Raw genomic sequence first — 72,089 nt, 5'->3', positions numbered from 1 at the left:
TGCAGGTGTACTTCTAGGATTTGTTTCTGTTCATGTATGCATTGTTTTCGCATCCCACATCATTTTTAAGTTTGCTTTTGTGTTATTAAAATATCCCCAAATATCCTCCAAAGCAATGAATAGAGCCAACACCAGGATTTTAAATGTCTGGGCAGTATCCCATTATAAGGCAGGAACATGACTAGCAAACATGGTACTTGGGCGACTAAGTTATTCCCATTTTTTCAGTTATATTAACATTGGGATGGATGCACGTCTCCGTATATACATCTTTGTACTCTTATCCAACTAGCCCCTTGAGGAAATTCTCCAGAAGTAGAATTACTTGATTAAAGGTGATTTGTTTGTTGCCATTGTGCTTGTTTGTTGCCATTGTTTGGCTTTATTTTATAGCTGCTGTTAGGAATACACTGAATAGGAGGACTCCACAGAATTTTATAAAGGGTTTAACACCTGCCAGCGCCACACAAGTCTAGGCACTGAAACTCCATTTTCAAGAGGGGTCTGGGGTATGGGGATGTTAAGACGCTGGACCAAGTTAGCAGAGTAGATGAGCCAAGGAAGGATCTGAGCCGGAGTGATCATCAATAGCGAGGGAAGTGGTTGCTGGGATCTCTTCCTGCAAAAGCAAAATGCTCAATGTCAAGTGGTGACTCAGTTTCTTCCTTCAGAGTTCTTGTGGACTAGCTGGTGGTGATGGAGTCTCCTTTGGTTTCACAGACACTATTCAAATTGTGCCTATAACAGCAGCTGAATTGGAGTTGTCAGAGAGTCTAGGGCAGCTCATGACATGGATGGATGTTTTCCCCCTTATTAACACCCACTCAGGCAAGAGGGGAGGAGGGGGAGAGTTCTGGCAGATGGTGCCTAAAGCCTGGAGCCGTTCATCTATCCAAGGTAATGAAGAGGGGAGCGGGTGTGGAGACAAGGGAAGATTGGAGGGCTGGAGAGGCTGTCTGGTCCCCTTCCCCTCATGCGCCCCTCCCAGCTCTCCCCAGTGTTCCATTTGCCTGCCGAGGTCTGCCCAGTGATACTGGAGAGCCCCCACCCACCACCAGAGCTTTTCATGTGATACAGATGATAAGATCAAGAGAAGCCCGAAGACACAGCACAGATGTGCTGCTCAAATCTTCACATTGTTCACAACCAACTACGGACAACAGTTGGCCTCTTCGTGAAGCCAAGGGCAAGGAAACATCTATCAAGATTTGTTCCTGGGGATGAATGCTATTTTTGAAAACTGATATCTGCGGGCTGGTAGCAGTTCCGGGCGCTGTGTCGCACAAATAGAGTGATTAAGCTGACTTAGTCTAATCACTGTCCGTGCTTCATATTGAATGAGGGTACTGCATGCCCTAAGCACAAATCGGAAACAATGAGTAGCCTCTGACAACTGGGCAGTTTCCATCTAAACTGGCCTTACAGATTTCGCACATCGGACCCAGGTTTTGAACGCTTGAAATGTGGAAGGCAGGGCACCCCTGCGTGTTTTGTATATTTTTTTTTAACTGCTTCCCTTTCAGAATTCTCTGCCAGAGACGTTAAGGGGAGTGGGTGCTGTGCCACTGTCCTAGGTCCCATTGGGCCACTAAGTGCACCAGAGCAGTCTGGATGGGAGTAGATGGGGAGGGACAGAGTGTCCCAGTCCTGAATTCACAGCAACCCAATAGTAGGTCTTGAGTGGCCTGGGACAGCCACCTTCCCAGAGCAGGCTGGGGTGTGGGGGTCCCATGGAGTGGAGATTGTGGATTTGGGTGGGCAAATTGCTCCAGCATCTACGCCCACCAACCCTGGGAACCAGTGAAGGTGCCTTGAATGGTTGCCTGGACAGGCTCAAGACTGCTGCAGCTAGAAGTGGCCCTGGTGACACCCCCTTACTCAAGCTCCCCCTCTGAGTTACCTCTGGAGATGAGAGGGAGCCCCAGGGAAGACTGCTGCCCTTTCAAGCCCCAGCCTACGCAAACGAACGGAGAGCCGGCAAGGAACGCTTCCGGGACACCTAGGGAAGACTGGATTTTTCTTACTCTTTTTTTCTTTCCTTCAGATGTGAGTCAATACCAGGCAGTGTTAATGAAATGTTAACCAACCCATATCTTTTGATGTCTTAAAGTGGAGCTGGCTTTAGTCTTTTTTTCCAGTTGAAGTTTAGTCGACTCACAGTATTATTTTAGTTTCAGGTGTAAAAACATAGTGATTCATTATTTTTAGAGATGGCATACTCCATACAAAGTGATCATAAAATATTGACTATATTCCCTGTGCTGTACATTACATCCTTGTAACGTACTTATTTTGTACCTAGTAGCTTGTACCTCGTAATCCCTTTTCCTTATTTTGCTCCTCCCCTTCCCCCCACCCCCGGCTGGATTTTTCTTTCAAGTAGGAACACACAAGGCTTCCATCCCACATACCCCACCTCTGGGCATCTAGACTGTGCCTCTTAGTCCCATCCATGCCTCTAGCGTTCCTGAGGCCCCTGATCCTAAGACCAGGTCCTATTCAGACAGCAAGAGCCCCCCCCCCAATTTCCTACCCTGCCCCTGAAGGCTATCCCCCTGTCTCCAAAGCAGAGAAACCCAGAGACTGCCTCCATGCCCACCTACAGACATTTCTTCGAGCCCCCAAAACCTTCTAGAAAGCATCTCCAGGCATCGAAGAGTCTGCTTCCGCCCCAGAGGACCCTCCTCTCCACTCTATCCTTGCATGTTGGCCCTGCCTCCCTGTTTCAGACTAGTTTCTGGACACAGATTCAAATGTCACCCCATTAGAGAGGCTCTCCCTGAACTGTGCATCTGAAGTTTGTTAGCTCCTGTCTCTGACCCTGCCCCGCGCACTTCCTTCTCAGCAGTAATCATATCCCGTGCTTCCCGCCCACCTGCCTTCCCTCACTGTTGGTCAGCCCTACTGGCCACTAGGCTTTAAGAGGGCTGAGATCACTTCTCCTTTGTTCACCATCACATCCTCAGAGACTTGCACTGTGCCTGGCACAGAGTGGGCCCCGACTAAACATGATTGTCATGAAGGTGCACAACACAGGCACATGCACAAACACACATGCACACACAAATATGGACACCCCTCTCCCCAAATCCTTCTGCGTGGAGGAGAGCACGCAGGGTGGGTAAGAGGCTTTGAAGTCAGGCAGGCTGGGAGTCCAATCCCAGCTCTGCCGCTCCCTAGTAGGGTGACACCGAGCACGTCCCCTTCCACCCTGGAGCCTGTCGGGGCCGTGGTGAGGCCGAATGGGACAATCCACGACAAGGGCATGGCACTGTGCCCGGGACCTGATGGGCACTCAGTTGGTGATAACCATTGCTGTCATTACTGTTATTAACTATCATTTGGGTTTAGAAACCCGGCGTAGGCTCACACAGGTTTCTTTCTTGGTTTGCGACACTCCACGTAATCAACCAGGAAAAAGCAAGATGGTCACGCCCGAGGCCTGAGAGGCCTCCCTGCCCTGAGTCACCGAGTGCCACAGAGGGGAGGGGAGAGAAAAACAGCCCAGGAGCATGGGAGGCAGTGGCAGCAGAGACTCAGGGCTGAAGTGGCGGACGGAATAGACGGTGGCTATAAAGGAGAGATTGCAGAAGGCTTTGCTCGGTGTGTCCATTCCCAGAAATCACCCGTCAGAGGTGGGCAGAACGACTGCATACCTGGAAGAGCTTTTGTTTAGTGAACGCTTACTCTGGGCCGGGCTCTCTGTTTAGCATTCAGCAGACATGATCTCATGGCAGCCTGGTGCTTCACCGGCTTTGCCTCCCCGTTATTGTATAAGAATCCAGCCGGGCTGGAGGGATGGCAGAGCGGCATAACACTTCTGGGAACAATCTGTCGTTATAGACTGAAACCCTAGAATTTGAGAGTATGCTTTGATCCAGCCAGTCCACTTACAACGATTTATTTTAAGGCTATCATCAATGATGTGTGCCAAAGCTGAGCGACAAGGATAGTCAGTGGGACATTTACAATAGAGGGAAAGATTGGCAACAACTCAAATGTCCAAAAATTCTCTCTGCCTTCTCTGTCTCCACCTTTAATACAAATCCTGCTTTCTGATGAAGCTGAAACCAAGAGCCGTCTGAATGCATGCCCCTATCTTGCACCACAAAGGTCCCAGCTTTGGCCTGCCTGATCTGCACACACCGACTCCCCCCTCTCTGCTGTCTTGGCTGCTACTACTGGTCTCTGATTCATTCACTCCAGAAACAAAGAGGAGATTCTTGGTATTAGCAGAGATTGAAAAATCACGGGACACAGAGGGGCAGCTTATGCAATGCAGTCCCCCTCGCCTCCTTCAGTCACCTGCATGGAGTACCTTGTCTTTGCTGACTATCTGGGTTCCCTTTCCCACCTGAAAGTGGAGAGGAAATACAGAACATGTGCTTGTATTCTGAAAGTGGCTAAGAGCTCTGTATCGAGATTCAAATGCTCTGGTTGTGAACAGCTGCCCCTTACGAGCTGTGGGATCTTGGACAAGTCATTTGCCTCTCTGAGCCTCAGTTTCGGCATGGTGAGAGTTAACCAGTAGGATGGTATCAGGAGCCAATGAGGTAACTCATGTGACAGCCCCTAGCAAAGGGCCCGGCACACAGGAAGCACTCAATAAATGTCACCATTCACCCTCTGGCTGGGATGTTGTCAGGGTCCACAAAGGCAGTCAGGACACCAACTCTGGAGTCCGACTGACCTGGGTTTCAGTCTCTATCAATCACTGGCCTGTGTGACCCATCCCATCACTAACCCTCTCTGGGCTACAGTTTCCTCTTTCTAAAATGAAGATATTCACACCCACTGTAAAGCAGTTTGTGAAGCACAACACACACGCACAGGTCTAAGTGTGCATCTGGGGGATTCTCCCGAACTGGGTGACGAGCACCAGATCAAGGAACAGAGTATGACGGCCACTCCAGGAGCTAACCCCCACCCTGGTCCCCCTCCAGTCAATAAACTCCCCCCAAATAAACCCCTCCAAATGTACCCAGTTCCCTGTCTCCTAATATCATAGATTCTTTTTACCCAGCTTTGACCTTTATTCATCGCAGATTTTGAGGACTGAAGTGAATGCAGTAATTATAGCACAGTGTCTGGCTCCCGGTGGGGCTCACCATATGTTAGTGTAGAGTCTTCCCCCTTGTTAGAAAGGAAGATGTGATGTTGTCAGGGTTCACAAGGACCCTAAACAACTAGCATGACTATATCTCATCTAGATAGTCACAATAAAAAAGAAACCTAAGACATGGAAGCACCATCCACCAACAGATGAATGGATAAAGAAGACATGGTATATATACACAATGGAATACTACTCAGCCATAAAAAAGGAAATAATGCCATTTGCAGCAATGTGGGTGGACCCAGAAATTATTACACTAAGTGAAGTAAGTCAGACAGAGAAAGAGAAATGTATCACTTGTATGTGGAATCTAAAAAATGACACAAATGAACTTATTTACAAACCAAATATGGACTCACAGACATAGAAAACAAACTTACGGTTACCAAAGGAGGAAAAGGGTGGGAGGGATAAATTAGGAGTTTGGGATCAGCAGATATAAACTACTACGTATAAAATAGATGCACAAGGTCCTACTGAATAGCACAGAGAACTATATTCAATACCTTGCAATAACCTATAATGGAAAAGAATCTGAAAAAGAATATATAAATGTATATGTAACACTGACTCACTGCTATACACCTGAAACTAATAGAACATTGCAAATCAACTACACTTCAGTTTAAAAATTTTTTTTAAATAATAAAGAAAGAATCCCAGCATTTCTTCCGCACCTCCACTGGCTTATTGAGGAGGGGAGAGAAGGAGGTGGGGCCCTTTAAGACAGGCTATAAAAGACCGAGGGCTCAGGTCTACACCGTCACCTTCTCTCAGCAGCCCTTGAGAGATGTCGCCAGGCCTGGGGCTGGCCTCGCGGCTGGGACAGGAACACTATGGGGTGGGCTGTACACCAGCACCATGCCCTGCCCGCTGCCTCCCTTAGAAATGCTAACCAATGAAGCTTCTCAGGTTACCTGCTCTGAAATCCCCAACGTCCTTTTAACAGGCAGATAATTCAAAGATACTTTCAGCTTGTGTTTACTTTTCTACAAGTAGGGCCAGTATAAATTATACAGAAGTAAATAAAAAAAAATAACTGATTTGGGAGAAGCAGCCAGGAAATTCGATGGCATTTCCTAGCCACACGGGTCTCCGTGTTTGGACTTGGCGTATCTGGCCTGACACAGCTCCCTCAGAATGGGGGCCAGTGGGCGATGGGAGCCCATGAATGGCAGCCTGTTCTCGGAGTGGCTTCGCTGGGGCCTAGCTAGGGCCAGGCGGCCTGGGGCCAGCCTGCAGGGGTTGAGAGGGCACGAATGGCCAGTAATGAAGGGCCACTTGATGGATTTCCCACTGTGAGCTGGCCTTGAGACGAGTTAAGGCCGTGGGACCCAAGGCCACGGCCAGAGCCTTGAGATAAGTTAAGGCTGTGGGATTTAAGGCCACGACTACAGAGCATGTTTGTAGTATGCAGTAAATAATTGCTCCACGCAGGCGTCAGTTATATAAGATTTAGAACAAAAAAAGTAGAAGTACGCATGTGTTAAAAATATTTTATAAGCCTAAAGAACAAAGAAACTCAGACCGCGCATGTGCTGACAAAAAACAGATAAAACAGGACAGGTGCATCATAGGTGTGCACCTCCCTATAACAATAAAGTGTTGTTAACCCCATGGTGTCTCCAGCTACAGACTGTCCAGGAGTATGACAACTCCTCGTGCATTTTTTCGTTTGGGCCGCTCACCTCCTAGAACCGCACATCAGCCTCCCTCGGCTGACACCCGCCGTTTTCGAAGCTGCATGTTTCTCATTTAACACCTCCAGTGAGAACCCCTAGGGGCCCGTCTTCTCTCAGGGGACCCTCCCCAGAGGCAGCAGAGCATAGGAGAAACTTGACCCCTAACTGTGATAGGAGAGGCCTTGAGGAAGACAAGCTCTCTCTTTCATTTGTTCCATCAGCTGGACAAACATACACCACATTCTGCGAGGGAAACAACAGCTTCACAGTCAAGGGCTCTGTGAGACTCTCACAGAGAAAATGCAACAACCACGAAGGCAGGTGGAGAAGAAAGCCAGCTACCTCTCCGCCTGGCCGGGGAAGACTGGCTTGGGCAAGACACAAGGCCACGGCCGCGTCCCGTCGGTGGGCGGGGGCTTCCCAGAACACAGAGCGAAGTCAGAAGGCCTAAGAAACAGGGCAGCGGCCACTGAGCAAGGAGACGTCTCTGGACCACTTGGAGGCTGATAAAAGGGGCTCAATGCTTTGTGAGCCCGAGGTCTTTTTGTTGTTGTTGTTTAGGTTTTTTTTTAATTCTTACTTTTTATTGACGTGTAGTATATTTAGTGTTACTTTCATGTGTACAGAACCTGAGGGCTGGAAGGCAGGCCCTGCCTCCATTCTAGCCATTCAAGAAACACATGTCAAGCTTTCCTACCAGCACCACCAAATAACCACCACCCACATGGCATTTGCCATGTGCCACTTGACATGCATTATCCCACTGATTCCTGGATAGTTGAATAATATCCAGTTTTACAGCTGAGGAAACGGGGCCCCCGGGAGATGAGTGATGTGCCCTGAGACCACATGGTTTATCAATGACGGGAGCTGGTGGGCCCCAGGCTGCCTGATTCTAAATCCATACAGCGAATGATGCTCTTTCTCTACCATGACTCCCTCAGTGACGGACAGCAAGACCTCGTGATCCAAATCACAATTTCATCCATTCAAGCAATATTTCTTGAGCACCTTCCATGTGTCAGACATTGGGCTGTGTCCTTGGAAAACAGCAGTTAACAGACGGAGTCTGCTGCTACAGAATTCGGAGTCCAGGGGGCAGGAGATGAGAAGGAAACACATAAATATAGAACATGCCCCGTGGTGACAAATGCTAAGATGAAATAATGTTCTGAAGAAATGTCTGAAGAGATGACATTCAGATGGATACTTGAATGAAGAGGAAGTCATGCTTATCTGGGGAAAGAGCATTTCAGGAAGCAGAGAGAGGAAGTGCAAAGGGCCTGAGGCAGGATCGTACTTGGCATGTTCTCCAACTAACAAGGAGGTTAGACTGGAGTGAGTGAGGTGGGAAGTGGTAGGATTTGAGATGAGAAAGATACCAGGGGCCCAGACGAGGCAGGGCTCCATACAAGACTTTGGATTGATTCCAAGTGAGATACAAAGCTACTGGAGAGTTTAACAGGAAAGTGATATCATCTGATGACTTTCATTTTAATGGTATTATTCTGACTGCTACCTTGAGGACAGACTGAAGGAAAGCAGGGGCAGAAGCAGGGAGACCAATGAGGAGGCAACTGCAAAAACCCAGTGGGGAGATGATGGCCTCTCAGACCAAGGGGAGGGCAGTGGACGAGAGAAATGAGCAGAGCTTGGATATATTCTGAAGGTAGAACTTACAGAATTGTTCGAAGGATTGGATGTGGGGTATGAGATGGAGAGATGAGTTAAATGTGACTCCAATCAAAGGAGGCAGCTGCCTATTACTGAGATGGAGACACTAGGGATGGAGCAGGGTGAGGGGAGATTAACAGGTCAGCTTGAGACCTGTTTTGTTTGAGATTCCTATTAGATATGTGAAGTGAAGGTATCAAGTAGGCAGCTACCTAGACAGGTCTGAAACCCGGTCCCGGCTGGAGACACATTTGGGATCGATCAGCACATAGGCTGTATTTAAGACCAAGAGACTGGAAAAGATCCCATAGGGACCACGTGTAGGGAGAGAAATTGTCTGAGATTGGAGTCCTGGGGCCCTCAGATGTTTAAGGAATTGAAGAGTTGAAGAGAAGGGGATATCTAGCCAAAGAGACTGAGAAGGAGTGGCAGGGAAGAAACCAGGAGGGAAACTGGGACAGTGTGTGAGAGCTTATGGAATCTAAGTGAAGGAGGTATTTCCAAGAGGAGGGAGCCAGCAGCTGCAGATAGTGTCAGGAGGTCAGATGAGATGAGGACAGAGAAGGACCATTTGATTTGGAAAGTAGAGGTCGCTGGCTGGCCTGGAGAAGAGAGGTTTCCAGCAGCGATGAGGACGAACAGCTGAGTGGACTGAATGCAGGAGAGCAGGAGAGGAGAGGGCAGAGTGTGTGCACGGACACCAGTTTTGAGTCTTGCTTCAAAACGAAGCTGAGCAATGGGACAATAAGCCAAGAGCTGGTTTGATCTCAGGTTGGGTTCAGCAGGCAAGCAGGATGCAGGGCCTGAGGGAGTATGAGCTGCTGGTGCTGACAAGGGAGTGACTGATGAATCCAAGCCAGTGGGTTCCGAAATCACTCAGAGTGGGAGGAGGGCTTGTCTCTGCATGAAGAACCCAGGGTTTTGACCCTCCCAAGGAGCCAGTTAGATCCTCTGAGTCCCACTTATCACATGTATTGGCTCTTAACACATGTCAGTTCCCCAAATTCCTGCTTCTGCCCTAAAGTACTCAGCACACTCTTCAACAGCACCTCCCTACTCTGCACCCAGCCCCTTATGCCGGGTAATCCTTTAGTACCTGCGGTGACTATACCCACTTCCACACGTTTCCGCAACTCCCAAGAGTCTCTAAGAAAAGTGCATCACCTGATGGAAAAGTTTTTTCTAGGAAACAAGCAAATTCTGAAAAGTTATACGAGATAATACACCAACTCCCTGTCCAGATCCAAAGAGTCTGGCGAACCAGGGTGATGGCGTCTGAAAACAGGTGAGCCCTTAACCCAGCGGCAGAGGCCCCACCTGGAGGCACGTCCCTCCTCCAATGGGAGCAAGGTACTCAGCACAGGAGCTTGGCAACCACCATAAAGAGCTCTTTAAATTGACTAGACCCTAGTCTATTTGCACATTTCAAAAAGGTGACAAGAAAAAACAAATATAACAGCAAGACTGAATCTATAAAAGTGAATCCAGCCTGGATTATATTTGTTTTTATACCAGTATCGTCACAGAATGTCCTGGTCTGTATTTTTATGGAGGAAGGGGACCCGTGGAGGCAATGTCTATAACGTCTAGGGGCCAGGAAAGTCATATCACAGTCCTTGCTGTCTCCAGACCTGGATATTTTGAAGAGCAGCTTTTGACATAGCTCTCTTGAAATAATTGCTTTGAAATGAAAGAATGCTTATTTTTAAAAAAATTACCCAATAGTGTGTGTAACAGACACCCCTGATGCTGTTACAAGAGGGGAGATGGGGAGAAGGATGCAGCGAGAAGAGAGACTTCTGCCTCTGGCCCCACCCCTGCTCCCCAGATCCCCCACTACTCACTGAGAGGAGGCTGGGTGTACCTATAGGGGACAGGTGTGCTCTTACGGGTCATTGGGCCCTGTCATTGGGCCCTGTCAGGTCACTGGGCCCTGTCAGGCCAATAAGTAATTGTAGCAGCAGTAGTAGTAATAATAATAATAACAGCAATAATAGTGATAATGGTGTTAATAGTGAGCAGTTGTGGTGCTCTTATTGGACACTGAGTAATGAACCCAGCATTTAACACAATCAAGGACATAATGAAAGAGGTAAACCAATTTGATTGAACAATGTCCATTGTCACACAGTAAACCTCTGAGAAAACGGTGTGGCTTCTCACTAGACAGCGTGACGTGCCTTCAGCAAATACACACACGTCTAAGAGCATCGAGGGTATCAGAACTGGTCTTTCGGGGATAGCTGGATAGGGAATTCCAGCCCCTCCCTCCCGCATGCTCACCATTCCTCAGGATCACGTCTTCACTCTGGCTCGAAGGGCTCAGGCCCCGGGGGCTCTTGACATTGCTCAGAGCTCTGGAGAAGTGTTCATCCACTACGCTGCTAATGTCCCCTTGGAAATAGGTGAAAAGGACACAGCGGGAATTCCATTCAGTCTTTACAGGACTCTGCATCTGGACGGCGGTCTTCCTCACTTCTTCCATCGTGGCACCGGAGGCAGCTGCAGATCAAATGCAAAATGTCACTCTTTTTCCAAGCGGTTTGGTTATGGCTTGGGTGAGTGGCATCCTTGAGGGCAAGCAGTTTGCTCCTAAGGTACAAGCTCTCTGCTTGGGGCCCCAGGGAGCCACCCAGCTCCCGAGCAGTGTTCAGGAAATAAGACAGAGCTCTATGAAGTGCTGAAGGGGCCTGCTTTACAAATGAGAAAAATTGTCTGAGAACATGATTAGAGGAGCATCAGAAAGTGAAAAAAAAAAAAGACACTGAGGCCAAGGAGTGGAGTCATCTGCTCTCTGAGGAAGTGTTTGCCCCCTCCCTCCACCCCACACCCTCTGCCCAGAACTCTGTATAGACACAGCCCCCCCCCCCACAAGGGCACAAGTGCCCCATAGAGCTTGGCTAAGCAATCCAGTGGGTATTGACAATTTCTGGTTCCTTAATAAGCACTGCCTTCCACCCCAGCCACTTCCATGCAAGAGCATCAAACACATCGAAACCCTCCCACTCCCCCTAACGCCATACTTTGGGGTCCTGAAGCCACCCCACCCCATCTTAGAAACCGGCAATTACAAACAATACCAGTCCTAAGGTCTCCAGACAGATATATTCTGAACCAAACGCAGATAACACTTTTCACACTAATATTTTGTGGCAACTTTAGGGAAAAGCACCTGAAAGATGGTCAGATTGTTGGCTCTGTTCACCACGCTTCCCCTGTGCCTAGAAAAGTGCCTGCGCTCTAGCTCAATATTGAGCAAATGCCCAACAGGCATTTGCTGCCTTAAACTTGGCCTCCATCATTGGATTGTATTCACGAGCTTCCTGAGGGCAAAGGCTGTCCTTTTGCCCTCGGCTGGGACGTGGCACACAGTCAGCACTGGAGACAGGCTGTGGCCTTCCTTTACTAAGGAAGTAACCAGTCTGGATGTTTCGTTACCTGTGGCCATCCAATCTGGCTTGCCCTGTGCTCTGGTGTACATCTATTCATTCCGTTTCCCTTTCTAGTCTCTGAGATCCCTGAGGATGGGGGCCATTTCTTATTCATTTCTTTATTCCCAGCACCTAATGGTAAGTAAACAGTGGCTGAATGACAGAATGCCATTTCATGCAGAGAACGTACCATCAAAGAAATCCCACCAATTAGGAGTCAGAGGACCTGGGTGTTTCCTTGGCTGGCTGTGAGCCTTTGGGGGAATCACATGGCCTCTCTGGGCTTCAGATTCCGCTAGGGTAAAATGAAGAGGTTGGGGGAGATGAATTCTGCAGCTTATTCTTTTAGGGGTCTACTGGAAGTGTCAATTAGACTATGATGGAGACATAAGGAGGGAATCTGGCAGTGAGCAGGGGACCCATACGTCAAAGTTCTCCTTTCAGAATCCTTTTAGCCCCAGTCACAGCTGGATTCTGTTGTTGGCAGGAGTTTTTGATTAAGCACATCAATCTGTTTCCCTTGGGGTAACAGCTACACTAAGCATCACTAGGCACTACCTGAAAAATGAATCCACTGTCCCCTTATTTCAAAAAACATGGCAACAACCACTTTGAAAAACTGTTTGGCAGTTTCTTATAAAGTTAAACGTATGCTTACCATATGAGCCAGCAATCCCACTTCTAGGTACACAGAACTAAGAGAAACGAAAACATATGTCTGCACAAAGACTCCTACGTGAGAGTTCATAGCGGCTTTATTTATAATAGCCAAAAAGTGGAAACACAAATGTCCATCACCAGGAGAATAAATAAACTAGCTGTGACATTTTCATACAATGGAATGTTCTTCAGCAATAAAGAGCAACAGGCTACTAATCCACCCAGCAACATGGATGAATCACAAAAACATTAAGCTGAGTGAAAAAAGCCAGACCACATATTATATGATTCCTCTTACATGAAACAGACACACAAAAAAATCTATGGTGATAAAAGTCTGAGCAGCGGTTGCCTGTGGGGTGGAGCTTGCGGAGGGGCACGCAGGAATTCTCAGGGATGCTGGAAATGTCTTAACATCCTGACGAAGGTGAAGGTTACATATGGGCGTATACATTCGTCAGAGCTCATCCAATTGTATACTTAAGATCTGTGCATTTCACTGAAGGTAAATTATTTCTCAGTGGAAAAACACATGATCTATTCAGGTACTTGGACTTGTAGAAATAAACCAAAGGAATAATCCTTGAGCATGTTATGGGATAAGTCAAAGTACTATAGGATCTCACTGACACGTGGAATTTTCAAGAACCAAACTGGTAAAAATAGAGAATAAAATGGTGGTTCCCGGAGTGGGTGGGGGGACAAGACAAATGTTTAAGAGAACAAACGTGGGGTGTGGGTATAGCTCAGTGGTACAGCGCGTGCTTAGCAGGCATGAATGAGGTCCTGAGTTCAATCCCCAGTACCTCCATTAAAAAAAAAAAAAAAAGAGCAAGAGAACAAATGTGCAACAAGTAGTGAACAAGCCCTAGAGATGTAATGAACAGTGCAGTGAATACAGACAACAATATTATATTATAATCATCAAACTTGCTAAGAGATGAGAACTTAATTGTTTCAATCTCTAAAAACCAAAGATAACTATGCATCTTGGTGGAGGTGTTAATTATCGCTGCAATGGCATCCACATTACGCTATATAAATGTATCCAATTAACATGTCGTACCCCTTAAAGCGACATAATGTTATATGTCAAATATATTTTTTAAAAACCAAAATAAAGAAACAAAGTGACGGTGTTATGAATTATACTTTATGAATTATAAAGTAATTATAAAATGTGGAGGCAGCAGTTTTTCTAAAGCTGCAGTTTACAGAATTACCTATTCTGTGCCAGAAGTTCTACATATATTTTCTCCACTCTTTACCGCCCTCAAAGTAGGTCTTAGTATCCCCATTGTAGAGACGAGCAAATTCAGACTTAGAGAAGGGAAATCAAGTGCCCAGGCCACACAGCTCGGGGGTGGCAGAGCTGGGGTTTGAACTCAGGTCCTTGGCTTCAATATCCTTTTGCCAGCATCCCTTTCTATCTAAAGACTAAGGTCCCTTCCCTTCCATGGACTCTGGCCAGGACCCTAGACGAGGGAGTGCAGGCAGGCCGTCCGCGTGCTCTCTCCGGCTTCTCCTGGAAGCTGTCACCTGCAAGTGCTGCTTAGCACCTCTGTGGGCTGTGCCCTCTTACTCTCTTCCCGGCGGCCGCTGCTCTAGGCTCAGGCTTAACACAGCCTGCAGCCTATCCTTGCTGTCTCCCTGGAGCCATGAGAAGCGGCTGGCCAGACCCTTGGGACACATGAAGCACGTTCCTCACCCCATCAGGCAGAGATCACGGAGCCCATAGGCCCACCGGCCGCAGCCAGGAAAGCACAGATAAAGTCAGAGCCATGTCTCAGCCTCTCACGTCAGGGGCCTCAGACATTACACAACTGCGGATCCAGAATAAACCCCAAGTCCTTCCTCTACTGATCGCCAAACACACAGACACAGACTCAACAGAAAGCCACGGGTTACGTCTCCGGACCCAGCTCGCAAGCAGCTCTCCCTGCTGTCCTCAGACCTCAGTGAAGAAAGAGGATCTGTGTTTTCAGGGTGATTCCAAGTCTGAGAACTGTTATCCGGTTTCATCCTTTGCAGAACTACATCCCACTGCACCACTACAGAAACCGGAGCAGTTTCTTCCCCACCTGAGCCCTCTGTGAGGGGGCTCTTTATTCAGGGGTAAATTGGCAGGTTGGGTCCAGCTTAGAAGAGGGGTGCTGCAAAGCTGGAACTGGGGGGAGATCAACGAGGCGGAAGGAAGGCGGAAGGTTTTCCTAGAGAAGGTGTTTCTGTACCGGCGCCCGGCTATGTAGGAAAAGCCACTTGCAGATAAAACCCCAGGGCTAAGCTTTGCCCAGCTGTGCGGTTCGAACAGCATAATGACAAAAGGACATTCTAGCTTGTAATTTCTCCAACGCATAAAATGTAAAGACATCAAGCAGACCTCAAAATGCTGCCCAGTCTTCTGCACAACTATCTTAACATGGAATCCAATACCAGTGGTTTGGCCTCAACTCTACCAGTCTGCCCACCTGGACACACTTACCATCCTTCTGCGAAATGGTACCCAGCAGCCTGAGGGTAGCGTGGGGAATCAGAGAGGTTGTCACAATGATCACTTGGAACAAAAACCCCAAAGGGACAATATTGTATCTCATTGAGCAAAGCATGTGATGCCCCCTACTAACCCCCTCCACCGCCCCAATTCCTTCCCAGTTGAATTTCCATCCCTTCTGCCTCCCCCAGAGTCCCCAGCTCTCTTACCTTAATTCTCGACCATCGGCTGAGGCAGAACAAGATGCTATGGCTGGGCAAATTTGCGTTTTGATGGCTGGAGCTGCCTGGCCCGCTTTAGAGCAGCGCGGGCCCAAGCAGGGCCTGGCGATTTTGTGCCCTCCCCTCGCAGCTTTCTACCCCTCTAGCTGAGCATATACAAGGCATTTCCTGCTAGCTATCTATTAAGAATGCAGAAAATGTACTCCAACAAGTCAATCGGGTTGGGCACCTGCAGGAATGAGGAAAGTAGGTAGTTCTTTTTTATTTCTTTCTTTTTGCATTAAAAAAAAGCACTTAGAGATATTGTCTCAAAGTGGGCGGCCGATTGTTTGCCCGGAAACCACACACGGAGTAGCAACATCCAAAGCGTCAGTCGTCAGTCGTGGGGCTGGGATTAAACGGATGTGAATTTCAGTCCCGGGAACTGAGAAAATCAGTTTGGCTTGTCACTCACGTCTTCCTCTCTCCCCATGGGAAGAGAAGAGGAGCCCAGCTCCCTAGGATTCTGTACTTTTTGCAACTTCCATGGGTCCCAGAGGGATTGAGGACTTCTTTGAACCTGCAATAGATGAAGCAGTTCAGGGACTCCACTGGAGGTTTGGCGCCAAGGAGTCCCAGTCCTCATTTTGAAAAATCTTCAAGGGGGTAAGAGGTGGGGTGGAATAACTCAGTGGTAGAGTGCATGCACGCATGCACAAGGTCCTGTGTTCAATCCCCAGCACCTCCATTTAAAAAAAGAAAGAAAAGAAACAAGAAAAATCTTAAATATGTCTTCAGTAAGTGGCACCATCATTCAGACCCCAAGCCCTGGAGCCGTTTGCTCCTTCCATTCTCTATTTCAACCATACCAATTTAACAGATATTTAAACACCAATGACTAGGTACCAGGCGCTCTTCTGGGAGTTCTGCTCCATAGTGAACAAAACAGATCAAATCCTTGCTGTCATAGAGTAAATACATACATGACATATGACATGTGTACATTACATGTACTTGTCACATGGCAATAAGTACCACAGAGAAATTCATTAGGAAAATGAAGCAGGGAAAGGGAATAGGAAGTGTCTCATTTATACAGGGCGGTCACGAAACAATTTTCTGATAAGGTGACATTTGAGCAGAACCCTGAGGGGAAAACCTGCTCTCCTGCTCTCTGGGGGAACATCTAATACAAAAGGTGGCATCATGCTGGGCTGGCCATTCACAGAAGGACGAGGGGGCGGGCGTGGCCGGGGAGCCGGGAGTGAGGAGAGCCGGGCCATGCTTAGACTGGGGGCTTTTCCTCTAAGTGAGAAGGAAATCCGTTGGAGAGGTGGGAGGAAACCATCAACAAATCTTGAGACGCAAATCCTTCCAAACGTATTCCAGTCCTACTTTTCTTGACACTCACTGCCCCCTTGCTCATCCACATCCACATCCCCATCCCCATCATTTCTCCCCAGAACCACTGCCAGAGCCTTCTAACTGACGCAGTGCTCCCACTCTTCCCCCTCTCTAATCCTTCACCCCAGGACAGCCACAGCGAGCATTTGAGAACATGCACAGAATCCTGTCAGTCCTTGTTGTGAACGAAAAATACTGCAAACCGTATCAATAAACAAAGAACGCTGAAGCCATCAAGTCATCAGTGGCTGCCGCCACCCCCACAGTGAAGACAAGCCTGCAGCCCGGCCTCTGCAGCCACTCTTAATGGTGCACTCTGAGGGGACTCAGAATAAGAAAGGACAAGATATGGCCCTAAATAGCTAGGTGCTTATCAAAGGAATGAATTCAATGAGCCCAAATGTTTGCTTCCTCCCATACATAGAAAAGCACTAAATTCTTTAACCTGAGATGCCTGGTTTTCTTCAGTTAACAAGTAATCTTTTAATGTTCCAACTACCTGGTCTTTGTTGTAAAGCTCCTCCTATATATCCTAGCTCCTCCCCTGCCTCTTCAGAGCAGTCCGTCAGAGTGATCTGGGAGGCTGTCATCCTGGGCTCGAAGGGGTTCAAGTCTTCAGAAATGTCCGCCAAATAAAACTTAACTCTCAACTTTTAGGCTGTGCATTTATTTCAGTCAACATTGTTTAAGAGCTTCTAGTGGCGTTTCTATCTGTCTTGCGGCCCCGGCCTTGCTCCCTGTCCTGCTCTGTCACCACTGTCCCTGTAGCTCCACTCCAGCCCCACTGACTTCCTGCCTGGTCCTCAAACAGGTTAAACACCCTCTCATCTTCACCCTTGACATTTTCTCTCCCTGGGATGTTCATTCCCCAGATATCCTCCAGACTTGCTCTCCCCATCATTTAAACCTCTGTTCAGTTCTTTCCTCCAAGAAGCCCTCCTTAACCATCCTTTTCAGATCAGCAGCCTCTCACACTCTCCATCCTATTACCCTGCTTCCTATTTCTTCCAGGCACTTTTCACTTCTTGACATCATTTTTGCATATTTATTCATTTATAGTTGGTCACCCCATCTAAAATAATGCCTGGTATGTAGTAGAGGCTCAGCAAATATTTGCTGAATGAATGAATGAGTAGTGGGGAAGAGAGAAATTAATTCAAGTATTCACACAAATAAATATACAACCACAATGGTCATCAATCAATATCGGGTCCCAAGAGAGCCTCTGATAAGGGGCCTTGACTTCATCAGGGAAGGCAAGGGAGCCTTCCCTGTGGAAATAACTCTCCAGCTGAGATCTGAGCGGCTGAGAAAGAGTTAACCACACAAAGAGGGGAGGGATGACTGTTCCAAGCAGAGCAAACAGCACGTGCAGAAGCCTTACGGCGGGAGGGGCCTGGCAAATACGAGCAACAGGAAAAAAGAAATGTAGACAGAGGGAGAAAGTGTACATGGTGAGCTGGAAAGGTTAGCGTGGCTAGAGCAAGTAGGGCTTTGCGGGCCATACTGAGGAATTTTTGTCTTCTTCCTAAGAATAATAATGAGCTGTTAAATGGTTTTCCGGAGATACGTGCTGAGGAGAGTGGGGAAGAGGAGCGGGTGGGAAGTGACCTAATCAGATAGGCGTTTGGAAAACATCGGTCTGACTGCAGTGTAGACACAGGATGGAGGGAGCACGTGGACGTGAATTGAGCAGTTAGAGGGCGGTTCCCATAGTCTAGGGGAGAGGATGGGAGCTGCATCTGGAGGTTGAGGGGAGAAGAGAGAGAAGTGGGTGGATTCAAGATGTATTTAGAAAATAAATCGACAAATTTGATACTGAATTGGCTCTAGGGAATGCGGGGTACCCAGGATAACTCCTAGGTTTGGGGGTTGCATAACTTGACTGATTAGTGTGCGTGTCACTATGGAACATTGTAAGCGTGTCTTTTTTAGGAGAGAAAATAAAGGTTTCTGTTTGAACGTGTTGATTCCGAGGCATCTTTGAGCTAAGGAGGAATGACAGTAACCAGGAGGGAGAGAGGTTTGAGTCGGAGGTATAAATTGGGAGGCTGATCTTACATAGATGCCCACTGGAGCCTTGGGCTGTAACTCACCCAGGAAGAGCAGAGAGTGAGACACAAAGAAGAACTGAGCCACTTTAAAAATAAGGAATAGAACAACCAAGACCTGCTTGTGTAACCACAACACTTACTGGCCTGGTGGAAGCCATGAGCCAGCAAACATTATTGAGAGGGAACGGCCAAGTAGGCAGGATCAGTAAACATCAGGAGAGGCTCAGGATCCTACAGCCCAAAGAAGGGCATGTTTCAAGGCGGTCGAATCCATCACCTGGGTCAAATGCTACTGGGATGTGGGAGGATCTGATGCCCAAAAAGTTTCTGTTGGATTTAGTAGCCTGGAAGTCATAAGTGACTTTAGTGAGAGCTCTTTGCTGGAGTGATGAGGCCAGAGGCAGACTCCAGTGGGATGGGAGAAGAGGAAAGTTCAGACAATGTGAAGAAAACTTTGCAGGAGTTTGGAGGTGAAAGAGAGTGGAAAGATGGAGCCGAAGCTGGGAGTGGGAGGATGAGGGGTTGAATGACATTGTTGTTCCTTTTTCTTGAAGGGATAGATTTCCACATGATTAAAGGCCAATGGAAAGGATCCAGTTCAGAGCAAGAGACTGAATACACTACAGAAAAAAGGTATTGTTAACAATCTAAAATATCAGAGAAAACAGGAGAGGATGGTATTAAAGTCTAGTAGCAGAATGGGCTTTAAATACAAGGAGGGACTGTTCTGTTGTAAGAGGAGGAAAGAGGTCCAGAATGGTCACAGACATACATCGTGTGTGACCTCGGCACCAGTGGTAGATACTCATTTACTTATTTTCAGTGGTAGGAGAACTGGACTCAGAGGCAAGAGATCTTGACTTTTGTATAGGATCTCCCCCTAAATAGATTCACAGCCTTGGGCAAGTTATTTCTCATTTCTTTGCCCAGTTTTAAAGGGGGAGTGGTCTTTTAGATGATCTCTAAGGTTTCTTACAGCTCTGCTTTCTTCTAAGTAAATCAAGAGAATGTGAAATTCAAAATGTTAGAAAATTAACAACCTGGAATGTCTATTTTTATTGTTTTCAAATGCAGTGCTTACTTCCAGTTCAAGCTGATGGACGTAGCCAATGTATTTAATCTCATCTTCCCCCTCAAATCCCACTAAAATGCCCAGAGAAGTACATGAATAAGAAGAAAATCCAGAGCAGTACTAGAAAGCCAGAAAAAGTATCACTTTCAGACCAGAGAAATAGAACAGCTAATGGTTATTCAGGGCTTTCAGTGAACCAGCTACTGCACTGAACAATTTACATGTATTAAACCACTTAATTCTACAAGGTACGCACTATTATTATCCAATTTTAAACAACGAGTAACCAGAGCCACAGAGAGGTGAAGCGCTCGTCCAAGCCAGGCAGTCTGACTCCACTGTATGTGACCTTTCAGAAACAGTATGAAATTTCTGGAGATTATAGTGTGGAACCCACACCCCACTAACACAGGACGAGGAGAAGGATATTGGAGAAATGATTATGAACCTTCCCAACAGAGCCACAGAAAAGCTCAGAACTCGCAGGGGCTGGGGGCTAGCGTGAGTCACGGAACAGAAAGTGGAGAAGTTAGTTACAGATCTGCCAAAGCAGGGGACTGTTCTCCAGCTCTGTGCGCGTGTCTCGCTGCACTGCTGTCCCCGGCCAGAGCCAGCCAGTGAGAGCAGCTTTCTAAATAAAGTCCTTCCTGTGTACAGAGAGGGAGCCCAGCGTCGACTTTGTGGTTGGAAAGAGAGGTGGAGACTGTCCAGGTAATTTGAGGGCCACCACAAGGCTATGGAGACAAATGGCATCTTGGCACAGCAGTTGGATCGTCCAAAGCACGATACATTCAGTAAGACACTTTCCCAACCTCTGATTGCCACCTGTGCCCTCTCCATGCTTCATAAATGGGAATCCTCCTGTTGGCCAATCCTAACCATTCACCCGCACAGCTCTGTCCCACTCTGAGAGGAAGCCTGTCAAGTGAAGAGTGACCTTTGCAATTGCTGGGGCCTCCAAACCAGTGCTCCAAAATGTAGTCATTGAGATTTAAAAAGAAAAACAACAATTTTTTTTTCTGTATAGCACAGGGAACTATATTCAATATCTTGTAATAATCTTTAATAAAAAGAATATGAAAATGAATATATGTATGCATATGTATGACTGGGACATTATGTTGTACACCAGAAATTGACACATTGCAACTGACTATATGTCAACTAAAAAAAAAGAAAGAAAACAAAACGTAGCCATAGCCACCGAGTCCTTCATTCACATGAATGGCCCATCCCCAGATGCTTAAGGAAAACCAACAGCATGAGAAAGAAACACTAGGATGAACAAGAAAACAACTGACTCCTGAGGGAAAAGTTAATTTGGAAAATATTTTACAAATTCTAACTCGCATCTTGAGCAATGCCCAAGAGAATATTGCATCCGTAGAACAAAATTAGCCTGCTAATTTAGTCGTCAGAGAAAAAGACAGTTACAAATGGAAAACCACTGCTGACATGAAACAGGTCCATTGCAATGGGCATAACTTGAAAATGGTCCTAGTAGCTTGGAAGCCCAAGTCATGGAAGATCAGTGGCACAGACTATGCAGTATAAAGGAGCATTTCATATTTTGAAAGGTTTCAAATCAATAGGGAACAGATGGACAAATTGACTGATGGGGTCAAGACGATTGGCTATTCATTTGGATATGAATTAACATTGAGGTGCATCTTTTTTTTAAAAATATCAGTACAATTTTATTGATCATTACAGTGAATATAAATGATTGAATCTCTACAATTAAGTGGTAGATTGTCATAATGGCTGAAAAAGCAAGACTTAAATATACACTGTCCAGAAATTCACTTAAACTATAATTACATAGATAAGTCAAAGTAAAAGGGTGAGTGTATATATATATATATATATATATAATGAAAACACTGATGAAAGCTAGAGTGACAGTATCAATAGTGAGCAAAGTAGGTTATAGAATAAAGAATATTATTAGGAATAAGAGTGGTTTCATAATGACAACAGAATCAGTTTGTCAAGCAGACATAACAATCCTAGCAGTGTGTACACCCAATTAAAGAGATTTAACATAAATGAAGCAAAAACTGATGTAAAAGGAGAAGTAGAGAAATTCACAATTAGAGTTGAAGATTTCAATACTGCATTCTTAGCTAACCTATACAAATATCTGCAAAGAAACACAGGAGAAAATCTTCATGACGTGGGGGTAGGCAAGGATTTCTTACATAAGACACAGAACACAAAAATCATAAAAGAAAGAATTTATAATTGAGCTACATCAAAAATAAAAACTTCAGAAAACAGCATGAAGAAAATAAAAAGGCAAGCCACAGGGAAAAATATCTGCAAAACGGATAAATGACAAAGGACTTGTGGCCAGAATTTATAGAGAAATTCTACATGTAATAGTAAAGATGTAAGTAACTCAATTTTTAAAATGGGCAAACGACCTGATCAGACATTTCACAAAACAAAATATATACAGGGGACCGAGAAACAGGAAAAGATGTTCAATGTCATCAGCCAAATTAAAATAATAATGAGATACCACAGTTGCTTATCCAATAGAATGGCTACAATTAAAAAGACCGGCAACACCAAATTTTGGTGAGGACGTGAAACAAGTGGAACTCCTGTGCATTTCTTGTAAAATTGTGCAACCTCTCTGGAAAACAGTTTGGCAGTTTCTCATAAAGTTAAATATACACTTACCACACAACTCAACTATTTCACTTCTAAGGATTTACTCAAGAGAAATGAAAACATATTTCCACACAAACTTTTATACGCATATGTTCATAGTATCTTTCATAATAGTCAAAAAGGAGAAAGACTCAAATGTCTATTTGCGGGTGAATAGATATACCAATGGTAGGTTATTTGTTCAATGAAATGAAATCTCATGAACAGATAAAGAGGCACAAAAGAATACATCTTGTAGGATCCTATTGGTACAGTAAAGAAAAGATAAATCCAAGCTAGAATGGCCCAAAGCAGACTAATGGTTGCTTGGAGACAGAGACAGAGATGATACTGATCTCAAAAGGGATGAGGAACCTTTTTGGATCATGGCGACATTCAACATCTTGATAACTTTGAGGCATATCTTAAACCTCAGTTATCCCCTTTCTCTCCCATTGCAATTTCTTCATCTCTACTGGATCATTTCCATCTTTACTCAGATATGCCCACATGTCTCCTGTTTTTAACACCCCACCCACCTCCATTTCCATCCCTTTGTTCCCCTTCGCAGCAACACTTCTTGAACTTGAGGTCCTTGGTTGGTCACTGTCTCTACTTCTCATCTTTCCTTTCCCTCTTAAATCCAGTCCACGGTGGGTGTCACTACTCCAACATTTCTGCTCTTGTCAAGGTCACCAATCACTTCAGCGTTACTAAATTCAATGATATCTCTCTGTCCTTGTCCTACTTGACCTCTTAGAGGCATTTAGCAGGGTTGATCACTTTCTTCTATTCTTCCAGCATCCTCAGGGATTAATTATCTCTGGGCTGTCTTCTCTGATTCTATAATCTCTCGTTTGATGATCGCAACCCCAAATCATCAATATCTTCTTTGTAACAATGACTCACAATTTTATATCTCCAGCCCAGACCTCTCCTCTAAAAGGCACCTTCAACTTCATATGCCTGCAATCGAGCTCTTAATTCTCCCCACTCCAATCTGTTTCTCATGTTTTATGCAGAAGTAAATACAATGAGAGTTAAAGATATAAACATAAAAATTAAACTATTAAACTACAAGACCAAGGGCAGACTGAGAGAAACTTCTTGCAGTACTTATCACAAATGGCTACTATCTGGAATAGGAAAAGAACTTCCACAAGTCTTTCAGAAAGTCAAACGAGTCAATTGAAAATTTGACAAGCAATATAAACAAGCAAATCCAAGAAGAAATGTCGAGTGAAGACAGATTTAAACAGATGCTTCACTTCCCTAGTTTTTAGGGAAATACAAGTTAAAATGAGATATCATTTTCAACTATCAGATTGACAAACATTTACAAAATCAGTAACAGTATTAACAAAAATATGGAGAAACAGAACACTTTCACACTGTTGTAGGGAGCGGTGGTGTGACTTCAACATTGCTGGAGTGCAATTTGGCAGAACCGATCAGAATTTAAAATATATACATGATTAATGATGCAGCAATCCTACTTTATGACATCTATTCATCTATTTAAAAAGAAATGAAAAGATCCTTAAAAATCAACTGCATTAAACAAAAACCAAGTTCTGATTTATAACAAGATAACCACAAGTCAACTATCATGTTTCACCATGGACACCGTTCATCTGTGCAAACCTCCAGAGAGACTGATAACACTGTTGGTCTCTGCTCAATTTAAAAGCAAAGCAAAACTAAACCCATGTAAAGAATGTCAATCTATAGAGAGGTACAGTGATACTCTCTTTTTATCGGAGGGGTAAGTCTACAGCTATTTAATAAGCAAAGGTATTCTGGGAGGAAGGAGAATAGTGGCTATTTATCTAAAGTATTTATTAAGAATTTATTATAGATTATTTTAGGAAATGAAACTCACTCGTGTCCTGCCTCCTTTCCTCCTTTATAAATGAATTAGGATTCCCATAATCTCAAATCACCTTAAAGAAATAGCCAATTGTCATTCAAATCTTTTCCTATCATATTCATTTAGTCAAACTAACACATCCACTAAGACTGCATTACCTAAAAGCAGTGTTTCCTTGCAACGGTTGGCAGCACAGCAGATGTGTTTGTTCATTACAGTTGTGTTAACAATCAGTGTCAATCGCTGCATGATCAATTTCATTTCCGCTGTCACCACCACGAGAAATGTCCTCCCTCTTCTCCTATTCTTGGCATGCCCGACAAATGCATCTTTGCAGCCCACATATTTTTCCTATGAAGCTTTTCCAGATCCCCACCTCCACCCCACCACCAAGGAGACAGGCTCGGTGCATCTTTGGGGCCCCACTCTTTCAGGCCAAACTTCTATCAGGACCGGCAGCACCAGCAGCACCTGGGAGCTCGTTAGAAACGCAGAATCTCAGGCTCTACCCTAGACCTACTGAATCACAATCTCTGGGGGTGAGGCCCAGTGTTTTAACTAGTTTTTCAGGTTTTGCGTGCTAAAGTTTAAGAAGCACTGACTTAAGGGCACTTGACCAGAGCCTCATCAGTCTCCCGGTACAAATGAAGTCACATTTCCATCACTGCCCAAATGATATTAGCTCCCTTGATCACCTCCATTTGTAGGACCCCCAAACCCTTCCCAGGTGTGGTCCATTCCCCTCTAACTATTTCTGGGAGTTCCTAGTGTGTGTTCACCCGTGCTCCAGTGCTGCTGCTCACCTCTGCTGTACCTGGTCTCCACTGCTGCTCAATAGGCATCTTTTAAGCTAATAGTTCACATATTCCACTTAAAAGCTAGTCCAGTCCTTCAAGTGAGTAAAAGTACAAACGGGGCTTTAGCCTGGTGGAGTGAGACGTAGTTAACTGCTGGTCATAGTGCAAGGCTAAACATGATGTTCACTGCCCTACAACTTGCATTGAGCAATTAAGTAGCCCAGCTAAAGGCAACTTGTTTGCATCTCTCCCATTGAAACAGCCTACTCAAGAGTTTCAACATGCAATTACCCTCTCCTCCCTTGTACATGCATTTCTCTGCAGCATCCTATCAGCAAAAATGTGAGATAGATACACACACACACACACACACACACACACACACACACACACACACACACACTTCTTTAAAAAGACTTCCGGTTTTGGTCTGGCATTTAAGAAGCTTGGAAGTCACCACTTCATCCTAACAATAAGTGAAAAGCAACAACTCTTCTTAGATTCATAAGAGAAGTGAGGTCACAGGGCCAACCACTGCACCCAAATGAAAGAGACTGACAGGGGAATGCAAAGAATCACAACTCCCTGGATGGAACAGAAACCACGAGGGAAGCGCTGGGGCAGGAAAATCTGAACTATCATCACCGATTTGCTGGAGGCTCAGTCTGGACAAGTCTGAGAGATAAAATCCTCCAGGGGGACCCATCATTAGTGAGTCTCCACATTTTGTGAGTTTTACCTCTAGGAGTGCAACCAGGTTCTCACAGTAAATATCCAAGGAAAATCTCTTCGTGCTTCCAAAAGGGGGAAGGGAAAAGGAACCATTTTGAAATACACCAGAGCACCCTGTTTTTCTTAACAAGGTCTGCCCTCAAGAGAAACTAGTTAACCAGAGCCTAACCTACTGGGGCTTTTATGGGAACCTAACTGACCTGAGGGATGGGAAATACTCAGCTCCAGCCCCCCTCTAGCCATCCTGTCCCACTTAAGCGGGAGAAAAATACTGAGAAACACTTGTGAGGTTCACAGTCCAGAGGTATAGGCCCAGCAAAAGACCGAAACCTAATCCTAGGACTGTAGAATGCCTCCCCTCCCCCTACACCTTACCACCATACCACTAAAGTCCTGTTTATCAGCGTTCTTTTCACCTAGTACCAGATTTCAAGAAAAAATATTACCAGCATACTACAAGGTAAAATACACAATTTGAAGAGACAGAGCAAGCATCAGCACCAGCTATGGCAGGGATGTTGGAATTATCAGACCAGGAATTTGAAACAGCTTTGACAAAGATGCTAAGGGCTCTAACGGATAAAGTAAACAGCGTGCAAGAACAGATGGCCTAAGTAAGGAAGGAGATGGAAATTCTACGAAAGAACCAAAAAGAAATGCTAGATCAAAAGCACTGTAACAGAAATGAAAAATGCCTTTGATAAGTTTATTAGTACCTTGGACACAGCTGAGGAAAGAATCTCTGAGCTTGAGGATATCTCAGTAGAAACCTCCCAAGCTGAAAAGCAAATAGAACAAGACTGAAGAGAAAAAAAAAAACCCAACAGGACATCCGAGGACTGTGGTACAACCACAAAAGGTGTAACATACATGAAATGGGAATATCAGAAGAAGAAAGAAAGGAACAAAAGAAACATTTGAAACAATAATGACTTGAGAATTTCCTCAAATAATGTCAGACAGCAACCCACAGATCCAGAAAGCTCAGACAACACCAAGCAGAATAAATGCCAACAAAACTATACCTAGCTAAATCAGTTTCAAACTACAGAAAATCTGAGATAAAGAAAAAATTCTGAAAGAAGCCAGAGGGAGAAAAACACCTTACCTACAAGAGGAGCAAATATAAGAATGATATCTGATTTCTTAGAAACCACGCAAACAAGAAGAGAGTGGAGTGAAATATTTAGTCGGGAGAGAAAAAGTCTACCAACCTACAATTCGGTAGCCAGTGAAATTCTTCTTCAAAAGTGAAAGAGAAATAGACACTTTTAGACAAACAAAAATTTGAAGGAATTGCTGCCAGAAGACCTACCTTATCAGAAATGCTAAAAGAAGTTCTATAGAGAGAAGGAAGATGGTATAGGTCAGAAACTCAGATCTATATGAAGAAAAGAAGAACACTGGAGGGGGAATAAGTGAAAATTTAAAAGAAAAAACCCTTCACCTAAACCTCACGTTCTCCTCCAGAGTCTGCCCCATTCTCTTCTCTCCTTCATAACGGAAGTCTCAAAATAGTTGCCTGTGGTTTCTGTCTCCATATTCTCACCTCCCGTTCTCTTCTAAAGCCCTTGCGTTTGCGTTTCATCTCCAGCACTCTGCTGAAATGGCTCTAAACAAAGATCACCGACCACTTCCAACTTACCAAATGCAATGATCTCTGCCCTCCTTTTCACCTCCTAACGGCATGCGGCACAGCTGATCACTCCTCCCTTCCTGAAATACTTTCTCCCCGTGGCATCCAGAAACCCAAACTCTCCTCTTTTCCCTCCTGTATCACTGACCACTCAATCTTTTTCTGATCCCTCCTCCTCTGTCTCACCTCGAAATGCTCTTGTGCCTCAAGTATGGGTCTGGTCCTCTACTTTTATCTCTTCACCGTCTCTCCTGAAGGCTCCTTGTCCAGTCCCCTAGTTTGAATACCGCCTATATGCTGATGTCATTAAATTGCAATCTCCAGCTCTGACTTCATCCCTCAGCTGTAGAGTCATGCATTAAATTGCCTGTTTGCCATCTCCCCATGGGTGTCATACAGACGTCGCAAACTTAACATGGCCAAGACAGAAGCCTTCAGTTCTGCCCCTCCTCAAAACCTGTTCCTTCTCCAGTCTTCCTTTCTATACCTTAACAGCACCACCAGTCACTCAGTTGCTTGGGACAAAATTCTAGAAAGTCATTCTTGATTCTTCTCTTGCTCTCAAACCCCACATCCACTCTATCAGCAGATGCTATCACCTCTCCCTGCAAACTCTATCCAGAATGAATGCAATCATTTCTCACCATCTCTACTGCTATTTGCCTAATCGGACCCACCATCACCTCCCCCACCCCAAATACTGCCACAGCCTCTTAGGGTTGCCCTTTTCCTCTACTGTTGGTCCTCCTCTCAGCAGTCAGTGTGATCTTTCTGAAGCAGAAATCGGATCACGTCACTCCTGCTTAAAAAGCTTCAAAGGCGTTCTTTTGTAGAATCTCTGCGACAGTGTGTCTTTCTTTGTTGGAAATTACTTAATAAGTAATAGGGGACTGTGGTAGGGATAACACAGAAATTGTGCTGGTTAACGTGCCGTTTTTCTAGCATGTGAACATTTTGAAGTGATCTGTGGCAAACTTCCTCACCATTAAAAAGGACTTAGCGGTAGACGGAGACCCTAAGCAAAGAGGAAATCTTCAGAGAGACCTTCCTTTAGTACTAGTGTGGCTAGTGTAGTGCTTGCAGTAACGGCTACGGTCTTTTCTAACGTAAGCCATCTGTCCAGGCCATGCGTACAGATGAAGAGGCTGCAAAGGCATTTCTCCCCTGTTAAAATGATGAAAATTAAAAAAAGCTACGTCCTGAATCATTTATTTAATATCAGTGAGGACGGTCTTTATTAGAAGTGAATGCCCTCAAGGGCTCCCATCTTGGGGGAGGAAGCTGCCTCAAGGTTTAAGACTGTAAAGGATTAACTGGCTGGGATACTGGGCACAAATGCCATGGAGACGTGACTCCGCTCTTACTGTCTTTGGAATTGTTATTGCTTTCTTAACGCACTGGATGCAATGTTCCTTGGGTTTTGAGTGGTTTGCCCTAACTCTACATTTCCCATAAACGTTAGTATTTTTAGCACATACTTTTGCAGAAGGTGAAGTTTTTCAGAGGCATCATTATAATAGAAATATCTGTACTTATCAAATCCAAACATCTTAACATCCTCACCCCTCATGATAGATGTCCCTCCAAAATATGCCCTGAATTTGATCACCCCTCACCACTTCCACAGCTACCCTAGTCCAAACCACCATCTCTGCTGGCCTGGCCTACCCAAATAGGCTCCTTTCCACTCCCGTCTTTCTGGTTTGTTCTCTATAGAAATCAGATTGCCTCAACACTCTGTTTAAAAATTGACTCTCTAATGGCTTCCTGTTACATTCCGAAAAACCCCAGGCCCTTTCCATGGCTCTCAAACCATGCCTCAGAGCCTTTTCGTTTGCTGCTCCCTTTGTCTGGAACCATCTGCCCCCAGCACCTCGTCTGGCAGATTCTTTCTCATAATTCAGGTACTGGCTTTAATGTCATCTCCTCAGGGACCTTCCCTTCTCCCCACCCTAAAGAATTTTCTCCCCCCACCAAATTGGCTCTAGCACGTCATCTTGACTTGATTTGTTCCCAGCATCTACTATCTGAATTTAAAACTTTAAACTATGTGTGTTGTCTTCCCTCCAATTCCCCCTTGTTCATTCCTGTATTCCCAGACCTAAAACAATGTTTCGGTCATCGTCTGTATTCACTGAGTGAGTGAACAGACTAACTAGGACTTCTGAAAGTTTTATAAGCAAATTCCTAATTCCCTGGGACTTAGATGTAAATAGTTCTAAGATGTGCAAGCCTGTCCTCGTATTCCATGGATGTACTTGAACTCTCCCACTCATTTATTTGAAGAGGTTCGTTGACTTCACCATTATCCCTGTCATCATTCTGGGTTATTTCAGTTTCAGTGGGACTGGAAATGAAGACAAGACAGTGAGTTTGTAACAGAGATATTGGTAAATATACAAATAAAATATAGTCTTCTTGTCAACTGGCCCAAATCCCTACTTTCCTGCAGTGATGCTGGCCTCTGCATTTGAATCTGGCTTTCATTTCTTCATTGTCATCAAAGACAGAGATATTTCTGTTGGTTAATGATAATGTGTGTAGTCAGACTGGAGAGCCCTAAATTAGTTTTTGTAAAGACGCGGCATTTCGGTAAAGTTTGATTGTCTGCAGAGCAGGTGGAGAGAACAAAATGACAGGGAAGAAGCCTATAGGGAAGCCAAAGAGTGAAATCTTTTTAGAAATCAAATAAAGGGATTTTCCAGCGGAAATTTCCCGTTATTCATTTAGGAAAGACATTTTCTATCCAGTGAGATTTTCAGAAATGAGGGTTCCATAAGCTCCCCCCAACCCTGAGGTCCTAGGGATTAACTGTCAGAAAGCTTAACATATTTTACCAAGGCCCTTTGCTATTATTCAAATCCAGTTCTTCATGAAGATAAAGAAAAAGAATAAAAGTGTAATAATAAAAATTAGTATGTTCCCAATTTGAGACTAAGTGTATCCACGAACCTTGTGTTTTCAAAATCTTATCTCCTTGGTTTTATATTACAGACAACTGTTACTACTCCCCTTCCCTTGGCCGACTTCACATCCTTCTAAAAACATGGAGGTTCTCACAGAACACAACACATTCATGATGATGCTCCCCATACCTGAAAAAATCCTCTTCCAGGCACTGGAGAGACAGCAGAGAGCAAGAGAAAGCGCAATTACAGAGCTTGCCTGCGGCCAGGGTTGGGGCAGGAGGAGGGGGTGGGGGAAGGCAACTAAACAAAGAAACATAATCTGTTGCTGTGAAAGGGGTCCAGCAGTAATAGCATCAAGGGAGAGAGGAGGGCTGGGTTACGGATGCTCAGGATTTCTAAGCAGGTGATCCTTAAGCAGCGTGAGGAATGAGAAGAGACCTAGATTAGCCAGGGAAAGAGCATCCCAGGCTGAGGCAAGTGCAGGGTCCCTACTGGGATCATAATGAGAAACCAAGATGAAGGCAGCGTGGCAGTGGGAGCGTTCTGTGAGCAGTTTGGAGGGGCAGGCAGGGCAAGGTCGACCAGCGCTTTCTGGGCAGGCCACAGGAAGGAGTTTGAACTTTATTCCAAGTGCTACCGGAGCATTTTAATAGAAAGCTATCAGGGCACGGTGGGCAGTAAATGTGGTAGAAGTGGACATGGGGAGAAATATTCAAAAGTTGTGTGTATTTGGAATTAGAGCCAACATGGCTTGGACAGGGAGGTGAAGGAGAGAGAAATAAAAGATGATTCTTTGCTTTGAGGTTTGGGCAATTGGGCTGCTGAGTTGGGAGGACTGGAGAACAGAATCATTACTTTGGTAATGAAATCACAAAGAATGTTGATGAGGTAGTAGTAAAGCCAAAAAACCTCTTCAAATGAATGAATGGGAGTGTGCGAGTGTATCCATAGAATAAATTCATTCAACAAATATTTATTTGAGCCCCTACTATGTGCCAGGCACTGTGCTAAGGCTGTAGAAATGGTACTGCTGGATCAGTGCCACATTTTTTTTTTTGGCTGTCTTATCTCAACATAGATTACAGCTGCCATTTGAGGGTCCAGACCTAATACTGCCTTTATCCTCACTGTCCCTTATGCCCCATCACATCTAGTATATATCTATTGGATACACACTAGCCCAGTCTATACTTGCTAATGGACTGAACCAAATTAAATAGATGTATAGTTGAGTGTAGATACACCAAACCAATAACACTTCTAGCATCTTAATATGGTAATCAATATATTCCTAGCAAAAGCATTGAAGTGATATACACATTTTTATTACCCTAATCTACAATTTCTTAAGAATCGCCTGAAAACCAAACCTTATCTGGTTATTTAAAAGACAGTTTAAAAATAGTTAAAGAAAAAAAAAGAGCTAATGATACCACAATTTCAAACTTTAGACATCTAGTTGAGTCTGGAAATGTTTACATTAAGATGTTGCAGGTTTATCATCTTTATTATTCAAGGCTAATCTCTATGAAAAAGCTGGACATGGCAAATCAAAAACTGCTTTATTTTCAGAGCTTTAATCTTCTAACATTATCATTGCTATTTCAGCAGAAACATTACAAAGAGGGTGCAAAAAGTAGAATACTGGCAGCAGAAAAGCCACCTTCGTGCTGCTGTGACTGCTGTCCTAGCTTTCTTGACCCAGCCTGGGACGACCGGTGCATCTGTATCTCCCAGCCTGGAAGCGCTACAGAGAAATATAAACAAGCCCACCTGCTGATGCTGTTTGAGCATTATGTACCTAACATACCGTAATGTACCTAACATACCGTAATGTACCTAACATACCGTAAGATCAGTATCCTCTTGTTTCTAAATGAAAAACAAAACAACCTGTAGGGCAGATTTGAACACCTAAAAATAAACTTTAAACTATTAAATAGTTTTCTCAAGCAATCGATCCCACTGATAATTGGTGCCCAAGGATTTAGGCTGTTTGCAATATTAATTTGTGATTTCAGAAAGGAATAATTTTAACATCTTTTGGTCTCACATCAGGCGGTGTTTCACTTAGATACAAAGCCAGTCGGGTAAATGGGGTGCGGCAAGAGATAAAAATGATTTGAGCAAATGCAAATGGGTTTTAAATGAATGGAAGTGGCTGTCTAGAAAAAAAGGCATGCAGTTTATAAATCTGAGACTCAATAAAGAAAAAAACAATGTATAAGAATATTGACAAATATTCAGAGGGCAAATTTATAAGCCTTCTACTGTTGTCCAAGCCATGGCATTGTTCAAACTAACAGCGCTTCTTGGCATTATTTGAGGAAGACGTATTCAGAAAATTCAGCTAACGCCCACCTTTTCTCCAAGCCCGGGAATTACCAAATAATTTACATGAGGAAAATAGATTCTGCTCTAAAAAGGAAGAGGTAGTGGCTTCCCAATGGGCCAGATTTGGCAACCCAGGGCTTCAGAAAGAGCCCAGAGTTATTATTATTACTTGAGAAGGAAAACAGATCCTTGGAACAAATTACTACAATTTTGCGGTCAGGCTTCTTTTGTAGAAAGCAGTAATGATTTCAAAGATTTCATTAGTATCAGCCAGACCAGTGGTATCCTTACCTTCTCACGTGGAGTTTCAAGTTCGTTCCTATACAACGTTAGTTGTAGACTCAGGCATCCCTGAAGGGCTAAATACATTACTTGATATTTATATAAAGTATACAGTCTTAAGGAGCATTACTTTTAGAAATTATCAGGTAATTGTTGAGCACTGCTATGCCTACCATCCACCCCTACCTCTTCATTTTCTTTTGGTAACAGGATATATTGTTGCTTCACAATAAATTCCATTTTCAAGACCAATAAAACCTGGTTAGAAAACAGGTGTCTGTGCTTCATGACTCTTCTTGTCTGTTCATCAGTATCACCGTATAAATCACGTAGCATCTTCCAGCTGTTTGTGACTTTTGTTTCCAGGGTGTTTATATGAAAAGAGCATGAGTATTTGGTATCAACCAAATTAATGAGCAGGGGAAAAGAAGTTAGAAGGAAAACAGCCTCCTTCTAACAACAGTCTTAGAGCTAATTTATGTTGTAGTTATCTGTTCCAATCATCGTGAGTGGAATATAAAGCATCCTTTTCCTTTCGTTTTAGAAAACCAATTCTCCAACGAATTACAATAAATTGTAAAACACACACACACACACACACACAATAAACACAGTGTTTAAATGCTTCTGGCTTACCCTTAAAGGGAACAAACACTATTTCGGTTTGCAATTTTTCTATATTTAACTTTCTTCACCTCATTTACAGATTTCTCCTTGGTGAAAATCCTGAAGATTTTTAATAGATCCCAGACATCAACTAAAAAATCCTCAGCTGGCTTCAAGTGTAAGAACTCTTTTCTGTCTAAAGAGGGTAATGATTACACTGACAGACGGTATAATGAAAAAGCACCAATGCAGTTTATTTTAATTCTTCTAAATTTATGAGAAGAACTTCTTAATGCTACATCAGAAGTCAAGTCATCAATACTTAATTTGGAAAGCGCAATCAAGAAAGATCCAAATTCTTATCAGGACTACACAACTTAGCATAGTACTAGGTACCATGACCCTAGAACAAAATCAAAAACAAAAAAACCTAAAATATGCGTGACAAAACTTCTTAAACTCCAGGGAATCCACGAACCTCCCCCAAATTGCAGACACAAAAGGTTGTATAGTGTGTGCATACACTTTCCTGGGGAAAAAATCCTGTAACTGTAATCAGCGTCAGAGGAGCCCAAACAGTACACAGTAGAATTCTGACCTCCTCTAGATTTTCCTTAATGGAAGCTGTGGACCTCGGGAAGTTCATTTGTGCACATTTAAGAGCCAATTTTTGTGGGAATAGGGTAGAAAAGAGAAAAGTAACTGGCAAGGACTGGGCAGGGAAAACTCCAAAGTATTCTTTGCTTTCTAAGTTTTAGTAGCATGTTCTGGTTAGAGGGGGAAATGGGGACATCAGTGGTAACAAAAGCTGGAAGCAAGGAGACTCCTAACGGATTTTTCAAGTCCCTGGAAAAATCAAACTTTAGTATGAATAGAGCAATAGCAAGAATTTAAAAATGCAATTTAACTCAAGTCCAATATTCAGCTTCTGCATATTAACAACTTATTTTTTATTTTTGAATATCACAAACTTCAATTAGAATACTTTAAAAAATATTATTCTGCATGCATTTCATAAATCTGACAAAGGACAAGTATCCAGTTTGCTTGTATTACGCTATGAAGTTTTAACTGAACAGCCAATGAACATACACTTAAAACCATTAAGTACAGTAACAATGAAAAAATTCACTGCATTAATCTGATGGCATCCTATCACTATGCACCGCACACGTTCATGTAACACTACTAGTAATTACCCTGCAGCAGAGGCAAAATGTAGATGGAGGAATCTCCCTAACAAAGCAAGTTTAAGGGATTAAATATCGTCGTCATCATCATCACTACTGAGGACAAAGCTGCTGCCTGTGGACGGGGGCCCTTCTTCCTTAACTTTCCCTAAACCACCCGTGGTCCCTCTCTCATCAGAATCCTCAAATAATTTGTCACTGGAATCTTCTTCGTCAAACAACTTCTCGTTGGAATCTTCATCTTCGAACACCTTTTCATCTATGTCTTCATCTTCCTTCACATTTACTTCTTCCTCGTCCTCTTTTCCGTCGGAATCTTCAAACACCTTTTCATCTGCATCATCTTCTTCATCCTTTTCATCAGCATCTTCGAGCCCCTTCTCATCTGCATCTTCTTCGTCCTCTTTTTCCTCCGACTCATCATCAAATACTTTCTCGTATGCCTCTTCCTCTTCTTCCTTCTCATCTGACTCGCCGTCAAACTCTTTCTCAGAGCCTTCTTCATCAAACACTTTTCCCGAGCTGTCATCTTCGAATTCTGATTTTTCAGAGTCATTTTCTTCTGACTCTTTTTCAAGAACGTTTTCATTAGACTCCTTGTCAGAGCCCTCCTCGGCACAGCCCTTCTCCAGGCCGTTTTCTTCTAACTCTTTTTCAGAGCCATCTTCAAACTGCTTTTCCGAGTGGTCTTCAAACTCCTGTTCTGAGTCGTCGTCTTCGGCTGCCTTTTGGGGGCTGGCCTCCCCATCAGACCCCTTGCTGGGGCCTGCTTCTTCCAGGCCATTCTCCTCACGATCCGTTTTGAGTCTCTTCTTTCTGGCCTCTCTTTCAGGGCCATTTTCCTTCGACTCCTTTTCAGGACTGCCCCCTTCGCACCCTTCCTCGGGGCTGCCTTCTCCAGACTCTTGCTCAGGGGTGTCTTCTTCATGTTCTCTTTTGAGACAGCCTTCCTCAGACTCTCCTGCGAGGCGGCTCTCTTCAGATTCTTTTTGGGGGTGGCCTTCTTCAGCCTCTTTTTCAGGGCCACTTTCTTTCGCATCTTTTTCAGAAGCAGCTTCTTCAAATTCTCCCCCATCTTCCGTTTTTTCAAATTTCTTTTCATCTATAGGTTCTTCAAATGCCATTTCGGCTGCGCCTTCTTGAACATTCGTTTTAGATGATGTGCCAGGGTGCTCTGAAAAATGCCTGACTCTAGAAGGCCCCGCCTTTTCTGGAGCACAGACGGAATTTGAACGCTGAAGGCCTCTGTTGGCCTCGGGAGCATTGAGAAAAGCCTCCCATCCTTTCAGCCTTTCCTCCCTTTCTCTCGTGGTCTCCTCCACCTGTGTGCATAAGAAAACTGCCATTACAATATGTTTTGGGCAAAAAGAGTAACAGTGGCTCTCAGCATTTGTAACATCAAAAGTACTCTGATTTTCTAAGGCATCTCTTTTAGGAAATTGAAGCAATTCTCTATCTTCAGTTTTCAAAACTTTCCATCCTGATTTACTAGAGCTGACCTTAGGATCATTTAAACAAATGCCCAACACCACAGTACTGCAGGAAAGTCTCATCAATTAAAAAGTTAATCTTTGAACTGTCTGTATTTTACGACGCAGAAAAGAAGAGAAACGCTTTGGTTTAACGTGTTCTTATTGCTTATTCTGAGCAAACTTCAAGATTTCAGGGCTATAAACCGAAAGAATGAAACACTTCTCTTTCTGTGCTCTGAATGTAATGTAGTACTTAAGAGAAGTACTGGTTTACAGTGAACAGATTAAACGGAACCCAACACTTATGCGAAAACCTGCTAGATCAGTATTTCTCAGTAATGGAACAATTCATGCACCCTTGACAGCTGCAGAACTCACCTGATAATCTGTAGTCCCATCCCAGGCTTCGGCGGTGATTTGACGGCCACCAAACCACCTTCCATCGAGGGTTTGAATACAATAATCAGCTTCCTCCGGATCCCTAAAGGACACAGATGCCACACCATCGGGGTGTCTCTAGAAAGATAAAGAAGAAAAGATGAATGAGAAGATTTAAGATAAAACATATACATTTGACGAAGTAGGTAAGTAGTGTTCTTCCTGATCATTTGAGCTAAAGATTTTATGTATGAAGTCTTTCTTCCCTTTTACCCCAGCCAGTGACACACACCTAGCTGCTGCTTTAGCTGAATCTTGTCTAGCAAAAACCAAGCATGATATACTTTGAAATGTTTTTGCCGATAACACTGTCTAATGAGAAGCAAACCTGTATGGCTCCTACGAATGTGGACTCTGAAGCTGAAGAGCCCTGGGATTGAAGTCTGGCTCTGCCACTTACTAGCTGAATGACCTTGGGCAAGGCATTCAATCTCTAAACTTCCCCACCTGTAAAATGGGTAAATAAAGAAAATGGGTCAAACAACACCTTCCTATGTCCAAGGATTATGAGAATTAAATGGGATAACAGGTAAAGTGTTGATTGTAGTCTATGATCAATAAATGGTGACTCAATTATTCTGTGTCAGTTTTGGATGTAAGCAAAAGGTGAGGAGGGGAACATATGGGAGAATATTTTTCTTGATTGTTCTTCTCCAAATATGGAGGGAGAAGTAATTCACAAAGAGGGGGAAATGTGGGCAAATACGGAACCATAAGGTCTCATATATGTTTCCTGTACTTTCTTTCACCTGATCATATACTCCAGAGTGATGATAAAAGAAAATAACCAAGGCACACCAAGTCTATCAAAACCTTGACTTGTAATCCATGTTCATCTAAATATCCTATCTAATACTGCTAACAGATAACTACCACTAGATAGCAGGCCTATTATATAAAAACATTAACCCGAAATCTGGGGGCATACTGACATCTGGCAATAACTTACTAAAATGGAAGGAAATTGCTTTAGGAAACATTGTGTAAGTCATGAACTTACATCAAAGAGAAGGAGCTTCCTAATTTGTCCAAACTTTGAACACTCTACTCGAAGGTCTTCTCTGATCTCATTCAGCACCAGTGGATCATCCTGCAAAAACACACATGATTATAACGGGTTTGCCCCCTTCTTTAAGTCCAAATCCTGAGAATCAAATTTCTTTGACAAACCAACAGATAAGAAAAGCTTTTGCTTAAGGTTAGTTACGTTTGTCTGCAGTCTGCAAAATGAAAAAAATCAAAATCAAATGGAGTTAGACTACCATGGCTGCTGCCATCACCACGGGTCTGCCCTGCTGTAGGACAGGGGCATGGACAAGTGCCGTAGGCGGGAGGAGGAGTGTGCTGGGGCAAAGGAGAGGGAAGGCAAATGGCAGTGGAAATCCCAAGTAACAGCAGCTGTATGGACAGGAGAAGTCCTGTGACAGTATTAACTCAGAGATCGCTGATTCCTATGTTCTGCACGGGCATCACCATGACTGTCTCGATAAGAAACCTTTGCTTTGTGTTTTATATAGATTCCTATTTACAGAAATGTTGCAATGGGGAGAGATATATCCCTTTCGTTGACTAAGTGTTCTAAGGTTATTCTTTGTGCTTCCAAGACTCGACTTTAACTCTCAGGGTAACCTCCCTTATAAGGGTTCCTGTTCATCTTGTCTCCTACCACACTGCAACAGGACCACACAAATAAGCTGTTGTTAAGCACACAGTAAAACACGTTCTTAGCTACTGCCTTCTCGCAACCATGAGTCTATGAACAATACTCAAGCACTGCTGCTTCTCGTGGTCTTGAGTTCAGGTGGACTCTCCCCCACCCACCCCCGCCCCAGCAACAAAAGGATTTAAGATTCCCTGTGGGAACTAACAAATCTTTCTCCAAGTCCCAGTGCATGAAAAAGGCTCATAAAAAGTCACATTATCAACTTGAATTTCAACTACATACAAATATAAACAAGGATATTTGATCTATGAATTTCTGCTGAAGCAGACTTACACTTTTTACACTTTTTAGGAAACATTTGAATTCATCTCATAGGTTTTTATTTTCCTTGCCAACTAAAGAGGAACAGCAAAAAATGACAAGTGGCTTATCCTTCCTAAAGTTCTAACAAAAAGCAAAAATAATCAACTGGCAGACAGTTATTGAAATCACATTTAAAATCACAAATATAAAATCATACAAACCTGAGGCTTCTACAGCTATAATGGCAGGACTCTGGATTTCTCCCATTTATAAAATCTAACTTTGGAGCATATGCCAATTTGCTTTATACAGAATTCTCAGAGCTGAGAGGAATGGGGAATGGAGCACAAAAGTCATCTGGTAAAGTCACACGGTGGCTTCAGGGATGTGTGTGTGATTAACTCCTATCAGATGGTGTGCTTTGTGCAGGGAGGAATCTTGTTTGACTGAATTTTGAATACCTCACAGGATACAGCACAGTCTTTTACACACGATGAACAGTCAATAAAAGCTTTTTCAGAGTCTGATAAACTGTTCCCAATACCTCCATTTTGTTTACCAAGAGAAATCAGGATTATATTAAAAACAAAAATTGTTTCAAAATATTTGACAAATTTAAGCATGATTCCATCATAGGGGGCGGGGAGCACTACCTTCTTTATCAAAATCTATGTACCCTTCCTACCAGGGTGTCAAATTTCAGCGGAGTCTTCCCAGACCCCTGTTTTCATTTTTACCAGCTTGAAAAACTAATATATCTTCACTGCTATATAGCATCATGAGGTTTAAAGATAATAATCCCCTCCTCTTAGAAATATTTTTAACCTAGCTAAGCATGAAAAATTTTTTAAGAACAACACTTTGCAAGCAACAGCCTTAGACTGAACTCAGACTGATACGCTGAAACCTTCCACAGTCAATTTTTTTCCAGGGTGGTGTTTTCCTTTCCTAGGAATAAGCCATATTCCTCATTCCTTTCCAAGCTAAACCTGCATCGTCCAAGACAGTGGATACGAACCACAAGTGGCTACCAAGCACTTGAAATGCGGCTACTCCACACTGAGGTGTGCTGCAGGTGTGAAATGAATACCAGATTTTGAAAATTTAGTACCAAAAGGAAAAAAAATGTAGCATAGCTTTTTAACATTTTTATACTACATATTGAAATTATAATATTTCAGATCTACTGGGTTAAATAAAAATCATGATTAAAATTAATTTCCCCAGTTTCATGTTGTATTTGTATTGTTACTACTAGAAAAATTTAAATTACACCTGTGGCTCACATGATACTCCTACTGGACAGTGCTGGTAAACACAATGAGAAAGCTCCCTTTGTATCCGAGTTTTGGTTCTTCATCTCTTAGGGTTCAAATTTTCCAGGCATGAATTTTTAAGTAAGGCTTTGAATTAAATACTGAATACCCCCTAAAGTTACATTTAAAATATCAGTCTTCATTCACCCTAATACCAAAGAGTATTTTTAGGAATTTTGATTCTAACATTGGTGAACTGTTTGAGATGAAAATATACAGGCATACTTTGGAGATACTGCAGGTTCTTTTTAACTGCAGGGCAATAAAGGAAATACCACAATAAAGCAAGTCTCACGATTTTTGGGGGGTTTCAAGTGCATATAAAAGTTATATTTATACTATACTGTAGTCTACTAAGTGTGCAATAATAGCTTATGTCTAAAAAACAATGTACATGCCTTAATTAAAAAATACTTTATTGCTAAAAAATACTAACCATCATCTGAGCCTTTAGTAAGTTATAGTACTAACATCAAAGATCACTGATCACAGATCACCAGAACACATAGAATAATAATGAAAAAGTTTGAACTGAGAGAATGACCAAAATATGACACAGAGAAACGAAGTGAGCAAATGCTGTTGGAAAAATGGCACCAACAGACTTGCTCCATACAGGGTTGCCACAAACCTTCAATTTGTTAGAAAAAAAAATGCAGTGTCTGCAAAGTGCAGTAAAACAAGGTATGCCTGTATTCCACGCCCTGAAATCTGATTCCTGACACCCTTGGTGACCTGACAATTGTTTTTGTTGATGTCTGCTCTTTAGATTCATATGGAATCTTAAGTCAAATCAAACACTCCCCCAAAAAGTCTAATGAAAGCAGTTTTCCAGTTGAACACCTCTAACAAAAATTATATAATATAATATATATGTAATACCAGTGTTGTCCAATAGAACCTCCTGTGGGGACAGAAATGAACAACTCCATTATCCAGCATGGCAGCTAGTAGCCATATGTGGCTAGTACAACTGAGGAACTGAATTTTTATTTTATTTCATTTTAATTAATTTAAATAACCACATGTGGCTAAAGCCTAGCACACTGGACAGTCTACTACTGGTAGACTGTCTATACTGTGTAGACAGGTCTATACTGATACACTTCTCAGGTCCAGACCCACAGACGCTAACAAAAAGCCAAGGTGGCTGACAGGTTCCCCTCAAGCTGGTCAGACCACATGAGACCAGGCAGATGGGCAAACAAGGACAGCGCCAAGGGCTTCTCTGCCTGTGAACTCTGAGGCCCATCACTGCCCTCCCGGCCTTTGTGCCATAACCATCTGAAAATGTTCCTTCATTTGCAAAGACGTTAAGAGAAAATGTTTTATTCCCTGAGTGAATGAAAAGACTCTGCCTTGTGAGTAAAAAGGGTTTCATTCAATTACTCTTTCACTTTTTCTTCATATTAATGAGAATGTTGAGGGCCTATTAAGATATATTGAGGGCCCACTGTGTGCCATGTGTGCCAAGCACAATTCTAAGCCCTGGGAATGTAACAGCAGATAATAATAAATGCTATCAATAAAACTGGGTAATATAAAGGCTCTATAACTCTAAAGTTTATATTCAACCAGTAAGGGTTTTTCTAAAAAAAAAAAACAAGAATTTACAAGTGTGAAAATATATCCTTGCAAATATCCACTGGAAGGAATTTGTAGGAGTCAAGGAAGAATAAATGTGGCTTTTTGGAGGAAAGAGTATTTGTTAAGCTAGGAAAACTTAAGTCTGCCCAGGGTGATAATTAGACTTAAATTACGTATCTCAATGAGCAAGGTAGGAGGCAGAAACATGTAAAAGATTATTACACAATAGACTTCAAATTGCAGAGGTCCCAGATACTTTGAATTAAGTTTGCATTTATATTCACATTCAAGTGTTAGGAGTATGGAATGCTGTGAATCAAGGACCTCAAGTGACAGAAATTAATGGGTCAACTAATTTAAAAAAAACCTAATTCTTTACCAGGGAAATAAACTGTGGATAAATTGTAGGAAATTCTGGAGCTGTACCTACTAGCCTAGATACCATGATCCATCTATGCATGCCTTTCACAGCCCTAGCCGGCAGGGACAGTATTTCAAAAAGCAGCTATTGTGCATGCGTACATGTGTGTTTTTTAAACATACTTCATTAACGTTGTAAGCCTAAATACAGCAGCTCTGTTCTATTTCAAGATTCTTCAGGATTCTAGTCAGGACAGACAGCAAACATGATAAACAGACCACTGTATCTTCCCAATGATCTCAAAAGATAGAGACTCCAAAGGTGTCCGGTAAACCTTATCACATCACTGTTTGCAGGGATGGAGCTCAACAGACCATTTTGGGGCCCTCTCTACAGGGCTAAAATGATATTGCCATTCTGACTGTTTACATGCACAAAAGGAACAAGAGCGGGCTAAATTTTTCATTATGAATGTTTTTTCTTATGCGTAACTCGTTCTCATTAATTTCAGAACCCAGGTAGAGAACAAAGAGTTGTTCTTCCATGAACGAGCCCATCCGTCTACGCCAAAGCACGATGAGGACAAGAAGCAGGACGCAACACAAGGTACCCGGAGGGCAATTAATATTCCTTAAACCTCTCTAGTAGCTCTTCCTCCTTTATACACTTTTATACTTGCTGTTCCTGGAATCTTACATGGACACCAAGTATTATACAGTCCTCTTGATAGCCACTAAAGAGTTTTATAAAAATTAGGTCCTGAAAAACCACCTCCACCACCTAAATGTCAGGGGCTGTACTTGGTTAATCTAAGAATTTTTCAGGATCAAACTTTTAGTTACTAAAGTGAAGCTTTCATTTCCAACTGTGAATCTGGTCCTCCTCACCAAAATCAGCCTGTACTGTTGCACCGCACTCAAAATCTATAAGCAACTCCCATAAATCTTTTAAAGAATCTTTAAAAAAAAAAGAACATAAATAGGAAACAGAAACAGACTCATAGACACAGAATACAAACTTGTGGTTGCCAAGGGGGAGGGGATGGGAAGGGACAGACTGGGAGTTCATAATTTGTAGATACTGACAGGCATATGCAGAATAGATAAACAAGATTATACTGTAGAGCACAGGGAAATATATACAAGATCTTGTGGTAGCTCACAGCGAAAAAAACGTGACAATGAATATATGTATGTTCATGTATAACTGAAAAATTGACACTGGAAATTGACACAACATTGTAAACTGACTATAACTCAGTAAAAAAATGTTTAAAAAAAATGAAGATTACTTCACTTAGAATGACATTCTCTAGGAGCATCCATGTTGCTGTAAATGGCATTATATTGTCAGTTTTTATGGCTGAGTAGTATTCCATTGTATAAATATACCACATCTTCTTTATCCAGTCACCTGTTGATGGACATTTAGGCTGTTTCCATGTTTTGGCTATTGTAAATAGTGCTGCTATGAACATTGGGGTGCAGGTGTCATCCTGAAGTAGATTTCCTTCTGGATACAAGCCCAGGAGTGGGATTCCTGGGTCATACGGTAAGTCTATTCCTAGTCTTTTGACACTGGAATTTGACACAACATTGTAAAATGATTATAAATCAATAAAAAATGTTAAAAAAAAAGGTTATATTTTTAATCACTTCCCATACCAAGTAGCTGCCATTTGGGTACAGAGTATGGGTATTAAACAGGCTTCCCTCGGAGACAATTAAAAGAACACTGGGCTAAACACGGGAAAACCTGAAACTTTCAATTGATTCTTGGCTCCATTTTCCTACCCTGACAACGACATGAGCGTGCAGGATGTGACATGAGGAAGATGGGGTGAGGTAAGCTTTGGGCTCCCTTGAAAGACACCATATCCATCCTTTTCTCAGTAAGAACACTGCCTCCTACCTCAAAATCCATAGGATGAAACATATTTTTGATGATGACAACTCGCTCGTGGCGCATTCGGGACGGGCCAGCTCTCCTCTCAGGTCTCCAATCCAACTGCCTAATGTCACAAAGCAGGAATAAGAAGCTGTGAATTTTGTTTTCGACTTGTTGGAGAGAGAGAAAAATGAGCTGTTAATACGATCCTTTATCGAGTATTTTTAAAAATTTTGTCTTTTTATTTATTTATTTGCTGTTGGGGGGAGGTAATTAGACTTATTTATTTATTTTTTAGTGGAGGTACTGGGGATTGAACTCAGGGCCTCATGCATGCTAAGCACACACTCTACCACTGAGCTATACCCCCATGCCCCTTATTGAGAATTTTTTGAGTATTTGATTCCGAAACAATAATGTGTAGTTTAGTCACAGTTCCATTAGAACTTTCTGAAATAAAAATAGTGTGCAGGTGAAAAATGGATCTGAAATCCCCAGAATATATATTTTTTCAGAACTGCTATCTGGTTACAAACATTCCAATGAGACTCCAGAAAAATTGCTAATTATTTAGTACCTATGACTATCTAGGAAAATATACTTTGAGGCCAAGAAAATGTTCAAATTGTATTGGTTTTTGGGTGTTTTATGATTATAAAAAAAACTGCATCGAAATTTGTAAAACTACTCACTCTGTTACAATCTTAAATTTTACTGATTTCGTTTATAAAATTTTCAGGTATCTATTTTAACTGTTTCTCTAAAAACTACAGGCATCACAACTAAATGCTTTCATGATCATTTTATCGTTAGTTCAAGCACACTGTTAGGAGTGCTATTAGAATTCTCTCTGATAAAGGTACTTATCACTTCGGCTACTTCCTTAAAAGCAACATATTTCAAAAAATATATTAAATAAACGGATTAACAGAAACACGGTGACATCATGTATATACTATACACAACCACAAGTACATGATAAAGTGATAAAACCTGTTGTTTCTCATTTCTAACTCCTACTAACAAACCTGTAGGAAAAAATTTAGCTCCTGGTGTAGCTTATTCAAATCCACATGAAGAATGAACTAACAGCTCTGGAATATAAACCTAAACCATCTTACTTAGTCTCATGTTCAACATTTTCCATAGAGATGGCTTTCTTATTTCATTTAAGCCCCCATTATATTAAAAATAAACATCCCAGAAAATGAACATATTGCCACTGCCAAATTATCCAGACTATTGCCTATTATACAGGTTACTGAAGGTTTCTGACCATCTAATGAAATTATTTAAAAATATTTTGTAGGCATATTTGGAACAAAACTAGGTGGTTATTACCAAAAATACACTCTAGGATTTTTACGTGAAATCTTTCAAAAAGAAAACAACACACACTTTTGTTGCATAGACAGCTTTTTCTTGTAGTCTTTGCACTTCTTCTTCTTTTTCGAGGCGTCATATTCCCCCTTCAGTTGAAACTTGGCCACCTCTACATGTAATTTGTAGCCTCTAATTTCATCTTCATCCAAAAGTTTTAATGCGAGATCCACAGATTCCCTCTTTATAAAGGGAAAACAAGATACAGTCAGTCAGTAAGTTACACACCGAATTAAAACTCGCAAGTTCTTTAGATGAATGATGACTATACAGAAAATAAAGATTTAAATATAACCACCTACACTAGGATAAAGAACTCTAGAATGCGTATCAGGAGACCTGAATTTAAGACACAGCTGTCCCCAACCAGTTATGTGAACTTAGGCAAGTTTATTCAAGATCATTGAGCCCCAAATTCTTAATCTGTAAAATGGGAATGGATATGTCATCTTTGCAGAGTTCTTGACAAAATTAAATAAGACACATAAAGGGTAGTGACTGGCATACAGCAGGTGTTCAAAGTTATACCATCATTGGAATAGTAGTTTTCTTCTTGGGGTCTCTAAGTTCTCATCTATACAATGAGGCAAATGGACTTGCATGATTTTTAAGGTGCATTTCAGTTTTAAAATTCTAAAAGATTCCTACGTAAAAAACTAGATGACTCAAGGAACTGGGAATAGCATAGCTAGTCTTCAATTTTTTTGTTCACCAATTAAAATGTAGGTCTGTGATATACTGAGAAGAAGATGATTATCTGACAGCTTGAACACCAAACACATTTGTAGATTCTGGGTCCTGAACAGAGGGGACAACTGTCAGCTCTACAGATTCAAAGATCTGAAAATCTGAGGAGAACTCAAAAGAACTGAACTCAGCCATGCAATCAAATATGGATCCTGGAACAATTAACTATATTCTTCCGGAACTCCATTTACTGGGTTGCCAATCTTGCATTTTTATGGGTCATAAATTTTACATATCAAGTTTGTCAAAACCCCATTTTCTTCTTTAAAAATTTTAAAATCAAATCAAATCCCCCAAGAATCTGTTCACAGACTGTTAGTAATCCTTGAAGAACTTATAAAACTCTCAATCTCCCTGCATTTGAAAATTACATAAATACCTTCCTATAATGGGCATACTTATGTATGACCCCACTGTGTTCAAGAACAGGTCAAAAACCTCTCTCCCTCAAAGCTGCCAGCTTAGTCCTACTCTCTTCTGATTTCACTGAAGTGTTGTATGCTCGCAACACACTCACGATGCTGGTACTGTTGTTTTATCACTTTGACTTTACTTTGTAATTATTTTCAGGGTCCATGACACATGTACATGCCATCATTAGGTCCGCTTCTCTTGTACCCTGCAATAATGCATAACACATGCTCCTAAGGAGACAAGTGTTCCAAAAAGGATGGCTGCCTTTGACAATGAACTTTCCCCATGCAATTTATTCCCCATGTAATTTATGGTACCATGAACACATAAAGTTCTGCAGATTTCTGTTAACACTACTCTCTCTTCTCTCCTATTCAAAATATATTTCAAAGCAGTAAGCATAAGCTATCACCTTCTTTATGGTCTAATTCAGAGGTCAGAAAACTTCTTTTGTAAAGGGCCAGTGAATAAACATTTTAGGCTGTGTCGGCCATGTGGTCTGTGTTGCAACCACTCAACTCTGCTGTTAAAACATGAAAGGAGGTATAGACAAATGCGTAAATGAATTAATGTGGCCGTGTTACAATAAAACTTTATTCATAAAGGCAGCCAGTGGGCTGAGTTTGCCAAACCCTGATCTAAATCATTCCAACAGGCAAATAAAATGTTACCGACTTTCTCTTCTTTGTGGATTTTTAAAATGTGTTTTGCACTGACTATGTGCATATACTCCTAAAGAGATCTTTGCGGCAAGGATTCTTTTAAGACAAAAGCAGCACTTTGGACCTAAGACTTACAAAACACCTTGACCTCAAAACATATTTTCTTAGAAGAGCAAGTGAATGTGATACACACAGGTACGATCTGAAATTTCCATTTTCTTCACATCCTGCTTTGAATAGCTCTCACTTCCGGTTACCTTCTATACAAAATTATAGCCCTGGTTCCTGAGTTAAAAATGGAGATAGGAGAAACTTATTTGACCACATAACTGACCTTCAAATAACAGCAAAGCCCATCTCCTTTAAGATTTCCTTGATTATCTTTGTAAAGCTTGACCTTAAATTCTTCTGTTTGAGGATCTCTCATTATAATGCCAAACTTGGACATGAGCTGTATAAATTCATCCACTGTAATGTCTGGAGGCAAACCTGTGACATTAAGAAAAATTTCAAAAAGTTATAAAGACATCTACAATAAAGGTGAGGGCTACTTAAGAATTCAACCAATTAGAATTCTGTAACTTAGATGAGTGCAATTTTGATTTTCTAAAAGTATGTAAAAATCTCACATTTATAGACTTGAAGAAATTTCATGTTTTAATGTATTCAAAAATACATTAAAATCATGCTTTGCTTAGGCCTTGCATCAATGAATCTGAAGGGGCAAACTGCTATGAGTTACCTAAAGCAGACAGAAATGATGGCATGCAGTTACACACACTTAAGTTTTCCTAGTTTTGTAAAAAACATATTCTTTATTCATGTAAATGGCTGAACAAATAATGACACAATGACAAAAAATAGAATTTAGAGAAACTGAAAACTAAAAATCACTTTGTGAAAAATCTCAACATCAAATATTTTCTACTCTAAATTTGGTTAAAAAGGTATACATACCAGACACATAAACATTTGTATTTCTATCTTCTTCAACATGAAACCACCCTAAAAATCAAAATAAAATAATAAAACACATGCTAGAAAAGGTAACAGTCCCCTTATGAAATCCTGACAATGTGGCAGTTTCTCAAAACATCCGGAAACTTTTTCTTAACCTCAAAACAAGATAAACTAACTCCAATCGCTGTGCAGCTTTCAAAGTACTTGGATCTTTGGACAGATAATTCATTTCAGGGCCCTATCTGAAAAAAGATGGGTAGTTTATCTTGGTTCTTTATGAATCTGATACTACCCTAAAAACCCTCATCTTTGCACTGACTTTAGGCCTTGGCATACGTGGCTTCTGACTCCAATCTACTGTTAGACCTGGCCAAGCTGAAGCAAAATTAACTTGAGTTCAATTTAATTAAACTCAAAAAGTAAAAAAGAAAAAACCTACAAAAAGAACTTTAGATTATCTATTAATAATAGCTCTGTTATGCGAAGGAAGAAACTGAGCATTGAATTGAAACAGCCCACCCGATACCCACAGGTCAGGACGAGAGCCAACAAATACTAATAATAATTTTAAAAACCCACCTTATGATTCTGTCAAACCTATTTTATAATTCTCCAAAAAGTAACTATACACACACACACACACACACATTTTCAATTTTTACACTCATGTTTTCCAAGCTGAATCCACTTGCCTGATTCAGCCTTTCTCTTTTCTCCCCTCTTTTTGGGATCACTGGGTTCGGGGGTTTTTCTCTGTGGAGGTTCCTCTGCAGTCCTAGCACTGACATCTTGGACACTTGCAGTAGAGCTAGACGCACCATCGTTAGAAAAGCCGTAATTGGCCTGATATGTAGCAATGAAATCTTCAGTGATCTAAACAAGAAATTTAGTACACACACATACAGAAATTCAAAAATGATTTCCTCCCCTAAAAAGTTTACACTGTGTTAAATAACCAGCATATTCAGTTATACAACCTAACATACAAGTGTTTCTGTGGATAATAGTAATTAAAAGTGTGAACGAAAGAACAGTCACCTTATGCAGGAAACTGCGCATAAAATGACAAAAAATTAAGACACGGGTACTTGGATTATAAACACAGAAGTCTGAGATACCGTTAAAGGCATTTTGAGTGATGTTGGCACCTTTTCTAGTTGTTTCATTTATAAATTACTATATCTGCAATCTACTTAACTAAAGCTACAAGTAAATTTAACAAGGAAGTACTAGATAACCATGAAACAGAATAAAAACCAATAGTCAACTAATAATCTAACAACAGAATCAAATTTTCTTTTACTATATAGATGAGCAAGAGTATATGTAGGCTAAATATTTAATATCTGTAAGCAGAGAACACAGGGTGGAACTCTGATTTGGTGTATAAAGAATGGGGCTACTAACAACTGTAAAATTAAATGCTTATTTTAACTCCATCACTGATTAAATCACATTATCATTTAATGTCAGAACAAATCCAACTCACATCTATCCTCCTGGCTCTTAAGGAAAAAAAGGACAATTGCACAATGAAAGAAATGTAGTTATATCTTCATACCAATCAATGTCAGGTACACACAGGAATGAGGAAAATTTAAAACTCAAAGTTTGAAGAGGTACGGGCTCCCACAACATAAAAAGATAGAGTCACAAATTAACCCATTATCAGATCACTGTCAAAGCGCTCAGAAGGCTGAAGAAACCAAGCCTGCACTCCAACTGGCACTACCAGTACTGAAGAGAAGTAGTAAGTTGAACAATTCGGAGTGATTGGAACATATACACAAATACGAAACGGGAAAGAAGAAAGTTAAAATAAGTAATTTTTAAAAATAACACTCAAATTACACAAGAGACATGGTTTGTATTCCTGGCTTGCAAGCTGATTAGCCTGCGATTAGTATCCTTTTTTCCACCCACAGAAGACTTTGATTAACAGGGTACTTTTACCAAAAAGTTTACAGAACTAAGTTTAACATTAGTCTTTTTACTTCCAAGCTGAAATAAAATACTCAACAATTACCAAGTACTCTAAGCAAATATGCACAGATCTTTTTCATCCAATATTCAGTGCACCTCTACTTGTATTCTTGTGGTGATATGGTTCAAACCTACGTGTCTAGGAACAAAATTTAATAGTAAGGTAAAAAGAAATACAAAGTTCAGTAAGTAAAGATTTAGCAACAGCGACTTTTTTTTTCAAATCAAGAAGTTGCGTTTTGCACATAAAACATCTGAATTCCTAGGATAAGTGAGGTTGGCTACCTGAGATCAACAGCTACAACATTTGCTCTCGGTGTTTTTCCTCTTTGTAATAAAAAGCAGTCACCAATGCAATAACCAACTATGACCTTCACAGATAAAATTAATAAGGCATAGAAAAGACTTAAGAATTAAATTACATTTAAGACATCTGCCTAAAGTTTTACGTTCCGTTACACGTCGGTTCTGCCACAGAGACAACAAAAAGAAGCGTCTCTATCCAGAGGGGCTCTAACCCAGGACCTCAGCAAAGAAAACATGAAAGCGCCCCGCGAGGCTGGCCAGGCGGGCCCGCTCCGCAGTGCCGCCCGTGCGACTCTTACCTTGGGGAACCAAGCCTTCTTGTCCAGGTCCCACTCGTACGGGGTGTCAGCCGGCTGCTGCCCGAAAGAATCAGTTTCTCCGCCGGAATCTTTCTGGGTGTCGCCGTCCTTGGTGTCCCCGTACAATTCTTGCATTCGCAACTGCTCATCAAACTCGTCGTTCGCATCCAAGTTGTTGCCGCTCATCTTGCCGACTTAGCCCAGGGACAGGGTCCGGGCGAGCGAACAGGCCGATCTGACTCTGGAGGGGAACAGAGAAAAGGAGGTCGGCCACGCTCAGCCCGCGCCCCGCCGCCCCCCGGCCCGCCTCCCCGCGGCGCCCCAGCAGCCCCCGGGAAGTCGGGGCCGCTCGCCGGCCGCGCCGCTCCCCGCTCCTCCCGCCCTCCCTGCTGCTGCTGCTGCGCGCACGCGCGTGCGGCGCTGCTCGCGGCCCCGCGGCGCCGCCGCCCACCTGGCTCGCCCCGCCGGGCCTCGCCGCGGATGCTCGATCCAGGGCGCGGCGAGAGCGCGCACGCGCGCCGCCGCGGCCCACGCCACCGACCGGGTCTGCGGCGACTACGGCTCCGGCGGGAACGTCAGGAAATCACTTGAAAACGGAGGCCCGCTCAGGCTGACGCAGCCGCCATTGTCGGCGCGTCGCGACGTCGCGGGTCGCGCCGACCCGCCCCCAGTGGCGTCAACAGGCGCCGACGCGAGCCGGCGGCGTGGGGCCCCGGGGGCGGGGCTCCGGGGACCGCCTTGCTGTCGCGCGGTGATGCCCGCCCGGGCCGCCCGGGCGCGGGGCGAGGAGCGCGCGGCACCTCGGGGACGCTGGGCTCCGCGGCGCCCGCAGGCGCGGGAAGGTTCCCACTCGGCCGGCGCCGGGCCGGGCACCGAGGCGGCCGCCATCTTGGGGGAGTGGACGGGGCGGGCGGGACGGGCCTGCGGAGAGAGAAGGGCGCACCTCCTCCGCCCCGAGGTCCCTCCTCCGCGTGGGAAACGAGTCTTTTTCTGGTTTCGTTACAAGTCCCTGGGAGCGGCGATGGCTCTAGTTCATCTTGGTAACCTGAGCTCCTAGTACGGGGTCTGGTGTTAGTGCGTATGTGGTGAGTGAATGAATGAATGAACGAATGATGGGTGGAAGGACCAACCTTCATTTCCCAAGCCTGTGCTCCCTCCTTTGTCTCTCCGATACCTTCCTCAGGCTGGAGATGACTCTGGAAAGGGAGGGCAGCAGTTGCCTGCCCCTTGTTCTCTGTAATGCGGACGTGCTCAAGCTCCAAACCTCAAACTTTTAACATTCGGTACGCACACCACCTTTACTGCCCGACTACCGCCGTTTTTTGGTCTGTCTGTTAGGAAAAACATGCATACATTTAGAACTTGAGTGCGTTTTTATAATATAGATAATAAGAATTTTATTAGGGTCAGTTAAGCATTGCTAAGTAGTTCTTCCTGGATCTAAAAATAGTATACAGCTGTTTTCAGCAGTGTGTTATTGGGCTCCTATTTCATTCCTGAGTGAGTTCAAAGCATAGGTGATAATATGCTACGCAGCTGCACGTGATACTGAGCGCCTGCTGTATCCACAGGCTCCTCTGAGCAGGTGGCCAAAAAGTTTCCTTATACTTAGGTCCCACGTGACTCAGCCAAAGGCTACCCAGAGGCCTGTGAGGTGACCTGGCAGTGTAGCTTCGCATTCTGGACTGAATTTGACTGACTGAACCAATAAGCCTCTCCCAGAAAGAGGGATGAGTGTGGAACAGACAGGGACATGGTCAGAGCAGCACAGGAGCCGGGAGGCCCACGTAGGGAAGCTAGGAAGCAGAACAGAGGCCTTCTGCGGTGAAGTTCTCCAGGGGTGAGAGGAGAAGCCCAGGCAGTGCGGCAGTGTCATGGAGTCGCCGTAATAGTGGAGTAGTGGAATTGGGAGCTAAGCATGCTTGTGTCTGCAGTGGCATCCTATTTGGCCTTGGACCTGACAGTTGTTTGCTTTTTTAAAACAATGCTGTCTTTCTGAAGCCTGGTTCCTGTTCTTATTTTCTTGTTGATTCCTAGAATTAAATCCCTAGTAACTGAGGTAATCTGGAAGTATTTCTGCTTTAATAAGCTGTTTCTTTTCAAGCTTTTTTGCAAGTTACAGAAACACTCAAGGTAACAAGCAAAAATGGGGGAGGAGGTGTCCTTTGTTATAAAGATAGGGAGTAGTTCCTGAAACTCCAGGACTGGAATGTAAATGGGCTGTGCGAGGGTCTGCTGGATCCAGGAAGACAGAATCCAGACAGCCAGCTTCTCCCTGAGTATCAAGTACATTCTTCTCTCTTTGACCTCTGTGAAGGGTGATCTGTGCTGTACTCCTGGCCTAATAGGCCATGGCCTTCTTGGTGGATAAAAATACGTTAACCTACAAAAGCAGAAACTGCCTGGCCAGAGAAGTCATCTACCTGGCCTAGGAACCATTTGGAAAATTACTGAACTATACAAAACTAGATTTTTTTTTCCAATGGCCATTCAAGCTCACTCTGGGAACTTTCCTGTCCCCACTTCCTGCAATCTCAAGACTTAGTAGAAATAAAAATAACTTCTTTTGAAAAATGACTGATGGATCCCTGACTTAGGATGGTTATAACTGCAGAAATTCTTTAAACCCAAATTTGCTATTTTCCGGAGGTATGCCGGTGTTGAATGTTTTGTAATACTTTCAGCGTCAATGACAAAGACTTACCTCAGTTGGTGACTTTGTTTTCCTGCTTTGTAGCAATATTATATTATTATGCTCCATTATTCTAAGTCTTGGGTCAGGGCAGACCCTGAGCAAAATTGAGAAGTATGTGAAATTTGTTTTTCATGTGTCCCAGCGCTCCCTCACCAACCCCTTCCCCATTTAGGACCCTTTCCAAAGAAATGAAATATTCCATAGTAACATTTCTGACACTGCAATAGGCAGTGTTGGAGAAATTGTGGATATTTGGGCCTGTTTGTAAGGTTAGCTCTCACGTGGATAATCTGTTAAAAAAGGAGATCATCCCCTTCCCAAAATAAAACAAAGCAAAGCCATGAATTTTAATACCCATTCCTCAGCTCTGGATGGGAGGCTGATGCCCTATGAAGCCATTTAGGGAATGACTTTATATCCGATCCCTAAGTCACCTAGGGATTACTGAGAATGAAAATCAAAGTTCTTTGAATTCTAGTTTTATCAACTGCTAAGCTCTCTTAGTTTTTGTAATCTAGTCCTTTTATCAAGTTATTTCTAAAATGTTATGCTTAGCAGAGTAAAGAAGTAATTTTTACCCAGAGTGAGGAAAATAGTAAAATATTTTGGAGCTTTGGGACTTGAAAATAAACTGGAGTTAAAAATGGATTCTCAGTGATATTCTGTCAGAAGTATTATTTTTAGAATATAAAGTTACACAGTCATATAAAATTTTATTTCATATTTATTGGTTTTTCCCCACTTATTACAATGTCCAATCAAAACAATACTAATACCCCCCCACTTTAAGTAAACCAATTTTACAGAAATGTAAAGTCTAGTGTTAATATATATTCCCTTTTCAAGTCACATTTTAAGCAAAAGTTCACAATTACACAAGGCATTTAAAGAGAGCTCAAAGCTACCAAAAGCACACCCCCAAATCAAGTTTTAGAAAGTACAGATTTAACTATCAATAGTGCCAAACATATGCTTTAATTTACCCCAAGAAAACATTGTCTGAAACCACAGATCTAAATCTGACACGTCTATTGACAACAGTTGTTTGAAAGAACAATTGTTAACAAGTTTATAGTGTTAGCAAGTAGGAGCAGAGGATAGAAAATCAGAACCTTCTACCTGATTTGTAAGGGTAGAAATTAATTAGGTCATACTCTTACAGGACTTAGGCACACATCGGGCTTAAGGAAGTCAAGCAGGAAGAAGATCAGATAACAACTGCACACCTAGGTGTTAGGGATTTCACGTAGTACTTCTACATCTTTTAGAAAGAGGGCACTGCTCACCAGAAAGAAAGGCGTTTCTTTAAAGGAAGAATTTCAGACAATGGCAGGCTCCCGCAGATTTTTTGAAAGGGGTCCTTCTTTGGAACCCTCAAATGACACCATCGTGGCCACTTACTCTGCCTGTGAAGAAGGCAACTTCTTCCCAATATTTGTGAAAGATAACTTTGCCCCGTTATCAATCAGCAGTAGTTACAAATAGAACTATCTTAAGTCGGTAAGCGCTGACCTAGTAAGGCAAGCACCCTGCCCCAGATCCCTACTCAGTACTTTATACGCGCTAACCCCAAAACATTTTCTTTGCAACTGGACAGCTTTAGTTCTAATGAATGGAATAGAGATTAACAGAAAAGAGGTGTTTTACTTCTCTTTGATCCCCTTTCATATGCAAAGTATAATCTCTAGATTTACACCACATAATAAACACACAGTTTTATGCAAATCACAGGAGATATGAGAAATTAGAAGCGTCATAGATGTGATGGAAACAAATTAGATTTTTAAGTGTCATCTTGTTTATTTCACCTTCCTTCCTCTTCCACCTCCCTTAGGACCCACTGATGTATACAGATGTGTCTTTCTATACCTAGTGGGGCTTCATTTTATTTAGAAAGCCCAATAACATTCATGTTTGTACACCGAAGAAAATCATGGTTTGTCTTTTACTTGTAAAGATCCTCCCCTCCTCAGATTTCAGCACAGTTCATAAACAGCAAAACTCTCAACACCATATACCCACATATAGCTCAGAGCCGAATACACACGCTGGGAGGAAAAATACCATTTTTAATTGAAAAGCTAGACTCTGTTCTCTTCCTTCTTCCCACTACACCCAGTGAACAAGGTCACACTAATTTCAGACACCTGAGTGCTCGCGGCACCCGGGACCCTTCCCGTCACAGCCAGGTTGTCAAGAGGGGTGTCAGCAGCAGGAGGGTCAGGCAGCCCTGCCTTGCAACAGAATAACTGAGCTTTAAAATGCTGCTGGAAGGTTTTGCTCAGCCAGTAAAGAGCAAAGGGGTTTACACAAGAATTGCTGAAAGCCAGAACCCGAGAGAGAATGGTGACAATAAGATGAATGGCAGAAGGGTCCACATAGGTTTGATAAGTGAATGAGCGGTAGAGATACAGGAGGTGATTTGGCAACCAGCAGAGAGCAAACAGAGCCACCAGCACCAACACCGTTCTGGCAATTCGCCTCCGGGATTCAATCTGTAGGGGGAAGAAAAATGGCAAAAACAACAACCCCCCAAACAAACAAACAAACAAAACAAACAAACACAAACAAAAATATTTAGCTGGCATTGATTTTTAAAAGCCATTCTCTAGATTTACATAGAAATTTACAGTTAACACGCTGGTGTGCCTATGAACATGTCTGTGAGATTACTGGCTGGCACGTCCAGGAAGGCAGCCTGTGGTTATAGAATACAGCAAGTTAATTGACGTGGTAACCCATGATCTTGGTCTTGTTAGCTCTAATTCAGACTCTCATTCCCGGTTTTAAGATACTCTAGGCTGTCTCCAGTTTTCTCAGGGAGTGTTGTGGAATTATTGAAAATTTATTTTAATTAAGAAATAGATGCTATACAAAATTGCTTTCACTGCATCAGCAGAGGCTGTCTAGGTTAGAATTGTCTTCTGGGGTTCCTGAAAGTTGCCAAATTGGTACCCAAGATTGTTTTTAATGTATAAGAATTCTAACTATGTAGTCAAAGAAAAAAAAAACCAATGTGCCATCCTTTATGTGTGAAAATATCCAACTTACACCTCTTAATAAGAGAAATGAACCAGATTTAGTGAAGATACTGCCTGTGGTCACAGATAGAGCAAAGATAACTTCATGTGGACATTAACATGCAATTTTAACCTCCTGAGCACCCCTGTTGAACCAAATGAATGGACTAGCTCAAAAAAAAAAAAAAAACAGCACTGAACAACAAGGACCTACTGTATAGCACAGGGAACTATATTCACTTTTTTGTAATGAGCTGTAATGGAAAAGAATCTAATATATATATATGTAAAACTGAGTCGCTTTGCTGTACACCTGAAACTAACATTGTAAATTGACTACACTTCAATAAAAAATAAAAATTAAAACATAACAGAAAAGGCACTGAATTCTCCATGTACTGGTCAAGAGGTAAATGGAATTATCTCCTCCCAACCAAGAAAGATAGAAATCCTGTTGGGTTTTTTTTTTAATCAAGTGGAACAATGTTTTGCTAATATTCTTTTTATTCTGTTCATATTTACGAGAAGAGAGCACACCTGGGTCTTGCAGTGGTCTTAAGCTTCTGGGAGTCACTGCATTCTCTCACCACTGGCACTTTGCCCCTCCAGACCCCAGCTTGCTCATCTGTGTGCAAGTGGTTTGCATTGAATAATGTTCTGGCTTCTTGCCAGTCCTACCATCCTGTGTTTTTCTCTCACGCTTTAACTGTCTAAAACAAAAGATGCTTCACTTTAGAGTCTCACCTTGTACAATGTTCCTCACTATTCCAGGGGGTGATTTTGACTGATCCTAAACTTCAGCTGCCCCCTTTCTAATGATAGTCATCCTACCATTTACTGAATGTTTACAGTGCAGCTGGAACTATGCTAAGCATTTCATATATTTCATCCAGTACTCATCGTCGTTTTCCACATGAGGAAATTGAGGCTCAGAGAGGTTAAGTAACTTGCTCAGGATTGCTCAGCTAGTATGGAATTAAATCCTGGGTCTGACAGACTCCAGAGCCCATGACCATAACAAAAATACCATAGTGCTATTGCATCTATTGCTCACAGGTGCAAAAGCAGGCATTTCACTTCTAAATTCATGTATGAGTCCTGATTTAATACATACCTGCTTGCGGGCTTGGCTTTGTTGCTCAGTAGGTATGTTCAAGGTACTTTTGTAGAGAGTCCTAGCAATCAAGGAATAATAGACAGAGATAATCGAGAGTGGAATAATGTAGAACACTAAGAAGCACAGCAGAGAATGTATCTCTTGCAGGAGCCTCTCAGAAACAGGGTAAGAGGTACATGCTTCAATTGTCACATTTTTGTTGGGATCATGAAAGGTATATACGTTTGAAAATATAGCCTCTGGTAGAGCAATTATCATAGACATGATCCAGATGCAGCCGGCTTTGGCACAGGTCTTCAGGATGGCATTGGAGGGCTGACGCTCCAGGGGCTTCACTACTGCCTTGTATCTAGAAACACAGAATCATAGTGAAGGTCGAAATCAATATCAAAATTACAGACTCGTAGGGTTAGAGGTGACCTTAGTGGTCATCCAGTTCTACCTCCTATCCATATGTGTATATAACCAAGTCAACACTAACCAACTGGAAAGGATTATGATTTCAAATACACATAATAGCTCCTGGTATCCTCTATTGATGCTAATCACCTCGTCCTTTATTCACTATAACAAGATTGTCCAGATTTGCATTTTTAAAATAATTTTTCTTCTAGATCCTCTATTTAGGGCAAATAAATATTTTCCAGCATGATTTTGTGTGTGATTGAGAGTAATTCATTACCTGTGTATTACCTTAAGTGTTCTAAAAGACTTCCTTTTAGTATAAGTGACATATTAAACCTAATTCTCCTTTCTTCGTGAGTGAGCAGTCATCAATTGTTTGAGAAAAGAATTCCCTGACTTTATGCAGGAAAGAGGAGAGGGTTAATTTCCTCCCTGTTCATAAGTGCTAATTTCTTGCCCAAGCTGATGTGCAGGTAGATTCAGGGCAAGGCAAGGGTGAAATTGGAAACCCTGTACCTGTGCAAAGATGTCTCCCTATTCTGACAAATCCACCTCAGAATCTATAGCCTTTAAGCAAATCTTCCCTCAAAGAGAATATAAAACCGGTCAAAACAAAATCCCATAAAAGACTCAGAGAAAGCTTTTCCTCCTCTCAGATTCTAGAATCTGAAGAAGCTATTCCTCCTGGTACTGCCAGGCATTGATTATTTACAGGCTTCTTGCAGGCTTTTTAAAGCATCACTTTTAACATTTGCAGCCTCAGTTTTTTCCATGCTTTCACGGTTTTCATTCTACAATAGGAACACAGAAAAACACACTACTTAGGCTGAGAATATCCTAACAGAGCCTGAACATCCTGACTGCCAGCGGTTCTCACACGCTCCATCCGTAGAGCTCTAAAAGTCAACCGGGATTAATGTATGTCTCTGGAAACGAGAATGTCATTGAATGCCTATAGAGAAAACAAATACACTTAAGTGATGACGGTATGCTGAGTTACCGGGAAGCCGAAAGCCTCCCTGTTTTGCTGCCGTTAATTAATTTGATGCATTTCAAATACATTAGATGCACGTTATCTTTTTACCATTCTTCCGGTAGACAGTAATGCATATGTGGTCAATTTCACACCTATGTGGATGTTTTAATGTTGACAATATTGCACCACTAGGCTGCACTGATGTATAAAGCATGGATTGTTTTTCTTTTACACCTGGAACAATTTCTCTTACTTAGTAAACTGGGGGGGGGGACGACACTGTTCGGTATTCTTTCAAACAAACAATTACACTTCAAAGAGAATAAATGATCCCTAAAGCACACAATTACAATCTCTCCTCCGATGCTAACACAGGATTTTTACACCAACTTTTATTTAAAATGCCCACCCCCCCATTTTCCAATCTTACATACACGTTACAGAGTGTGAGAAAAGCAGCACAGTAGCCCGTTAATGCTAAGTACAAGCTTTCCTTTCTTTTTGTCTAATTTCACATCCTGGCAAATATAAGTGAGAAAAGAAACCCACCTGTCAGCGCTGAGAATTGTTAACGTGAACACTGATACACCAACAGAAGTGAGCCGGATGAAAGAGAGCACCTTACAGCCAATTCTTCCGAACAGCCACCCTTCTGCAAGGTAGTGTGTTGCATCCACTGGCACACATGTTAGCAGAAGTAAAAGATCTCCAAAAGCCAGGCTGGTGATGAAAATATTTGGAACTGTCTGCATGGATTTGGTCTTGAAAAAGACTTTGATGAGAATAGCATTTCCAAGGATGCCCACTGAAATGATCACAGCATAAGTGATATAGATGGCACACAATGCTTCTATTCCTGGAGAGTTGTCTCCGGTCCTTCCTTTATTTGTGGTATGATTAGGAACGAGAGAGCTTGATGATTCTGTGTCATTTGTGGTTGAAATTAAAGTCTGATTAGGTGACTGCCTTTGAGACATTTCTTCTGAAGCCTATGCCTTTAGTATTTCTTCTGTTCAGTTCAAATGTGGTTGATTGTCACGTCTAATGCCTACGTCTAGTAATGAGATGGCAGGAGAACAGAGCAGAATGGCAAGCAAATTCAAGACATCCGGATACTCCTTTCCTTCAGTTGTGCTGTGTCTCCCAGCATGCTTGGCTAAATGCTTACTGATCTGGCACTTGAAGAGTGGGAGGTGGAGGAGTTTTATTGGTGTTTCCATGACAGAAGGAGGGGGTTTTGGGAAATGCTCTGCAGTTGCTTGTTCTTCTTTGTTGGGGAATCCTGTGGCTACCTAGGTGTCATTAAATCATGCTTATTGTTTATTAGAATCACTCTGTTTCCATATCCAAGCACGAAGATTCCTATAGATTTTTGTCAATTTTCTCCCAGAACGCGCCCATTTCTCTGCAATCAGAAGATGGTCTAATGCATTCTCTTTTACATGGCAAATAATTATGTGTGTCCCCTGAAACACAAACTTGAATCCGGTCCTCAAGGTTTAATATCAGATGGCTGCCGAAGTAAGAAATCATTCACATTTTGACAGGGCTGATGTCAGTTCTAAGGAGGAATAATTCAGGTGACCTGGGCTCATCACCTAGCCCTGATACATGGTAATTCTCAACCTTGCATACTACCAGGGCTGTGCTTCACAATATCAAAGCAATCTTTACAAGGTGAAAAACCCAGGCAAACCACCAGTTGCTTTGTCTCTGAATGTCCTAATAAAACACTTTTTTATTGTTTAACTGTCTGTTTTAATGCCATATATTTTAAAAAATGCTGTTGAGGGTTTCTCTCTTTAGAAATGGTTAAGGCGAACCTGCCTTGTTCCAAAACAAAATCATGCAGAACACAGCTCAAGATCCTGACCCCAAAGGACTTGGAAGAATGAAAATCATTCTTTTCAAATGAGAAAATCCCACAGGTTACTCCAAAGGTGATGCGCAGGTAGATAATGTTTACATCAACTGAAGGAAGCAGAAAATTAAGGCAATTACCTTAGTACAAGCAAGAAATGCCCCTGATTACAGAACATGTAAGTATGTGATTTTGACATCTATGTGTCGGGTAGGGGGTTGTTTGGGAGTGGGAGGCCAGCAGTTGAAAAGCATTTGATAACATAACCTGCTAAGAAATAGTCTCTGAAATGGTCACATTTGAAGGATAACGTCTCAGTGAGGAGAAACTTTTTGTAGTAAGGTGCATATAAGCATATCCATGTTAGAATTAGTCTGGGAAGTGGAATGAGAAGCAGCAAAGTATCTGGCTAGCCAATAAACAGGAGGCGCAAACAAAGATGGCTCTTTACACCGACAGAAATAATAGGCGCAATAAATTCTCCAGGGAAAGTGAATTGGATGAATTCAATCAATTACCTGGTTAATTGGAGCAACCAAAACCACACCTATCCACCACCCTTTATGAAATGATCTCCAGAGGTTGAATTACCCAGTTAAATAATTGTTTTTGATGGGAATGAGGAGGGGGAATGTTTGGAGAAACCCAAATCCCTTAGCTTTTAAGTATATACCGTTAAGTAATTTTATGCACTGGGCTGGCTCTTTTAAGACCGGCTCTATGGAAAATGGCACTATAGAGTTCAAATCTTGTTCTCACAGAGCTAATGATAAAATCTCTTTGGGATTCCAGCATAGCATTTAGCGAAGACCAAACAGTACCTCCCAATTCACACCTCAGCTGATGGCCACACAGCGCTGTTTAGTAAGCATGTGATTTCTAAAATTATTCGAATTCCGAATTCCGAAGGTCTCAGGTATGCTTGCCTCAGGCTGCGGCTACCAGTGTGCCTTTCCCGCTTCCTCTGCCCTCTGGTCAGAAGTCAGGAGACAGCAGTCATGTCCAGGGTGCTTCTGGTGTTTTGGGATCTCTAGGATTCTAGAATCCCAGCGGATCAGAGTTGAAAGTGACCTTAGAGATGAGGAAATCAAATCCTCTGTTTTCTTCAGAGACAGAAATGAGGTTCAGAGTGGGGAACCTTATCTCATGCAAGGTCACACAAGCTTTCCGTAGCAGAGCTAAGAAACGGGTTCTTCCTGGACTCTGAAAGGTTAAAAATTAGCGTCAAGAGCTGAAAAACACTCCATTCCTGACAATGAGCCGTATTTGCTCATTTGGCATCGTGGACTTAGGTTTTGTGTATGTCTTATTAACTAAAAAACAAGAGATTTCCAGGCTAACAAGCAAATCATGATAGGTAATTTAAATGTATCTGCTGTTATATCTACTTCTTTTACCCTATAATTCACCCACAAAATACACCCATGTCTAGTTAATCATTTGTAGTTAAAGTTGCAGGGCATTTAGCCTATACAAAATGATAAAATCACTTCTTGTTTGTTTTTGGTGCATAATTGGCCAATATTATCATCCAGGGTTTTAAAACCAACTACTTGGTTACAGATTAAGCAATTGTAATACAACCTTAATGTAGCCTTTTGGGTTAGACATTGAACAAATAAATTACTAATTTTCTGAAGTTGGGTTTCCTGGTTTCAGTCCAATTCAGTTAGCGTTGGCGAAATCTTTTTAAAATCTTTGTGAAACTAGGACGCTAAGGGTGCTTAAGAGCTCTTCTCTGCCCCTAAGGTGGTGGGGAGAGGGATTAGAAAACGGTTGCTAGAGAGAGGCTGGAAATTTGGCTCCAAGGTTCTCAGCCAACAGTTGAACAGGACAGTGGTTCTCAAATTTTGGCTTGCATCAGAATTGCCAGGAAGGCTTATCAAAACACAGATTGCTGGGTCTCACTTCCAGAGTTTCTAATTTGATAGGTCTGGGGAAGGGCCTGAGTATTTGCATTTCTAACAGATTCCCAGGTGATACTGATGCTGCTGACTGGGGACCACACTCTGAGAACCACGTACATAGGATAAAAATAAAAATAATCCAGTTGTTCAGGAGATGCATGGCTTTCCTGATGTTGAGGTCAAAGAAATATCTCTGTGAATATTCATTAAAGAAAAAGGAATTCTGTGATGAGATGGACATTTCTAAAATCCTCCCTATGTGTCTCAGTCTCTGGTAAACCACGTCTACTGAACCATCGGGTACCTATGCTCAAATCACTCAGGGTGCTTGGGGGTGATCTTTCCAATGAGAGGGAGATGAAATGGTTAAACTTTTTGCCTATGACTCAAGCACAAATTCTGTCTGCATATTTGAGAACTGAAAAATGAATAACCAGAATTCTCCATCTATAAGTCTTCAACAACGGAGGTTCTTTTTTTTTTATGCTCTTGTGCTGGGTAAGGATGGATTTCTTTGTTATTAATTAACTGGGTTAGATCAATTTTCAGAGGACAAATTTGACTTGTGGGTGTATTTGGATCTATGTAACAGTGATTCCTGTCATCACAGACTTCCCTGTTCTCCCTCATAATTTCTTGCTCCAAAACTTTATTGGTAGAGTTTCATATTTCAAGAGGAGACTACTATTCCGAATGGCCTCTGCAGAGACCAGGTAGAAAAACAATACAAATAATGCAATGGTAGCCTCTCCAAAGAGTAGAAACTGCAACTGAATTTTGAAGTGGAATTTCTTGTTAAAGCAAATTCTTGTCATGATTAAATGGACATCCATGTCAGCTGTTCAGAATTTTACGTGCCTTTCTATGCCTGATCATTGTACTTGTCCACCCACACGTGCCTAATATTGTATGCTGCAGTCAATGTGAAGTTCTACAACTAGAATAAATTGAGGCAGTTTTGCATTTGGTAAAATGTTTAGGCTTGATGAATACTGCAGTACAAATTATGAAGTAGATTGTTTTATCTCTTAGTGCATTTCTGCCCCTCTACTCAGTAATCTCCCTTTTGCTAGAATTCTCTCACAAACTCCTAATCATGTGTCCCATTTCCACAGGGCTTACTTTCAGCTTCCTACAAGCTTAATCCCTGCTAAGGCGCTTCAAATCGATAAAGGCCATACAATTACCATAGGGCCCCACAATTCCACTCCTAGGTCTCTATCCAAGGTAAATGAAAGCATATGTCCCCACAAAGACTTGTGTGCAAATGTACCTGAAAGCATTATTCATACAAACAAACTAGGAACAACCTAGATGTCCATCAGTTAGCAACTGGGTAAACAAAATGTGGCTTCTCCATACAGTGGAACACTAGTCACCACTGAAAAAGAACAATCTTATTTTTTAAACCCAGTTATCAATTTTACTTTTTTATGAGACATGAATATTACCATTTTGTGGCTATTTAGTTAGCAACATAAAACTCATGATCTACATGAATATTACCATTTTGTGGCTATTTAGTTAGCAACATAAAACTCCTGATCTATTATCTGTAGTGGGATTCGTCCCAGGTAAAAATGGTGACTCTTGCAAACTGGAAATTGCATACTAAATGCATTTTCATCATTCCCCTTTCACCTTCACTGTAGGATTGAAATAACTTGGGAGAGTTGGTTTTCCTCCATATTAGCACTAAACTTTCATGAGTTCAAATTGGCCACTGATCCCAGATAAGAACAAACTACTGATATATGCTACAACATGGATGAATCTCAAGCGCAGACAATGAAAGACGCCAGATACTCTGTATAATTCCTTAATATGAAATTTCTAGAAAAGGCAAAACTATAATGATGGAAGGCATATCAGTGGTCGCCTGGGTCTGGAGGTTGGGGCAAGGATGACTGCTAAGGAGCACAAGGAAAAATGTGGGGATAATGGGAGTGTTGCATAATGATGTGGTGTGATGATGTTTGCGGGATTGTAGAAATGTATTCAAACCAAACTGGACACTGAAAATGGGTGAATTCATGATATGTAAATGATACCTCAAGAACGCTGAAAAATGAGGGAAAAAAGGAGTAAGTCCCAGGCTCGATGCTGTTGGCGGGTGGAGATGAGTAAGACATTTCCAGCACTGGGGAGGGTGAGGCGGAGGAGTCTCGCCTGTGCTGGGAACCCGTGTGCTCTCGCTGGCGCTGCGCTGCTCCACCAGACACCAGACTCTGCCCTGCAGCGTTTTGCCAGGACTAGGGCTCAGGCTTTCGGGAGATACAGAGATGAGTAGAACTCAGCACTTGTCCTCAGAGAACTTAAGGAGAGAGAGCAGGTAAGGATACAACCAAGAAACCTGAATTTCTCGGTTGTAGCTTCTTGCAAAGTCCTCCACCCCAAGCATTTCTGGCAGCCCCTGAGGATGGGGGTGGGGGTCTTACCTGTAGTTTGGGACTTAGGCTGTGCTAAGAGTGGTGGCAATGGTTTAACCCTTCAAAGTCTTTCATAGCATCTTCCTTGTGCTCATGAACACAGGCACGGTGGCTGCCCCACTGGATGCCCCAACTTCTGCCCTGCAGTCTCCGCGTCACTCTACCAGGCTTCCTAGTCTTCTCCACTGCTCCACTGAACACTGCAGTCCCTCTCCAGTGATGACCACTGATCTGCGAGGTGCTGCCAGCGCGACAGGTTATGATAAGCCTGCAAATTAAAAATAAGATCCCCTTAAATCTTAAAAGTTCTCATCATAAGAAAAAAAATTTAAACTTTGCATAATGATGGATATTAACTAGATTTATTGTGGTGATCATTTCATGATATATACAAATAGCGAATCATGATGATGTATACCTGAAACTAACATAATGTTGTAAGTCAATGATACCTTAATTTAAAAAAGTTTCATCTTTCAATATCCAGATTACAGTGGCAATTCAGATCCCCCCATACATACCCATTTTTTTTTCTGACAAGAATTCTAACGGTTCTCCTCCTTCAACAGACCCAAGAATCTCTAGGGTTGCTTCCACATATGCATGAATCAGTCCTCCACTTTATTTGTTTGATCTAGTCGACTGGGTTATTGGCGACCTAATCTTGCCTCTTGAAATGGACTTCACAGCTGTTAACATCAAGTTAGTCCCACTTGCTGCTCTCAATTGACTGATTAAGTTCTCCTCATTTATGTATGAGGAAGCTGTTGAACCCAGGTAGCTGGTTCCAGAGTCCTTAGTCCTAACCACTACCCTCATCAAACAGAGATGGCCCCAACCTGACCACCAGATTGGACTGGTTCCAGCACAGAGTGCTGACTTGATCCATCCTCATCAAGATGGTTCCTCAGGGAGCCATCTCTACTCCGTCAGACTCAGGTCTGAAGTGTCCTAAAGGAAAACTGCCTGGGCCCTGGAGGAGTCTAACTTTTTAGTGGCTTACATTGCAGCTCCTTCCTTTGGAGGCTCATGTACAAGATATCCAGGATGCCGGCATGTCCTGAACCAGACCCCTTCCAGTGACCTAGACTCTGATCACCCATCCACATTCTCCTTTCACAGAAAGCCTCCTCTGGGAGCACCCTCCTTGTTCCTTCACAGCAATCTGACCTTACTTGGGACCACCCCAGGCCTTTAGACATTGTTTATGCCTTTGAGCCTCAGCGGGCTGTGTGAGGGAGAGCGGGTCAGGATCTCATTCCCGCTGCTGCCATGAAAATCCTTCTTGGATGCAAACAGGTCCCTGGATAGGACACAGGCAGACATCCAGGGAGGCGGGGCTAGGCCGATTCAGATAACAGCCGTTGTCTTGGACTCCAGTTTACACCTTCCTACTGCGGACTTGGGCTTTGTGCCTGAGTCAGCTCTATCATGCTTTGTTATTTCCTCCCCTCCGGAGGATTTATCTCCTCAGAGGCCCTTAGCCCCACCACCGTTCCCTCAATTTACCAGACTGCGAGTATGCCTGAACCCCAGCAAGGGCTGCCACAGAGGTTCTAGCTAGAATCCACGGCAGAAGCAGGACAGAAAGCAAATTCCGTCATGGTTCCTGGGGAAGAGAGAGCTGCACGTCCAGTTGGAGGGTTGCTGAGGGATCAGGAAAGGATTCGTGGGAGAGTCCATTTTTTCAGAGGGACTCGAATTTCAGTAGGTAGCGATGGGAGACAGGGAAGAAGTCATAAATAAAAATAAAAAGCAAAGACGCAGGGGTGGGAGTGTATGGGAGCATGTTCAGGGGATAATCAGTCCAGTTTGGCTGAAGTGTGGGTGTGAATAGGGAAGCAAGGTGAAATAATCCTGGCAAAGTGGGTTGAAGTTAACTTGTGGAAAACATTTGAATGTTGTGGGCTGAGACTGAATTTCATTCAATAAGCAATAAGGAGTTATTTCAAAGTTTCGAGCAGAAGAGTGATGGCTTCAGACCCCCTCTCCACAATCTCAGACCGGATTCCCAGGGAGCATTCTCATATATTTTGGTTGACAATTGAGGGGTCCAGCCGCCACACTACACTTGCACTTAAGAGAATGAAAGCGGGTGTCCAGGTTAGCTTGGCTCCTTTTAGAACACACAAGGCACACCTTGTCCCTTAAGAAGCGTACTGAACCGTACCTAAGAGGCGTACTATGGCAGACTGGCTGTGGCTCTGGAATCATTTCTGAACTTCACCTTGACCTGCCCATACCTCATCTTATCTTTGACCACATAATCTCCAATTGTCTTTGGTTTTAAGGTCTGGTCTTTTTTAGCTTTTGTAGTTCCATTTTTCCGGGCCTGCCCAGCGTAAGCAGTGATTGTTGAAGCGCAGTGAAGGGCTGGAAATGAGGAGGGGCTTCAAAAGGAGGTTCCGAGGGCCACGCCCATTAAGAAAAAGCTGGTTTGCCAGAGCCGAGGCTGAGGCAGAGAACCCACGTGGCTGTGGAGGGCAGTGCTCCAGCTGAAGAGTCGCTAGGTTCAAATATGAAGAGCGGAATACGCACATCGGGCCACAACCAGCCTTCCACGAGGTGGAACAGATGCTGCCTCAGTGGCTCGCTCAGAGGTGAAATAACAGTCACCATGAACTTGAGCACCTACTGTGCGCTGGGTGCTGTGATGTGTTCTTCATGTACAGTATCCCATTTAATCTGGAGACAGCTCTGAGAGGTCGATGATGTGCTTTTGCATTTTAATGGTGAAGACATTAAGGCTCAGAAGGTAAGGAAATTTGCTGAGGGTCACACACATTTGTAAGAGGAAGAGCCAGAATTCAATTTCAGAGCCTTCTATTACCAAGGTCAATTGTTTTTTTTTATTCATCTTTAAGACTAGACAGAAAAGGAGGAAGCATACGTACAAGCTGGAAGAAGGAACAAAATCAGATGCGCAGAATGCAGGCTGTTGGTAGTTGAGTCCGTGCTGGAGTAGCTCTTTTCTGGACAGATCCCTGGCGCGTGTTCTAGGGGCAGGTGCGGCTGTCTAGAAGATCTACTCTCTAGGAGCCTGGACTTTCTAATTAGTGACCCGATGATCTTCAGTCGAGATTCCTTTGGCACTGCCTTGGGACGCCCCAGGCCCTTGTGGGCAGCCCTGACTAGCTGGATTTGGTCTGGTTTCTACAAGTTGGGTTCATCTTTGGGGAAGAAATAGACAATGAGGCTAAGCAGCTAGAGCTTCTTGAGTGACTGTAGGAGGAAGGGGAGGTATGTAAATTGGAGAAGATGGGATACGTGGAAGGGGGAGGACAAGGATTAGTGATCAGAGCAGTTTCAGGGATTCTTCCAGAACCTCACAGTAACATTCCAACCTGTGAGTTGCCCACCTCTGCCCCCCACCAAGAAACAAGAGAACTTCCAATGCAGGGAGGAAAATGAAGTGTATTTTGTAAATTTATCAAGAGAAGGACTCAGACCCAAGTTTAGATAAGGTAGGAAAAAGGGAGCGTTGAAGTCATCTAAATTAAAAGCAAAGGCAGGACCACGAAAGCAAAAATGGCAGCTTGGAGCCGAGCCCCAAATGATGGCTGGAGCTCCTATACTCTCCTTTGTCTCAAAGCCAATGCTAGTCGTATGAACTGGGAGTTGGCACTGAATGCAGGTGAGCATCCTACGGTCCCAGGAATAGAGACGCAAGGATGTGACAGTCTGAGAGTATGACAGGGTCTGCACTGCCCCTCTCATGGGCCAGAGGAGGCGCTTCAGGTCTGGGAGAAGAAAACAGTGCCTTTCCTGGCCAGTGCTCACCCTCAGAACATCTGCCTCTCGGAAGGTAGACTTCAGACTCGAGGGACCAGGCCCGTGGCGTCTTTACTACCCAGTGATATTTGGGTGTAGCAGAAATACAGAAAGCATCCCACACCATGAGACAAACCAAATAGCAACCCTAGGAAAACAAACATGGAGATGAGGTGAGATGATAGTTGTGAGTAATCATGATAGTTTGAAGCTCTGGAGATGCACATAAATAATAACAAGGGGTAGACCATGAGCTCCTGACAAGCAGAGCAAACCACGGTGCCATTGTGGATCTGTGGTTGTGCTTCAATCCACATTTTCCTTCTTTGTTGCTTCTGAAATGCTCTTCCATCAGTTTCACACTACCCACTCTCTTTCCAGCAGAGTCCCCGCATCACCTGGCATGTGTAAGAGCGAGGGGGCAGCCCCTTCCATGGGGGGAGAGCATGTCGCCCCGGCACCAGCAGGGGGCAGTTAGGACTCAGCCGGGAGCTCACCGCACAGCTGGCCTTTCCGCTCCAAAGCCGACCTCACCCGGGAGATGGCTTCCCAGTGCCATTGGTTAAATGAACCAAAGTTCTCATTTTTCCTTCCTGTCTGGAATTCAAGTACACCTGACAGACGCTGAGAGGCGTTGGGCAGGCCTGCTCCTTCAAGTGGTGTGAGGCTGGGAGAAGGTTCCGTGTCCCAGGTGACTCACCGGGCTGGTTACATGGACTTAGATGCTGAGTCTGAGTCTCACAGCCTTGGCTAACTGGGGGTCCACGGCGGACATGGGCTTGGGGAACAGACATCCCCAGATTAACCTGAGGTTGGATAACAGAGGCAGGATGAGAAAAAGGCTGCCAAAGAGAGACCCCCCGCAACCACCCCCAATTTTCCTGTCTTTAAGAATATACAGGCAGCCTGACTTAGGAATTTTTGTGCCAGGGTAGCGAAATGAACTGTTTTCTATGTCCCTCTCACACACGCCCCATGTTTGCTGCACATCAATATGCAAAGTTACTTACATAATCTCAAAGATGCTCTCTCGGAAGACTTTGAAAAGAAGATGAAATTACAACACTTATGGGTACAGAAGTGGGTGGGGGGAGCTGGGGAGCCTGGAAAGACGATCTGCCCACACAGACACAGTGGGATCAGGCAGGGCCAGAGATGCTCAGGGGCAGGAGCCAGTTGGAAGTGTCTGATGGAAACATCTGGGCTTTTCTTTACTTCAGGCCTGGCGCAAAGGCCAGACCAGCAGGCAAAGAAATGACTATGACAGGTAATCGGTGTCAGAAGTAGAGTCAATATCTGTGCCAAGAAAAAAAAAATGGGAGGCTCTGGTAGATGGCGGGGGGGAGCACCTCAGCAACGCAGAACCTGGTGAGACACCAGAGGTTCCCATTGGAAGGAACAGACAAGGCAGGGTAAGTAGCCTTAGGATTGGCTAGTTTGAATAATTTCTGTGGGCTCTGGGCACAGGGGCTGTCCCTGGCTGTCTGGTACCTGGCTTTGATGTGATTAGAGTCCAAGGATGGTGACTGGAGTGGAGAGTTGGGGGCGGGTGGACTCTGGATTGGCTGATTTGCATTGAAACCACCTCTCTGGCAAATTGTTTGTTATCTCCAGGAATTGGCTACCCTGAGAGGGGCAGTCCCTCCAGGGTCAGCAAGGCCCCAGATGTCAGGGCATCAGAATACAAAAAAATAAAAGACATGGTTATGACAGATGGGACAAGATCAGCAACTGAGTGTCAACTGAAGAAAAAAAGTCTTTGTTTTGTACTTGCAACTTTTCTCTAGGTTTAAGATTATTTTGAAATTAAAAAAAATTTAAAAGAGAGAAAAGAAAAAAAAGGGGGGGCCCATCCAGAATACAATATTCTCTGAGGGAGGGCCCTACCTTTTCCTCTCCTGTATTTTGTTTTCATGGCCTGACAGACACCCAGCCCAGCCCAGCACAGTGGGACTCATTACTAGTGCCCTTAGTAACTAGACCTCATGGAAGAACGCCGAGGACTGTTGGATAGACGTGAGGCGGTCCCCTAGGTCTACCATTTTGGCGAACACCTAGAAGGCAGAGCCCTGAAGAGTCTCCTAGACCAGGCACTATTAGGAGTCTTCCGCAAACTACGGGGCATGCCTGCTGCCCCTAACTGGACAAGCAGCTCCTGTAAAAGAGGCCCTGGAGGGATGCGCCTTATGAGTGGCCACACATCCTGATACCGCAATCTACCAACCTGAAACTCAAAATAAACCCTTTGAACAGAGAAGTACTGATAATGGTGCCAATAAGGCCCTCTGGACCTCAACATTGCAAGACCTCCAGCAGACTCACTGGTACTGGAAACAGAAAGATCCAGCCTTCCGCAACCGCTCAGTAAACCTCAGTAAAAACAATCTTGGGACAACAGGCTAGCTTAGAATTGGCTACGCAAATAGCCAGACAGATGCAGCATCAAACCAAAACATTTCACAGTGTAACTAAATTTTACATGAGGTGCCGGGAACTCCCGCAGACCTTTCTCCTGGGCATCCCCTGCAGCCTGGTGTGACTGGCTGTGCACCTCGTTCCAGGGCCCCTCCTGCTGGCAGGTGGACTTTCCATACTGAGCTGAGGATGGCAAACCAGTATCACCTACGTGCAAGTATACTTGCAAGAGTCCTGGCATGGTAAGCTAGTGTCAGGGCTGAATTGTGGGAAAATAAAGTTGAACGCAATAATTCACTCTGAGCAAAGTGACATTTGGCCAAACCATTGACATTGGCCAGGTCAGAAACTGTCAGAAGCCCCAGCTGTACTCACTATGCCCGATAAATTCCTTACAAGGCAACCTGCACTGCTTCTTTTGATCTCCCCCCGACCCCTACACTGGGATGACTGCCCTGGTATTATTTTAACAATCATGCAGGCAGGCTCTTGTCATGTATATGTGTGTGTGTGTGTGTGTGCGTGTATCCCTAGGACCAGGTGTGCTCTCTCTCCCTCCACTTGAACATCAGAGAGCCCTCAAACTAGTGGATCCTCTCACTCAGGGATGGGCCAAGCAAGGGGAATCCTTGGGGTAGAGAGGGCAGGGCACAGGCAGACACCTGGTTCTGGGGACATATATATAAGAAACTTTTGAATTACCTGACCACCGGCTGTGGTATGCTGTGTTTTAACATTCAACACCTGTAAGCTGGGGAGAACAGCAGACCTGGCACCGAGCTGAGTCAGACCACAACGACCGGAGTCCTCGGGGAAGAAACATAAATCCAGTGACTAGAACAAGGGTACAAGGGGGCCTGAACCTTGGGACAAGGTGTGTACAAAGTGGTAAAGAGCACGACTTTGTAGCCTTTCCA

General features: G+C 43.1%; 3 protein-coding genes across 3 annotated transcripts in view; all 3 read right to left on the bottom strand.

Annotated features, from left to right (window-relative positions):
• VGLL1 (vestigial like family member 1) overlaps positions 1-10,957 on the bottom strand; it is a 16,646-nt gene extending 5,689 nt beyond the window's left edge. The window contains exon 1 of the mRNA XM_031671658.2: positions 10,756-10,957. Coding sequence (XP_031527518.1) covers positions 10,756-10,957 — 202 coding nt within the window. The remainder of the gene's footprint in view (positions 1-10,755) is intronic.
• Positions 10,958-33,838: 22,881 nt separating this feature from the next.
• Positions 33,839-51,235, bottom strand: HTATSF1 (HIV-1 Tat specific factor 1). The gene is made up of 10 exons (XM_072955752.1): positions 51,028-51,235; positions 50,577-50,817; positions 48,681-48,861; positions 47,986-48,033; positions 47,363-47,517; positions 45,224-45,387; positions 43,850-43,949; positions 37,709-37,798; positions 36,649-36,786; positions 33,839-36,120 (listed from the first exon to the last, which is right to left on the bottom strand). Exons 2-10 carry the CDS (start codon positions 50,760-50,762, stop codon positions 34,867-34,869), a joined length of 2,316 nt encoding a protein of 771 aa, XP_072811853.1. The 5' UTR covers positions 50,763-50,817; positions 51,028-51,235; the 3' UTR covers positions 33,839-34,866.
• A 4,063-nt stretch (positions 51,236-55,298) lies between these two features.
• On the bottom strand, positions 55,299-59,766 carry BRS3 (bombesin receptor subtype 3). The gene is made up of 3 exons (XM_006212147.3): positions 59,339-59,766; positions 57,406-57,757; positions 55,299-55,766 (listed from the first exon to the last, which is right to left on the bottom strand). The coding sequence occupies exons 1-3, from the start codon at positions 59,764-59,766 to the stop codon at positions 55,353-55,355; spliced, it is 1,194 nt and encodes a 397-aa protein (XP_006212209.2). The 3' UTR covers positions 55,299-55,352.
• Positions 59,767-72,089: the final 12,323 nt, after the last annotated feature.

The sequence above is a fragment of the Vicugna pacos genome, chromosome X (assembly GCF_048564905.1).
Source record: "Vicugna pacos chromosome X, VicPac4, whole genome shotgun sequence".
In the NCBI taxonomy this organism is placed as follows: Eukaryota; Metazoa; Chordata; class Mammalia; order Artiodactyla; family Camelidae; genus Vicugna; species Vicugna pacos.
The sequence above is the reverse complement of the archived record's forward strand: the minus strand, read 5'-3'. Positions and strand labels throughout refer to the sequence as shown.

Bases quoted from the DNA above. Each gene is read 5' to 3' on its own strand.
- BRS3 (XM_006212147.3), bottom strand. From the start codon at position 59,766: ATGTCTCAAAGGCAGTCACCTAATCAGACTTTAATTTCAACCACAAAT. The intron at 57,758-59,338 runs GTGGGTTTCTTT...CTGTGTTTCTAG, and splicing joins ACAATTCTCAGCGCTGACAG to ATACAAGGCAGTAGTGAAGC. The intron at 55,767-57,405 runs GTATGTATTAAA...TTCCCCCTACAG, and splicing joins AAAGCCAAGCCCGCAAGCAG to ATTGAATCCCGGAGGCGAAT.
- HTATSF1 (XM_072955752.1), bottom strand. From the start codon at position 50,762: ATGAGCGGCAACAACTTGGATGCGAACGACGAGTTTGATGAGCAGTTG. The intron at 36,787-37,708 runs GTAAGTTCATGA...TTATCTTTCTAG, and splicing joins GGAAGCTCCTTCTCTTTGAT to AGACACCCCGATGGTGTGGC. The intron at 36,121-36,648 runs GTGAGTTCTGCA...TTATGCACACAG, and splicing joins ATGGGACTACAGATTATCAG to GTGGAGGAGACCACGAGAGA.